At 42.6% G+C, this 62,441-nt stretch overlaps 3 protein-coding genes across 4 annotated transcripts in view; 1 reads left to right on the top strand and 2 right to left on the bottom strand.

Annotated features, from left to right (window-relative positions):
- Nucleotides 1-5,213: 5,213 nt before the first annotated feature.
- On the bottom strand, nucleotides 5,214-36,846 carry vgll4b (vestigial-like family member 4b). 2 transcript variants are annotated; one of them, XM_080494621.1, is made up of 3 exons: nucleotides 36,741-36,846; nucleotides 33,933-34,006; nucleotides 5,214-5,577 (listed from the first exon to the last, which is right to left on the bottom strand). In XM_080494621.1, the coding sequence occupies exons 2-3, from the start codon at nucleotides 33,994-33,996 to the stop codon at nucleotides 5,333-5,335; spliced, it is 309 nt and encodes a 102-aa protein (XP_080350747.1). In that variant the 5' UTR covers nucleotides 33,997-34,006; nucleotides 36,741-36,846; the 3' UTR covers nucleotides 5,214-5,332. The 2 variants fall into 2 exon arrangements, with proteins under 2 accessions (XP_080350747.1, XP_080350746.1); XM_080494620.1 differs by lacking the exons at nucleotides 33,933-34,006; nucleotides 36,741-36,846 and adding an exon at nucleotides 11,712-12,080.
- Nucleotides 36,847-38,576: 1,730 nt separating this feature from the next.
- On the bottom strand, nucleotides 38,577-48,932 carry tamm41 (TAM41 mitochondrial translocator assembly and maintenance homolog). Its single transcript, XM_080495841.1, has 8 exons — nucleotides 48,577-48,932; nucleotides 47,111-47,293; nucleotides 46,926-47,018; nucleotides 46,675-46,825; nucleotides 44,761-44,906; nucleotides 42,372-42,537; nucleotides 41,162-41,224; nucleotides 38,577-40,186 (listed from the first exon to the last, which is right to left on the bottom strand). Exons 1-8 carry the CDS (start codon nucleotides 48,712-48,714, stop codon nucleotides 40,095-40,097), a joined length of 1,032 nt encoding a protein of 343 aa, XP_080351967.1. The 5' UTR covers nucleotides 48,715-48,932; the 3' UTR covers nucleotides 38,577-40,094.
- A 9,790-nt stretch (nucleotides 48,933-58,722) lies between these two features.
- Nucleotides 58,723-62,441, top strand: part of syn2b (synapsin IIb) — a gene marked incomplete at both ends in the record, with an annotated part of 99,554 nt that continues 95,835 nt past the window's right edge. Inside the window, one exon of the mRNA XM_080494635.1 lies at nucleotides 58,723-59,177. Within this exon, the coding sequence (XP_080350761.1) occupies nucleotides 58,723-59,177 (455 nt within the window). The remainder of the gene's footprint in view (nucleotides 59,178-62,441) is intronic.

Below are 62,441 nucleotides of genomic sequence, written 5' to 3'. Positions count from 1 at the left end.
ACCAAGGACTTTAAAAATCTGGGTTAGTTTTGCGCTGGGCTCTATAGGGGGCGCTGGACTGGGCGAGTTAGACATGTTCTACTCTGAGGCGAACGCACAGGAGCCGTAATAGAGCTCAGCGTTTTCTCACAATTGTGCTCCAAAGTCTTCGGAGAGAACCTCCCCACAAATCTTGTGGTTTGGCAGAGATTCATGGAGAGAGAGAGAGAGAGAGAGAGAGAGAGAGAGAGAGAGAGACACAGGAAACATCTGGGAAGAATCAGGGCGTCAGGAGAGGACAACCAGAGCAACAAAAAAAAAAAAAAATGGGGGGGGGGGTGAAGGCTTGACCACAAGTTACAACAAGAACTAAGATGAAAACCACAATGCATAACACACACACACACACACACACACACACACACACACACTACAAACATCTCCTTAAAGGTCACACTGTCCAGTCCAGGCAAGTATTACATTCTTTAGGAAAACATTATCGTTCCACAATAAACATTTTCTCGTACGAAGATCTTCAGGAAACATGACTCCAGCGTATGATTTCGCCTCGTATCTAATGAATCAGGGAAAACTTCACACGACCTTCGCCGTTTCAATCGGCTGTCTGTCGAAGGAAACCGACTGCAAGGAAATCTTTTTGCTATCAAAGCTTGGACCGATCGGATATGGTAACGACCACAGCAAGGCAAACACAACAAACAGTGTGTGTGTGTGTGTGTGTGTGAGTGTGTGTGTCAACACGTCCGCACACACACGCACACACACACACAATGAGAAACACCCACATGTCTCCTTTCTTTCCTCACAGGCTCACTACATAATAGTCTCATGTAAAACAAGAGGGTAACAATGACTTCACCAGCCTCTGCCACACACACACACACACACACACACACACACACACACGTTTGTCCTCTCTTATTTCTCCCATTTGGCCTCTAGAGAAACGTCCATGAGAACGACTTGCTGCTGAAGTTCCCAGTAGAAAGCAGCTGCCGTTTCAGTGCTTCACTACTTTTCACTACATTTCGCCTTGCGCAGCATTACTTTCATGGATAAACGGGGCAGCTTCACATTACCTACGGCCACTGCGCCATTGGAGGTTACGTGTCAAACATTGTAAATAAAGTGCATATTCAGCGACGATCAGGCTTACAGCCCAAGAAAGTTAAATTGTAATGAACTTGTACTCCTAATGAGGACTATAAGGAATAATTTGGCAGTTCTAAATCCCAAACACGCTGAAAAATCTGTCTCTGCCACTGGTTCTTAGTTAGAGAAGACACGAAACAGCTGAGTAAGAGGACTGTTATACTGGCGGGTGTACAACCAGCAGTGTGTCGGCAGGCAGGCAGCGGCAGGCTTCCAGCCCGCAGGCTCCAGTGGACGGGATAAGGCTTCTTTGTTCAAGGCTCCTCCTACTCCTCAGAGAAAACCAGAAAGTAGGGCCTGCTGTCTGACCTCACCCAGCACACACAAACACACACACACACACACACACACACACACACACACACACAGATGGGAGAGCACACATGCATGTACAGACAACACACACTGCGACACATGTGCATACCTGCACACTCAGAACACGCAGAGCGTGAATCTGCTGCTCTTTCGTTTACAAGCCCTTATAACGACGGGCAAAACAAAATCCAGTCACTTTTCACTATGTTAAGAGGAAAGAAAAAAAAAAAAAGCAAATTTAAGCTGGAGGTTCAGAGAGTTTCTCTCCCCCTCCGCCGTCGACTTCAGCTTCGGAGGCGTGTCAGGTGTCCGCCTGTGTCAACACTCCACGAAATTATGACTGAAGCGGCAGACAAAAGAAGGCCGGCGACAGGCAGCTCCACAAAAAAAAAAAAAAAAAAAAAAACACCATTTAGGACTGATGGGAGTCCGTGCAGTGGGGAAAGTGCCTGTCAGGCAAAGTGGAGGGAAAAGTTTTTTTTTTTTTTTTTTTTTTTACAAGAGAGGAGAATGAACACAAAAGCTTCCACACATGCGGGGGACAGTGGACACTGAGCAGAGCAATCAGTGCAGACAAAGAGAAAGCAGCCACACACACACACAGACACGTACACACACACACACACACACACACACACACACACACGTACAGAAGCAGCCAGCAAAGTACAACAGAGGAGACATACAATCGGTGCACATGTGAAACTGTGCATGTGTGTTTCTGGTTTTCTCTCCGGCCGTTTCAGAAGAACCGTGTCCGTCGGATCGCTGCCGTCGACAGATGACGCAAACAAAGCCAAGAGCTTCCTATGGCCCCGTTTACACGACGGAGTGAAAACATATCGGGTTTTTTGGGGCGTTTCGAAAACGATGTCTGTTTACACTGAATCGATGTAGTTTTCATGTTCTGTCACTAGTAGGTGCTGTTGTTCGTTTGCGGAATAAAACTACACACGCATGCAGAGATGCATATGAAAAACAAAAAATGTGGAGTTTTCACTTGGACTTGCACTCCAGTCACTGTCAACGACACATCGTCCTCCACTTTAATCAGTTTTCAGAGGTTGACTTCCACCGCAGGTTTCAACAAGTCGCTCCACTTTCACCTCTGCCAGAGAAAAACAATTAAATCCCCTCAGAGGAAGTCAAAATTACGTTGCTAAATAAAGCGGCTGAGGGCTCCGTAATGAAAAAAGAAACAAAAACAACATCCCCGAGAATCATAAAACCTTAAATTTCGTCTTAAAGTTGCAGCGTGTCAACCGGCAATTGACTTCAGCTGAGTGGAGATTAACCTACAACACCGGGAGTCAAATGACTGCAAGGTCACAATTAAAATCAAGATTAAATAGAGGGATTAAAGCTCACGTCTGGGAAGTGATCAAGGTACAATGAGCAGCATGAAAGGCCCTAACCGGATGCTTGGAGGAGATGCAACTGAAAACTGATATGACAATAATTCCTGTTGTGCTCTGGTAAACACGTTCGCAAAAATAAAGTTCAACTAGTGACACGCACGTGGGAGAATCTGCACACTTATGCACGCAGGAGGCATGTACGATGTCCTACAGGCAGTGGAAAACAACTGAGACAGCAGAAAGGCGAGAGGAGGATGGATTCACTGCAGGAATATAATGTCAATTCTCCCACCACAGGCACATCCACAACAGAGGGCAGGATGACTCGGCACTAAAGTACAAACGCGCCAGCTAATCCTTTGTTATGTGAGCTCCGATGATCACAGGAGCCAAGAACAAAGACCCGTGCTCCCCGTGTCTTAGAAGTCACAGATTTCTACATGGAAAGCACAAGATGTATTTAAAGTCGCACACGTTAACTACGACTGAAATGTCTCACTGTAATTCCCGTTGATCGTTATTTCTTTTGGAGCTTTGCAAAGTAGCCTGACACTTTCGTAAACATCGACTGACCCATGGTAATCCAATATAATCCCATGCTATTTCTTAGATGATTTCTGCAGCGTGTTCCGGATTATTCTAATGTGCGCAGATGCTAAAAGCTCCTTCCGTTCAGCTTCATTGAACCAGGTGGAAATACTCCATTAACGGCATACGTATGTACCTTTACGTTATTTGAGTATTCACTTTGTCCGACAACTTCAGCTTTTTCCACAAATCTTTACTGAATTTGCTTCTGAGAAGACCTTTTTGGGCATCTCCATTGCAGCCAAATGGAAAGTAGACGAACACGACAGCACAAAGGAGAATCTGCTTGTGTATTAATCGGTCCAGGTTTTGCACAAAAAGACAACAACAAAAAAAAAAAAGGTTTCAAAAACCTGAATAGACAGAAAAGGACACAAGAAACTGAAGAAAAACACCTATTGAATGTGATGTCTGCAACATGAGCAGGCCATATTAGCAACGAAGCAAAAGCTCTGGTCTTATTAACATTTTCTATTAATGTCCTTCAAGGATATTTTCTTTTTCAACTGTTATGCTTTGAGCACATTTAGGAGCAGATCTTTCCTTTTTGTGACTTAAATTTTTTTTATTTATTCATATATTTTATTATTTATTTAAATTCAATGATTTTTTTTTATGTATTTTATGAATTGATTATATTTACTAATTTACTATATACATATTTTTTATTTATTTATTTATATATATTATTATCAGATTACATTTTTTATATTTTTTATGAATTTATTATATACATATATTTACATATTTTATTATTTATTATATTTAATTAGTATTTTTTGTTTTTCTGTGTTTTATACATTTTTTATATTCATTAATTTATTATATGCATATTCTTGTTGGGTTTTTTTTTTTTTTAAATAAATTGATATTTGATATTGACATTTTATATAATGTTCCTTATAAGTGTGCATCTGGACATTATTTCACCAGCATGCATGTCGGCCGGCGGCGCTCCACCTAACACCTTCCTGACTCAGTCTGTAATAAATAGCAATGGCTGGAGTCCCATGACTGACTCAGTTATGAGTCTGACTCCACCACCCCGAGCCCCGCCAGTCCTCTCACCACCAACCAGCCCTCCAGAATCTCTGGAATCTCTGGAAGTGGGAATGTGGGAACGTTGGGAGACGTGAGTAATCTTTCTGTTCCATGTTCCCCCGTTTCCAAGCTTCCAGTGATCCGTGGCCGCCGAGGAGCCGGCAAACGCCGTGGAGACGGGCTAAACCTGGCATCACACCCAAAGAGTCCAGAGTGGGACTTCTGAGAAGGCCAGAGTATGCGTGGCTTCACACGTGCTGACAGAAACGCTCCCAGGCAGGAAAAAAAATGGAATAAAAATAGCCGGATCCTTGAAGTTTTTGTTCTAAATAGCGTATGTCGCTTGTGAGAGGAGAGATTCTTTCTTCAACGGAGTGTGTTTGTGTAATAAAGACAAAAAATGGAGTATATTGAAAAATAAATGAACATTTTGGACCCTGGTTTAATTGATATTTCAAGTGAAAATGCATGATTTTTGCATTTTCATTAGAGAAATACTTCCTGATAACACAACGTTTGTTTCAATGAAAACGATGTAGTTGGCATGTCAAGCCACTAGTTGGCACTGTTGTTTGTTTTTGTAATGGAGCCATACATGCAGAGAGCAACACGCTATAAACATTAACAATAGAACACAGGCAAGGACAAAACTGGATTGTTATTACAGTGACTGTCAAAATAAAAGTACCAATTCCCAGGAGAATCTGGAGTCACGACACTCTGGAGTAAAACATTATTGTTATTACCCACCGACCCGCGCTTGATCTAGAAGAACAATTCACCGTGGCCGCGGTTTGCAAGCGCAGCAGCAGTGGCACATTTTCGAAAAGTTCCACCTCGGAAGACGTTTTCGTGTCTCCGTGATTTGCTGCCTCTACTTACAGCTGTGCAGCGAACAGCCGACTCATCTTGGCCACGTGCTCGTTGTCGTCCATGTCGCTGTCGCCCTGGTCGCCGCTCAGCTTCCTCTTGGTGGGGCTGATGGGTGGAGGGCCGGTCCTGTGGCTGGAGACGGAGGAGGAGGAGGATGAGGACGACGACGACGAAGAGGAGGACGAGGAGGAGGAGGACGAGGACAGGGACAGTGACTGGAGTCTGGGGTCTCCTCTTAAAGCTGCTTCACCTGGGATTAAAAAAAACAAAAAAAAAAAGTAAATAAAACAAGGGATCAGGTGGACTTCCTCCTCCGAGAGCCGATAAAGCAACAGAGGCTCTGTTATAATCATTATGTGACCAAAACAGCCGACAAGACGCTTGTTCTTTTTTTAAAAATGGCTGACAGTCGTGCCCCGAAATCACAGCATCGCCCGAGTATGATAGTACGACTGCATTTCCATTTAAACAAGTGAACCACAAAGTCCACTCCATCACAGTGTTTCACTGTACATCAGCTCAAACTCCAGATTTTGTTGACTTTACACAGTTTGCTGAGAGGCATAAACCTCTGGCATGAGCGGCGGAGGATCTGGTCGGGAATGTTTTGGAAGACATAGCTGTGGATGGATTCTGCATGTGTGTGTGTGTGTGTGTGTGTGAATTATTTCTCTCTCTCTGTAGTCTCGTCCCGGGACAGAGGGCCTACAGAGTGGTGAGTGGGAGCCGAGCACAGGGGGGGGGGGGCGCGCGGGGGGGGGGAGTCGGGGAAAAGTACCACTGGCTGGGTCTCAGCTCGGGGACTTTCCACTGCTTCGGCTTCATCCTGACTGAAAACTAAACTAAACGCCTGGTTTGAAAACACCTACGCTCTCTTTAGTAGTAGAACAGTTGAAACAGTCAATAAGACTCGACGCTAATCGGTTGATTCAAGTCTATTTTATCATAAATTACACATCCGTTATCTCTCGGATGCAGCAGAAATCCAATTTGAGCCTCACTTAGCATGCACACAGGGGGGGGGGGCAGACTTGTTTTCTCCACGTATGTTGAGTTCTGAGTTTTGAGCCTCGCTCCGGCATGTTCCTGCTCGCCCTGCCGCGCGCCATGGCAACAAGGCTGACGACATTGTTTTTTTGGCAGGGCAAGAGGGACGGCAATAAAGGACCGTGACGGCGTCGGGCGTCCAATCGGACGACCAGGACGCATAATAGCCCGTCGGTGAGCGGCAGAAGCTGGACAAAAGGGAGAATCTGCGAGTGTCGTGTCCCCCCCCCCCCCGCCCCTGCAAACAAGTAAGACGTTTGACCGTCGGGAGTCAAACACTGCCGGCCCGACTTCTAACTCCCACGACGACCTGCAGCGTTGACAGCCAAGCGCATAGATCAAGAACTATTGAGTGAAGGAGAAAGAAAAGCTTGTAGAGCTTCACATCTGGAACCAACCTTCGCCTTTCTCCAATTAAAAGACGGAAACGGTTAGTGTTGATTTAGTGGATCATCGTAAGATCACAATATTTAAATGTTAATATGAAAGGACACAATTCCGTTGACTTCCTCTTTCAGTCAACAGAATTGTCGATTCTGTAGAAAATGATCCAAAGCAGTGGAGGGAGACTCATGAAGGGCTCATTCAACGGTGACAATAACACAGTGGCCCTTAGATCCCGTCCACACCGTGAAAACAGTTCACCTAAACGTGCCGTTTCTGACCTATAATCCACATGAGGTGGTTTTACAAGTCTGAAAACAGTTTTGTTTGTTTTTTTAACAGGGGTCCCAGAGTGGGGAAATTCTAAAACCCCGGCTCGTGACGTCCAACCCCCCCGGGGTTCAAAAGCGATCATCTGTGGTCCGTGACGTCATCAAATAACCACAACAACCGGGGACGACAAGCTCCAGCTGAGCTGCAGAAGCTACATGATGCTAACAGCAGGAAGAGCGCGGCCATAGATCTATAGAACTAGAATTACATAGAGGTTTATGAGCAGGAATCTACTTCTAAAGTTCTATGTGCTTTGACTTCTGCGTTTTTGGTGTGTTTGGCGAGTCACAGCGCCCCCTAAAGGCCTGGCATGTGTACTGCACGCCCTGAAGCCTCGTGTTGAGCCGAGTTCACAGTGACGAGGGTTTGTTTTTTTTTTTTTTTAGAGAAGAAAAGATTGTTTTTCTTGTCTCAGTTACAGCTGATTATTCACCTGTGACACTAACTACAAACGCCTTCCCGACCGCCGCGTTTCATTTCCGCCCGCCGGCCGTGACGCGGTGCGAAGCGTCGGCGCAGAGCCAGACGGACGTGGAACGGGATCGCCACGATCTGTGCAGCTTTCTGCAATTTCCCTCCCAAAAAAAAAATCACCAAAGGCGGGCGAGAGGACGTGTCGCCGCAATCCGGGGAGGACAATAAACAGCTTTCTGCCTGCATGTGAGGAAATGATCTTTTAAAAAAAAAAAAAAAGGGACAGCAGCAATCCCACAATAACGTGGGTCTGGTCTTGGTGGAGCAGAGAATCAGCGGGAAGAGTTGCAGGAACACAGAAGTGAACTCGACTCTCGTTCCCCCCTCGGTTCATTAGGCCCACATGATCAAAGCCCAGTTCTCTTGATAGAACTTCAAACAGCTTGAAATCAGGATGAGATTGGATTACAAACTGGGGCAATCTCCCTCTCTCTCGCTCTCTCTCTCTCTCTCTCTCGCCCTCCATTTCCATCTCCCCTCTTCCCAGCTTCTGATACTTGAAGAGAGATGAGTCCCAGCATGTCTGCAAAGCAGCAAAGTGGTTATTTTTGGCTGAGTTTCACCAGCAACCAGAGACTCGGCCCTCTGGGTTCGACTCCATGGTTTAAGTCCAAAGAGATTTTATACTTAAAATAGTTAAAAGGATGTGCACACATTTTTTTTGCGCACATCCTTTTGACTGCAAAAAAAAAAAAACCTGTTCCAAAGCAGTTCATGGCTGTTTGAGCTTGAACTTGTAAACCAGATGTGACTTTGGTTTGATGTTTTACAGAAAACGGAAGGGAGAGAACGGCAGAAGAATAAAACTAGCAGCCATGTATTCCACTCGCTTGATTTCGCTTAATTAAATGCAAAAATCAGCATCGCCCCGAACTACGAACTCCGGCAACGGCTCCAACGGCCCTGCAGCTCGAGAGCAATCCAATCACACATAAACCGAATGTGATTGAGCGCATCAACATAACGTCTAATATGTGGGAGGAAAAAGAAAGACGCGGGATTAAATGGGAGCAATCAGTCGTCGCGGTTTTGCCGGAGATTGGTGTCTAAAGTTAGCGAGCGTCTGTGGATGTCGCACGCGCAGGAAGTTCAGAATTACAGGTCGTTATCGTCGACGACGCGTCGAAACTCGCCCGCCCTCCAAGTCGACGGCCGCTTCTTCACTCCGGCCTCCTGGTTTGAATCTGCGCTGCTCTGTAACCCGGCACCGGCGGCAGCGGCTGCCAGCGCCCTCCGGGCCAAACACAACATATGATGTTATTATTGGTGGAGAGTTACTGAAATATACAGCGGAGCACAATTTATCACTTAGCAGAAAATTGCGAAGTCGACCGACATGATTCCGGGCCGTCCCTGCAGAATGTAAACTCTTCGTCTTCGATTAGAGGAGGAAACAAAAACCGCTCCAGGAAAATGTTGCTTCTGGTGTATTGTGCTAACCAGACATAATGAGCTGATTTAAGGTCTTTTCGTGACCCGATTGAAGACGAGCATTTTGATTCGCCACAGCTCAACGACATTAATATCACACATACGGTGTTTACATGAACATTGATTAAACGCTGTTTAATAAGAAGTCTACAACTCAGATTTTTTTTTACTGCCGACGTCTTGGATGTGATCTGAAGATAAAACCTCAATATTACATTACTGAAGGAAATCGCGTGGGTGCAAACTATCCGATTTTGATTCCATCGGGGTAAAATAGTCCCATAGCAACTTTTATATCGAAATTTCTAAGTTTGTCTTTGTCGCGGTGCAGAATAGACGTGATGAAAATGTCAATATTTCCAAACTGAACAATCTATTACGACCAAACATGGCTAACGTTGTGACATAAAGCAAAATATAGTGAAATAGCTGTTTTTACAAACTGTCTGCTACTTTAAAGAAATCTGCTTGAGAAAATAAATAAATAAATAACAATAATCTATGTTTTGTGGCCGGATCGGAGCCTCTTACAGGTTTAATGTGTGACGCCCCCTGATCAGAAAGGTGTTCTACTTTCCAGGTCACATATAAACAAAGCATTGGGGATTGAACAGACACACCGAGTGAGATAACCAGTGCCACATCTGCACTGGTTGTTAAATGTCCACGATGGCAGCAGAGAGAATAGAAGCACAAAAAAAAAAAAAAGAAGAAGAAGAACCTCGGAGGACAACGCACCGGTACGCATGTGTGTTTGTTAGGAAATGAATTCATCTGCTCTTTCATATAATAACAAGTCCGGGCACCCATAACATCACAAAGCCCCTTTCAGACCTCGTCTTGGCTCAACATGTTTGAACATGAGGGGCTTTTCTTAAACTCTCTTTACTGGAGGGCTTTTGTTTCTCCCTCCCAGGTTTTCTTTCATCTCTTGTTATCATGAGGCACATTATGGAGTCAGATTTTTTAGCTCAGTCAGCTAAAAAAAAATCTCACATACGGAAGCAAATATTCAGCCTAATCTGGTGAACCTTTATTTCCAGAAATATTAGAGAAGCAGTTGTAGATCCACGGTGTAAACGAGACAACCTGTGGGTATACAAGTACAACAGTCCCTTTGTTGCTCACTCCTGTGATTTCTTCTTTTCTTTTTTTTCTTTTAATGGAAGCAGAAGAGATGAAATGTGAGAGGGATGAAGCGTTGAGGTAACCCTGCATCACTCCCAGCCCGAGAGGCTAAAGGCCCACAAACGAGGTTGCACAACCAACATGTGCACCCAGACCGACTTAGCACAACCTGACAACTCAGTGATCCCCGGGGGCGAAGCATTTCACCTGCAAGCTGCCAAACAGGAATTACTGCGAGCCAACACTTCTCTCTCCACAAAGCTGCATTAGAATTATTAAAAAGAAGAAAAAAAAAAGAAAAATCACTGCTGACAAGAAGCCTTAATCACATGCCAAACCACACACAACAACAAACATCTTTACCCCCCCCTTCCTTCCTTCCTTCCTGTACCCTGTAGAAATGTTTCATAAGAAGATAACTTCTTATCATGTGCCTCTGAACTCCTCTTCTGCAAAAGATTGCGTTCAGTCACATGGTTTTAAACCGGGCAGATGTCACGAGGAGATTGTAGGTTATAACCTGTGCATAGTTTCTGCATTTTAGAAAATATTAAAGAAGATGATACTGTATAAATATTTCATATGGTTAAAAGAAAGCACGTTGATAGAAGATAATTGGTCTTTCCCATCACATTAAGCAACAATAATTCACATACGTCCTCCTAATAGATGCATTCAGTCATGATTTGGCCCGAGAGTACAGAGGCTGAAGTCTTTTTTTGACAACCAAACGTGTGCAGGAACGATGATGCATATGTAAAATTACACAGAGAGAGAGAGAGAGGGGGGGGGGGGGGGGGGGGGCATGCTTTCCCCACCACTGGATCTCATCCTAAGGGCTGCAGTGTGAAAGAAAAACTTGGAACCAAACTGGATGATGTAGAAACTCCACTCACAGAGAGACATGAGGAGCTGAGATATGGAAAAAAAAAAAAAAAAAAACTCTGTACTTCCATGACATAATATGAAATCCTAAACTGCCAGTGCCAGAAATAACTTGCAATGAGGTTGGGGGGAGGGGGGGGGGGGGGGGGGGGGGGGGTGATCATCTACAATTGTGCAATTTCTAGTGTGATTATATGGAAAAACAATACCACAAAAACGTGAGCCATGTGAAAGCCAGCAGACATTTAACCAGCAAGAGTTTAGCGAAATACCTGCAGGACCAGTAATACAGTGAGTCAGACACGTGAGGGCAATCACAGGTAACACATAGCTCAGATATCAAAAAACAACCTCACAGCTGCAGTCAACAACACAGAAATGGTTTTAAGGAAGGTTTAACGAGACAGCCAGAGCCTGCGCACAGCTTACGCCAACTACGTAGCTACGTCACGAACGTAGAAAGAAGTTTTGTTTTTAAATAAAGAAGCAATAACTACCACTGCAACTGCTTTTATATCTCGCAACGTTTATCTAAAGTCGTACACGTGTACGTGACTGTTAACTAGAGGAACAAACGTTAAGTTTAAAAGAACCAAACGTGAACTGGCAAGCGTAGCTGGTTTTTTTTTTCTTTTTACGAACAAGCTTAAAAAAAAAAAAACCCAAAAACGCCCACAAACTTTTTTTTTTTTTTTTTTTTACCTTCGTAGCAGAGGATGCCGATGTTGTTGTTCATCTTGTCCAAGTACTGGTAGTTCAACAGGTCCATTTTCGTTAGTAGCATTTATCGAGTTTGTATCGTATTAAAATTAAAAAAAATAAAAAGAGAAAAAGAGACCAGCTTTCTCTCTCTCTCTCCCTCCCTCTCTCTCTCTCTCTCTCTCTCTCTCCGACTGAAGGCCCAGCCTCCAACTTTAACTGAATAACACAACTAACGCACACGGAGAGTGGTCTCGCTCTTGTTCTCGAAAGTTTACTGTTTTTTTTTTTTTCAGTGATTAAAAGAGGCGGATGAGGAGCAAAAACAATAATAATAATAATAATAATAATAATAAAAAAAAAATAAGTGAAATGAAAGCGTCAGTTGTCCTCACAGCCAGCTGTAAGTCGACTGCACTGACACGCAGGCTATGCTTGGTATGACTCCTCCGCTCCGCTGCAGTCTCTCTCTCTCTCTCTCTCTCTCTTTCTCTCTCTCCCTCTCTCTCTCTCTCTCGCTCTGCAGCGCGCAGGAAACGCGCACGGGGCGTCGGGCGCGCGCACTGGGCACGCTCCGCAAATCCCTGGAGCGCCTCAAATATCACGCGTGTTTTACGCACAAGATCAGCCTTTCCAAAAGCCGCACAGAAACACACGGAAAACCCTCGTGGTGAAAATCCACACACGATACAAGTACAGTCAAGTTCTGAGTATTGCAGTTTTTGTTGTTGTGTGTGTTTTTTTTTGTTGTTGCTATTGTTGTTTTAAAATGCAAACGTGGCAAACATGCCAGACATTTTTGACCCACTTTAAAGTCCCTGCAGGCGTGAAGGAGGGAATGACAAGTGTCATAAAAGACGCGGAGGTCACCCTAACCTTATCACACCATCCCTGTCGCGGTAGGGTTATTATTATCGTCATTATTATTATCATTATTATTATTATTATTGCAGATTTGTGCAAATAAGTTGTTTTAAGAGCAGGAGGTCTGCAACATTTATGACCAAAAAGAGTCGTTTTTGTAACTTTCCACCGAATCTAATTTAAACTGGAGCCACAAAACACAAAGTTTCTTATACACTTTCAAAGATTCAGTTAACATTTAGTTAAATTCTCAGCTGTTTTTGTTCCTCATCTTTTTGTTAGTTGTTAGTGTTATGCCCCCCACCACCACCACCACCACCATTTTCCTTGTGGTTTTAGCTATTTCCCCCTTTATTTAGCTATTTTGGTTGCTGCACTTTTCAGCCAAGAGTTAAAAAGTCCTTTTGAAACTGATTTTGTGTGCAGAAATAATATGAAAACAAGGTAAACTGTTTATTGAGACATTTCTGTCAGGTCCAGGGAGCCAAAGAGCCATAGGTTGACGGACCCTGCTTTAAAGGATCCAATGACTCAGGGTTTTTATTTGTTTGTTTGTTTGTTTGTTTGTTTGTTTGTACACAATTTAAAGTAAAACTTCATTCACAGGCTGTTGTCTCTAAGGGAGTGCAACCAAAGGAAGACAGAAGGGGAAGGAAAAATGATATAAAAGAAACGAATGACAAAGAAACAATTTAATCCGAGCTCATGAACACATTTGTTGCTGTTTTTAAGGTTATTGTTTATATTCCCCACTTATCAACAGAGAATATCATGGTTGAAGCTTCAATCCTCCACATTCACAACATTGCATGAACATCATCAATACGTTGTATTCAATGATATGCATATTTCAACTGCAATAAACCAGAAAGTACTAGTAAAGTCGGTTGCGATGTTGTATAAACTTGTCGTAAATTGGCTTATAACAAAGTACATGAAGCGTGATCTAACTCTTACACCAATCCTCTACTGCCCCCTGGTGTCTGGGGTGCAGTACAGCTCATTTAGAAAAAGCAAGAGGAGAGAGGAGGTTTTAAAAAAAAAAGGTGAGGATAGATGACGAATGAATAAAGTATTATATCTTCGCATTACATGCTGTTTGTGGAAAAGCAGAGGGAAACTCTGAATATATGAACTAATACTAATACTAATACTCGCACAATTGCCAGGGTGTGTCTGTGCTTCAGAGGAAGAGTGTGTACACACACACACACACACACACACACACACACACACCAAGGATGTTTTCATGTGACACATGTCTGCAAACACAATGACTTGGAAACAGAAGTGGCAAAAGTTCCAATATGTCAAATGAAATCAGCAACACCTTCGAGTAAAAGTTTAGTCCAGTGAAAAAAAACTTACAAATATAAAGAAAAACTTTCAATGTCGAGTTCAATTGTGATTTTTTTTGGCCCGAACAAGAAAGCTAAAAGCAATAGAGTGAAGGCGTGTGGGAAAAATGGCTAAAATAACAATTCCCCCAGATTTATAATCTTAAGAAAATTTCAGACTTTATGTTTGATTTGGTGACTTTATCTAAATTCAATCGTCCTTTCCCGACTTGTAAACAGCTCGGAACACAACGATCACACTGGAAACTTCACTCCCATCTCCCGCAAAGTACAAACAGCACTGTGTGTGTGTGTGTGTGTGTGTGTGTGTATCCATGTACACACAGTCAATACACCCACTGCATCCTGCTTCACAAACCTCCAGTTCTTTTTTGTACACACACACACACACACACACACACACACACACACACACACACACACACACACACACACACACACACACACACACACACACACACACACACACACACACACACACACACACACACACACACACAAAAGCCTTCCTCCACTCCTCCCCCTCCAAACGGCGGCTCAGAGCGAAGGAACACGGTCCTTGTCTCATTGGACGGCCATTGTTTCCAGTTTCATGCTCAAAAAGGCTTCGTTCAGACAGAGAATCCATTCAGCCGCGATACAGCTGCTTCTGCAACTTACAACTCACTCGAAAAGGCTGCGGCCCGAGAAGAGAACGAGGCCCGGAGCTGCTGCGTGACTTCAGAATTCAACTTGTGAAGCACAACCACAGAGAAAAGAAGTTTTTTTTAACGCACCCAATATTTAAGTGCAAACTGCAGTACGGAGTCCGACTCCGCGTTCTTCTGAATGCTGAATATCTTTTCCCTTTGCTGCTGCCTTCGACATGTTTTGAAGCTGCACTTGCAGCTCAGTCACTCATTTTTTGTTTGTTTTTTAACTTAATGTTAATCTTCCAACTGTCCCGATCATTCTTAAAAAGTCTCCAGTTCTGCATCCTATTACTATGAAAGCTGGAGTAGAATTTAAATTTCTTAAAGTAGAATTGGAGACAGATTCTTGTTTTTGTTTTTTTTTATCAGACTTTGATGGCGCTAACACATTTTCTGACTTTACTTACAGGTTAAAAATCTTCATATTTGACAAAAAAAAATAACAAAACTGGTTCAATTCTCCATGGATGTTTACTTCTCTGCAGACGTTTCTTAAAAGGGAGTTTTTTTCCACCATCTGGCATCAGTGGACGCATTTCATTGGATGAGTGGGACTAAAGACCCGCCTTTTTATGAGCAAATCATCCAATAACAATGATAATAATAATAATAACCACGGATAGAAAAACTGTGGCGTTCATCTTTACTTCCGTTCCAAATTGTATGGAAGCGTCTCAAAACAGGTTTTGGGACATTCTAAATCTAAAAAGCAGTGACTTGTCGGACTCGTCGGCAGAAATGTGATCCACGACGGAGGCCTGCAGGAAAATGTCGGTAGAAGAAGAGTGAAGCCACTTTGCATATCGAGCTCCGAGCGCTGAAGCATGAAAACCACGCAAACTGTCACGACCAGCGATGCAAATATCGTCTCCCAAGGTTAACGAAGGTGTCCTGAACATACAGCTGATGGCGTATAGAATATATGTATAGATCAGAAAACAAGTTTGTTCAGAAATCAATTTCCACATATGGGATGAGAAGTGAACAGGAAGAGAAGAACAAATATACAGTAATAAAGCAGCTGTATAGTTTTTCTATTGTTGTTTTGTATGCCTTTATACAATGTACTGCTTGTTCCACCTGCCTCGGGATTACGGATATAAATTAGCAGTCTGGCTATAATCTGGCACATTTGCAATTTGCGTGCAATTTGCATATGATTGTTCATTAATGCAGGTTGTCCTGATCGAATAAATAAAAATGAACGATCATCATTGCAATAAGAACATGCATTTTATACATAATGCAAAAATAACTCGCTAAATTATGTTTCCAAATCATTATTCCTTAATGCTCTGCACATTTTAAAGACTTCAGAAGAAAGAAAACCACCCAGAATTATATGATTAACACATTGACAATTTGTAATCAAAATCAAGAAGAGTGCTAATTTAAAATATATCACTTTACCGAATATAATATAACAAAGTATAAACTGTTAACAACATTTCAGAGGATGTATATTATTTGCTCGTTTCAGAAAATATAAAGAATGGCAGCCACTTCGGGGTTAATTCCCTTGTGGCTGCTTCATTTAATTAATTTATTTATTTCATGTATTTGTTTATTTGTGCATGTTAATGAACAATCAATCTCTTTGTGAGGTTTCTATAAATATGCCAGATTTTTTTTTCTTTTTTTTTCTTTTTTTACTTTTACATGTTTTTTACTATTAAAAAAAAATATGCTGGATTTAACACAAGGCTAATTTCCATTTGTTGTCCCACACAAACAAGCAAGCAAAAAAGAAAAACATGCAAGGTTACAAACACATAAAAACAAAAACAAACAAAAAAACTTATAAAAATAATAATAATAAAACAACATATAAAAACAATATGGTAAAACAAAAAAAAGAAACAAGAGAAAAAAAGGAGAAAAAGAGAAAAAAGGAGAGAAAAATACATGCAAAGTTACAAACACATAAAAACAATAAAAAAATAATAAAAATAATAAAAAAAACATATAAAAACAATATGGTAAAACAAAAAAGAAACAAGAGAAAAAAAGGAAAAAAAGAGAAAAAAGGAGGAAAAAATACATGCAAAGTTACAAACACATAAAAACAATAAAAAAAATTATTTAAAAAATGATTAAAAAAAAACTAAAAACACTATGGTAAAACAAAAAAAAAGAAACAAGAGAAAAAAAGGAGGAAAAAAAAGAAAAAAAGGAGGAAAAAATACATGCAAAGTTACAAACACATAAAAACAATCAAAAAATGATAATTATAATAAAAAAAACATAAAAATAATATGGTAAAACAAAAAAAGAAACAAGAGAAAAAAAGGAGAAAAAAAGAAAAAAGGAGGGAAAAACATGCAAGGTTACAAACATAAATACAATAAAAGCATATAAAAAGAATTAAAAAAAGAGAAAAAAAACTATGGTAAAACAAAAAAGAAGAAAAAAGAGGGGAAAAATGAATAAATAAGGGGAAAAAAGGGGGGGGGGGGGGGGGGGGGAACCCCACCATAATATTCCTATACATTGCCAAACACATCTGTCTCCCAGTGATCACCAGAGCGTGACACAGGACTGCAGCTCACTGCTGGAGGCAAACACTTCCAAACACAGCTTCCTTGTTCCGCGCTGGTAAGACAAATCAGTACGCTAAGCAGATTAATGGTTACACAACACAAGTTGGTAAAATTCCACCTCTTTCTTCCATTCGGACAAGTTCTTACACACATCTCAGCCTCCTGTGGAAAAACACTTGTTGTTCTCACTGTTTCCACAGCCTGCAGCCGGAGCAGGAATCTTCCTGCAGTCACAAGCGTTGTGAGCCCAGTGTCGGGTTACCGACAGGTAAAGAGAAGTGGGAATGACAATAAGGTGCTTTTCTGCCGTTTGCCCAGTGACTTTTACATTGTGTTGGATCTCACTCATCAGGTTCTGAGAACTCCTTAAAAAAAAAAAAGGAGGACGATGATTCACCGGTGTCTTCTCAGCTTCGCCCCGCACACAATCTTTCCTTTAATGTCATATTCCAGCTATTTATTACCGTTTTAGTGTCGTCAATAATCTACCAGGACAGCATGCGACTCGTCTGCTGCAGCGCCGGGTGTTTCTCAACAGGCCTGGGCAAAAAAAAACAAAACAAAACAAAACAAAACAAAACAAAAAAGGTGTGTCTGGAAAAGGCCAAGTGGTGATTCACACTAATGCTCCATTAAAACACTCAGATGTTTTGACACCGACGCTGTCAAAATAAAGAGATTGACCCAATTCTTCACTTCTGATGCTTGATCCTCGCTGAGGTGTGGTAATGTCATATTCAGAGTTCAGAGGTGTCTTAGAGTGAACTCACGCCCGAGAACACACACACACACAAAAAGAAAAACAACAGACCTAAGCCCGCCTGGGAGAAGAGCAACCCTCAAACACAATGGCGGAGATCAAAGATCAGATTCTTGATGACTTTACGACGTGTGCGCTGAAACGCCGCCACGCCACCGCCGGCTGTGTTTCACACGATGATGTCATGAATCGGAGGCTTCCCTCCCCTGACGATCTCGCCGTCTCAGCCTTTGGTGTGACAGAATTTACTGAAGGACATTTTGCCTGAAACCCCCGAGGCTGTAAAAGATTTGATTACCGGTATAACGTCTACACACACACACACACACACACACATACACACACACACACACACCAGATAGACCTGCAGATCAACTTCAGACTTACTTCCTCAGGTGTTAAAACATCTTCTTTAAGTACATCGTGAATTCACTTACAACTTTTTAAATATCTCTGACATCTGCTTTCCTCCCACATGGAAAGAACCTATACGAGGATATATGCGCATATATATGAAACATATAAGCAGTTTATATGCACATATATGCTGCATATATGTGTATATATGCCACATATAGGCAAAATTGAGGTGCATCTATGTGAATATACAGGCCATACAGGTCTCCTGTACTACTTCTTTATTTCCACACACACACACACACACACATATATATATATGTATATATATATATAAATATATATATGTATGTATGTATGTATGTATGTATGTATGTATGTATGTATGTATGTATGTATGTATGTATGTATGTATGTATGTATGTATGTATGTATGTATGTATGTATGTATATATATATATATATATATATATATATATATATGTATATATATGTGTGTGTGTGTGTATATATATATATATATATATATATATATATATATATATATATATATATATATATATATATATATCCCATATCTCACTTTGGCAACTGTCATACATTATCAAGGCAATAACTAAGAACTAACTAAAAAACGATTATGTAAGAAGAACATATAGGTGCATATATGCACACATATATACATGCATATATGTACCTGTATAGGTGCCTGTATGCACGTATATGTGTACACATATGTACATATATGTGCATATATGTATATATAATATAGGAAAACGGCCAATTTTATATATGTCACATATATTAAAAACCTATATCAAAACCTATATTAAAACATATATGTTTATATAGGTTCTTTCCATGTGGGCTCACTCAAGTTTTTTTTTTTTTTGTGCAAGTGTTTAAAAGAGTCTGTAAAGGAAATATCAGGTTGTGGCCCTGAAACGACGATAACAGCAGGTGAGTGTGAGGACGACAGGCTGCTGTCGTTTCCCCATCTTTGTGTTCTCGGTGTGACTTTACTGTAAAAACCATTATCACAGAACACTTGCAGTCGGTGCCTTGAACCTTTGTGCCACTAAAAGTCCGTCTCAAGGGTGAATTAACAGCTCCGCACTCCGAAACACTGAGTTTGGTACAAAAAAAACAAAAAAAAAACTTTGTCAACGTAGTGAAATTGGACAGTATAAGTAGTTTTTAAGCAATATGAACAAACGGAGCCACCCCACACGGAAATAACCTATATAAACATATAGGTTTTTGATATAGGTTTTTAATATATGTGACATATATAAAATTGGCCATTTTCCTATATTATATGTACACAAATGCACATATATGTACACATATACGTGCATACAGGCACCTATACAGGTACATATATGCACGTATATATGTGTGCATATATGCACCTATATGTTCTTCTTGCATAACTGTTTTTTAGTTAGTTCTTAGTTATTGCCTTGATAATGTATGACAGTTGCCAAAGTGAGATATGAGCTATATATATGTGGAAATAAAGAAGCAGTACAGGAGACCTATATGGCCTGTATATTCACATATATGCACCTCAATTTTGCCTATATGTGGCATATATACGCATGTATGCAGCATATATGTGCATATAAACTGCTTATAGGTTTCATATATGCGCATTTGTCCTCGTATAGGTTCTTTCCATGTGGGCGCTTCCACTCACACTTAATTAATTTGCATCTCTACATGAGTGCACCCACATGGAAAGAACCTATATAAACATAAATGTTTTAATATAGGTTTTGATATAGGTTTTTAATATATGTGACATATATAAAATTGGCTGTTTTCATATATTATATGTACATAAATGCACATATATGTACACATATACGTGCATACAGGCACCTATACAGGTACACATATGCACGTATATATGTGTGCATATATGCACCTATATGTTCTTCTTGTATAATTGTTTTTTAGCTAGTTCTTAGTTATTGCCTTGATAATGTATGACAGTTGCCAAAGTGAGACATGAGCTATATATATGTGGAAATAAAGAAGCAGTACAGGAGACCTATATGGCCTGTATATTCACATATATGCACCTCAATTTTGCCTATATGTGGCATATATACGCATATATGTGCATATAAACTGCTTGTAGGTTTCATATATGCGCATATATCCACGTATAGGTTCTTTCCATGTGGGACTTGAACCACAGCCACCGACAAACAAGAGTTAGGATTTAAGGAATAAACCTTACAACGTATGGCTTTGATACGACACACACTGAGCCGACGGCTGAGAGAAGTCACAGGAAAAAGGTCACCGGTTTTATCGAAAGTCGAGAGGTTCTGCGACGGTCCTGCACGTCCTCAAGGGGTTAATAAGAAGGCAGCCGCCTGTGGACAATCATCTACAACCACGGTGGTTTCCTCGACGTTGCGGTCAAAGATAAGGCCCGAGACGTTCCTGTGCAGAGTGTTCCCTCGCGGCCCAGACGCCCGAGTCATCCGTGACCTCCCTCCCTCCCTCCCTCCCCGTCTGCGCCGCTTCGTGCTTTCCACTTCTACTCTCTCACGACAGAAGAAGTGTGTTCTGTCCTCATTTGGAGGTTTTTTTTCTCTTCGGTCGGACCATCTGCACAGCTCGTTCCCTTGATTTACCGCCTAGCAAGCTGGAAAGGTTGAATTCAAAAGGCTTCTGAAAATCTTCCTATTTGTCATATTCACCACCGCTGCCATTTTATTTTCTGTACAGCACAAACAAAGCAGGACCTGACGTGGAGTTAGTGTCCATATCACTCGCTTCCTACAGATCTTTGTCCTGCAGGTGCAGACTGGATTCATCCTGCACTCATGTAGAGTAAAATTAATTAAGTGTGAGTGGAAGCGCCCACATGGAAAGAACCTATACGAGGATATACACGCATATATGAAACCTACAAGCAGTTTATATGCACATATATGCATATATATGCCACATATGGGCAAAATTGAGGTGCATATATGTGAATATACAGGCCATATAGGTCTCCTGTACTGCTTCTTTATTTCCACATATATATAGCTCATGTCTCACTTTGGCAGCTGTCATACATTATCAAGGCAATAACTAAGAACTAACTAAAAAACAATTATACAAGAAGAACATATAGGTGCATATATGCACACATATATACGTGCATATATGTACCTGTATAGGTGCCTGTATGCACGTATATGTGTACATATATGTGCATTTATGTACATATAATATATGAAAACGGCCAATTTTATATATGTCACATATATTAAAAACCTATATCAAAACCTATATTAAAACATATATGTTTATATAGGTTCTTTCCATGTGGGCGCTTCCACTCACACTTAATTAATTTGCATCTCTACATGAGTGCACCCACATGGAAAGAACCTATACGAGGACATATGGGCATATATGAAACCTACAAGCAGTTTATATGCACATAGAGGCACAATTGAGGTGCATATATGTGAATATACAGGCCATATAGGTCTCCTGTACTGCTTCTTTATTTCCACATATATATAGCCCATATCTCACTTTGGCAACTGTCATATATTATCAAGGCAATAACTAAGAACTAACTAAAAAACAGTTATGCAACAAGAACATATAGGTGCATATATGTACCTATATAGGTACCTGTGTGCATGTATATGTGTACATATATGTGCATTTATGTATATATAATATAGGAAAATGGCCAATTTAATATATGTCACATATATTAAAAACCTATATCAAAACCTATATGAAAACATATATGTTTATACAGGTTCTTTCCATGTGGGTGTTTTAATGCCCCTCTAGTTGCTCCTGGTTTGGTCGGTTTGGTTCCCTGATGGACAGGAGAAACTGATAATGAGGCTCATAAATAGGCGATAAATACATTTTTGTACTCCGGTGCTTTCGCAGCCTCCAAAGTGACCTGAATTATTAATCACATTCACCCATTTACACCCCAACGGAGGCGTCTGCCAGGCATGGAGCTCAGTTCATCCACTGGCAGCAATTCAAGGTTGAATGTCTAAACTCTAACAGTATAATTCCTACATTTTTATAATACACTTTATAAGTAAACTTTTATACTTTCAAATGGAATAGATAGGAAGCCAACATTGTTACCCTGGAAATAATTGTATAATTTCCATTATAAAAACTTTCCTTTTTCTTCTTTTTCTTCTTTATTTGTCACATTCTCTTTGATTATTTGCAGACAAAATGTTTAAAAACAGGACGTTGCCTTGTACGAATGCCAAATTGAAAATATAAATCAATTTAATTCAACTACATTTATATAGCGCAGGATACAACAGAGTCATTTCAAGGCATTTTTTACACATAAATTCCACATGAGCAAGCAGAAGCGACAGAAAGGAAAACAAAGAAGCAGCTCGACTCTCACGCATCTCGCAGAGAAACTTTCAGCCGTTTAATCAGGTTTTTTTTTTTTGTTTTTTTTACATGAAAAACAAAACCCTTGAGCCAAGCACGTTGGGCGCTGAGACGTTGAGGTTGTTCAATATCTTCTTTGTTTCTAATTTAAGAAAGGCCGAGTCAAATGCTCATGGAAACTGATCTCCGCTTTCACCGGTCAGTCGGACATCGTGACAGAATTCTTGCCGCGCTAACAATTAGCTGACGGCAAACCGACACCCCACACACACACACACACATAAAACCACACAAACACGGGCTCCTTTTTTAATTATCTTGGACTAACCTAAAAAAAAATTACAAATAAATCCTCCTTAACATCGACAATATCTGTTTAAATACAAGACCTGACGGACGCGTTGCCTTAATTCGCGTGAAATGTCTTGATCTGTAAAGGTCGACTTTTCTCCTCACGTAAAAGCACTTCAGTCCCGTCTCACCTCGGACGGCGTAACCACGGCGAGCGCGGTGAAAAAAGAGAGGAATGTAAAGCATGCGTGGTCGGCGCGGCTCTGAGAAAAGGGTTTCCTCGCTGAGACACGAGCAGGCGTGACATTTACTGAGAGGCAATTGGCGACATGGATTCTTTGAACGACTTCGGCCCGTCGACGGCGGCGGCGCCGCGGAGGTCTGATTTCAATCCGCCGCTCTCGTCAGGTGACGATCTGAAGGCCTGACTGTTGGACTCAGGGAGGAGGAGGAGAGGCTGGATGGATGGATGGACTCTGCTGATTCCACCGTCTTGACATGAGCAGTGACCAGGGGCGTCAAACTGATTTCAGTTGAGGGGCCACATCAACCTGATCTGACCTCTGACCTCTGGAGGCCCGACAAGTCAAACTCAACATATTAAACTGCAGATATGGACAAATGCAGAGTCTTTCCTTCTTTTGAGTCTTTTGTAACTGCAAGAATTTGCCAGTCTATTCTGAAATATACATATTAAAGGGAATCAGATATTATATTTGCAAAAAAAACCCTCAGTCACCTGTATCTGGATATCGTATGATTCGTAATCTGGAAATTGACTTTACGTGTCTAAAGTCTCATTTCACATAAATTGGACTCGTTGTTTTATTGTGAAAGGCGTTGCGTCATGTGACCTCCACAGATTGCATTAATGTCGGGGGTCAGATTCTGACCAAGGGCGGTTTTGAATGTCATTTTCGCCAATCTGGTGTTTTTCGATCAGAATCTGTCAGTTTTCGTTTTCATCACACTGCAAAAATCCCATGGCGGCCGGATTAGACGGTCCGGTGGGCCGGTTCTGGCCCCCGGGCCGCATGTTTGACACCCCTGGCAGTGACAATACCGACACTTTGCACTGCATGAAGCCTGGGTTTGTTAAAGTGGGCTGGGTTTGGGCGAAGCCTTGCGAAGCCAGTGAGGTTTAGAGGAAGTGACGCTGCGATGGCAGAGATCAGTGAACGGGAAGCGGTAGAAGCAGGGACCTCCGACACTGGTACCGGAGGACCCCGGTCCTGCATGTCGGAGGCTTCGCTGCTGCAACGCGATTACAGTGAGTAGCTCCTTACTGGGCTTTAGGAGCTTAGTGATTACGTAACTATTACCTTCGGTGTGTTGACGCAAGAATGCAGTGAAAACATGCAGGACGTCCAGGACCAGGTTCGGAGCCCTATTCTCCAGCTTCTCCACACTTTCCCAGGGTCTGGTGAATCCAGATTGTACTCAAAGTCTCTCGCTCCTCCTTGATTTTCCTCAATTTGAATATTGCACCATAGGAGCTGCATTCAGAATCTGCTGTGTCAGTGTGAGCTGGACTGGCTCCGCCCACACACACGCCCATTTATGGGAAGAGGAGGCAGTACATCCTCTCGTGGCGCCATGTGCCAGAGCAGAGCTGCTCAATTGTGGGAGGAGTTAAAAAGAGGGTGGAGCCGGCCTTGATTGTGATTGGCTAAACCCCCCGATGACACTATATAGGGTTTGATTTCTGATTGGCTGGTTGGAGCAACACACTTTTTAAAACCTGGAACAAGCCAGGAGAGAGAGGAGAGACTTTCTACACTTCTGGGACGTCGTTCCAGGTGTGGGGACGATTATTAGAAAGTCAATTTTGCATAATATGACGCCTTTAACCTTCGATTCTTCAAAACACAAACTTGCTGTGTTTGCTGGCATATTATTCTGCTGACTGGAAGTAAACATTTACACTTGTACAGGAAATGTCACTTGTAGCATCAATTCCGTGAGTGTACAAGGTGCTCCCGATCAATTTGCTCGTTAATGTTAGTCAACCATCGAGCCGAATGATATTGACTCATCTGATAAAACCAATGAAACGACAAATATTCTCTGCACCTATAAAGTGTCCATTGCCAACATTTCAACATCTTAAACATTTAGAGAACATGTCCGTAACTTGGCTACAAGCAACTACTTCCTGAACGACACTGGCGTCGTTTCACATGCGGGAACAAGTGCGACTGACAAACTTTTGAGTTGGCCGCAAGAAAGAAATGGAGCGTATGAAGAAAAAAAAAAAAAAAACAAGGGCCGATTGTATTTGACCTCACGGCTTCGCAACAGCGACCCAGTGACCTTTGACCCCCGTGACCGCGCCGGCCTCTTGGCCCTCCAGTGTCGATGGTCGCCCGCTGAACTGTGGCGCTAACAAAGTGCTGACAGTGACGCAACGCCGTCAACAGATAAGTGAGTGAAAATGTCCACGGGGCCACGGGCGGATGAATGCAGGTCAACGGGACAACAAACAACAAGATAGACTGATGGTTGAGGAGGGGGGGGGGGGGGGGGGGGGGGGATTACCCCCCCCCCACACACACACACCCCCCACCTCCAACACTCAAACAACAGCTGCAAGTTCAGCGATGAGTCGGTGCGTTCCTGCAGTGGCAAATGTCTCAATGACAGAACATGTGACAGTGTCAGCGGTGTGTTTCTAAACTTTTACGAGCCGGTTCGACGTCGCATGTGAACACTCATCGATGAAAATGACGAAGATTGAAGAGATGCTTTCCTGATTAAAATATCCAATGAGGGACCACAAAAGAAATGTCACCTTGAGTTCTGAAACTAAAGCTTGAAAAGCTTCAACCACACGGTATTTTCATTTATATTGCATTAATTCATAATGCATTCACAGACTGTTCAGAAGTGATATTAGCTTGAAAAGTGGTAAAAATCAATTATTAATGGATTTTTTTTTTAAATATGTAAAAAATGTAAACATAAAGATTTTTTTTCGGCCTTCATGAATGAATGAATGCTGGTTTTGTATTTCCATTCTGCCCATGCTTGCCACATTGCAGAAATCCTAAATGCCCTCAGTAATACAAACACTGAGGCAGTTTATACGCACGTATTGCTTTAGTACACAGCAGCTTTAACCATGGAAATTTGAGCTACGCTAAATTGTGAAGTATTTGCTCGTGATTTTACAAAAAATCCTGCATTTTATATCTTTATCATAGGTCTACTAAATCAATTTCCATGGATTTGACATTTCGTAATGCAGTAATTTCAGACTAATTGCTTTAAATATCTGATCTAAATCGAGGTCTAGAATTTCCTTCTTCCTCTCATCAGCTGTCAAAACCCACTGTTGTTTTCTGGAAAAATTCTTGTGGATGACTGATTGTCCATGTCTGCTTTAGATCACATAACAGTAAGGGGGGGTAAAAAAAAACCCTGATTTGAAGCAAATCAAAACTGATATCACGTAAATCTGCCCCCAAACGGTTTGTTCTCCCGTCGCCATTCGGTTTATTCTGCAGTTTGTAGAAAACTGTGTCACATGTGTCACGTAAAACAGCTGTCACGACGACGAGGCTGATGTTAAATTACAACCGCTCCCTGTTGCCTGTGACCTAAAAACTTCCTCCCAAAATGAGAATATTAAGCTTCAGAAGCTTCAGGCATGGAACTTATGCAGAAGTGCGTTTTGGGCACAGCCGTTGACGACGCAAATACCGAGTGAACGAGTTCTGATCAGCGGTTTCAACTCCGCTCGTCGAAAAAAAAAAACCCCCACAAGAGCGAGACGTACGAGATACGTTCCCGTGACTCTCGTACAATTCAGCGCGTCTGCATCAGTCGGGTGAACGATGTGTTTAAAGTGTCTGATTAAAGCTTCCCCGGCGAACAAGGTTATTGATTTACGCACCCTTTGATCACGGGCTGATACGAGGCAATAACTCCGACAATGTTGACAAATCTCATCTATAAAAAAAAAACGACGGCGGACGCCCGGAGCCGAGGGCCGATAAAACACGGCGGTTGTAAAGCCGCCGCGCTCTTTTACGGCGCGCACACATTTTAACACTATGGCTTGAATACACAGGCGCTAAATGTCCCCGGGTGTTTAGATAAAGATTCATAAATTTCCAGTGGTGAATTGAGGTCAGGCAGTTATTCAGACAGGCGCACATCCTCTTCCCGTTATGATCGTTTCCTTTGGAAAATGGATGAGAATAAAAGGCTCTTATCGTAATGCGGTTATGTCAGTGAGGTAACGAAGTGGGAAAAGTGTTCCGACTCTCAGATTTGCCCAGGGTGAAGCGGAATAGAAGATGGATGGATAGATGGATGGATGGAGGGTTATCCAGACTGATACCACTTTGTTTTTCGGCGACAGCAACATGATTTTTAAGTTTAAAAAAAATTTGATTTATCGAATTTGTAGCAACAAACGATAGTAATGTTGCAAATTCAAGTTTGGTTTTGTTGCCTCCATTACAGTTTTTGCGTTCCGTTCTACCGTTCCAAGTGGGTTTCCGCAGTTTGCTGTTAGAGTTTGACTTTGTTGGACGACAGAGCCTCATTTACTTTTAATTTGGGGATTGTTTATATGATTTTAGGTCAATCACAGCGATAAAGTTGCACTTTTGACAACATATCTGATGCCTGCAGTTACTTTTAAGTGCATTGAGGAAAAACAATTTGGAAATCAAATCGAAACTTGACTTATTTCCTTTCCTTTTTTCTTTATTTTATAAGGCGAAATCGCCCAGCCCCAGCAGAGAGTCACCATTTCAACATCATAGCAAGTTTTTACAGCATGAAGCGAGTGTGTGCAGGACTTCTACAACATACTCAGTCACTTTGTTGTGAGTTGCTGGGTTACTATAAATCCAAGAACACGCTGTGTGCTGAAGCTTCAGTCTACTTCATTATATCCCACAAGACCATGTGGGGTGGTGGTGGTGGTGGTGGTGGTGGTGGGGGGGGGTAAGTTACACGGAGGGTGTAGTGCCACTCATTATCTGCATGCTCTGAGCATTATGTTCACTTGTCTAACACCTGGGTCGTGTTTCACCGAGGCCGTGGCTGAAAGAGAGTCAGGTAGTGGAACACGCTGCAGGGTAAACCCACTCCTTGCCGAAGAAGCTCTTCACACACCCAAAAAAAACCCCGAGCCCATCCCAGCTGACAAGTGCAGTCAAATCACCGCCCACCATCTGGTACATTTCGACAAAGCGGCGTGATGCAAGCGGCCCGATTTCACTTGTCAGAGTAGACGCGAGTAAAAGCTTCAGCAGCGCCGTGTCCGACCGGAAACACACTCAAGTGGATAAGAAAAGAACTAACCTCACTTCCATCGTCGTACACGTCAAGAAATCAAGCGCATTACAACCATGAACAGATACATTTAAAGCTAAAACTACATGTTACTATATTACATTATGAACTATCAAACTACAAATCTGTTTTTCATACTTTTTTCTTTTTTTTAATTGCTGATTTTGTGTGTTTCTTGAATGCCAGGAGAGTTTCTGACTCTTTGACTTACTTCTGAAGTGCGTTCCATGAACTTCACATTAAAATCTTCACAGGAGAATGAGACCAGGGGTGATTCTGTTGCGTTAACTACCAGTTATATTGATTATTTGAACGTGTAAAGCAAAGGTCTGGGTGTAACGGCCGTCCTGCATCTGTTCCTTCAGCGCCGGCGGAGACGGACAACTGGCACGTGGCGCCTCGTACACGTACGGTACTTTGTGGATCGTGAACATATGACACACAGAAATAAATCACCGGTTCCACTATTGGACAACCAAAGCACAATTTAACTGGCGATCAGTTGAACTTGCTCCAACTCTATGTGAAAGTTAAAAAGTATCAGAAAATTCAGAATTTTCATGACATTTTTCTGCAGTAACAGATGTTCTCGGTCATATTTCAACCTCCGGTCAAAGTTTCCCGCCCGTAAAACAACGGTAGTGAACCAACGACAAAAAAAAAAGATTGTAATCAGAAGAGACTAAAAGAAGTCCCATGCAGGAGGAGGTGAGACCGACGGTTCATTATCGGGGAAACGTTTGGAGGAAGTCCGACGACGCGGTTCAAAACTCCGGATCAAACTCTGATCTTCTGCGCTTCTTTTGGTAGAAAATATCAAAACAAGCGTTTCAAGTCTATAGTTTTCCACGAACGACTTCACGTCTGCCTTCAGAAGGAGTCGCAAAGAAAACCCCCCCCCCCCAAAAAAAGACCGTCTGTGTTTGAACAAATCGTGGAAACTATAACAATAAAGGGGGTTTCTGTGTGTGTGTGTGTGTGTGTGTGTGTGTGTGTGTGTGTGTGTGTTCTTCAAATCAAACAAACAAGCAGGACCTCAGCGCACCGAGCGAGAGCAGAGGGCGCTGCACAGATCTCGGCCAACCACCTTCTCCTGGCAGAACTTTGTCTTTTGTGGTTCCTGTCAGAAACAAAAGGTCCGTCTCGTCTAAAAAAAAAAAATTTAAAAAAAAAAACAACCCAAAAAACCCCAGCTCATTCTGGAACAATCGGCTCCGATCGGGAAAATGTGAACACACTTACTGACACTGTCGCTGGATTTACGCTAAAACCACACACACACACACACACACACACACACACACACAAGCCACATTACAGAAAACACCGGAGCGGCAAACAAAAACGTTTTGATGGGTACTTGGAGCCGAGCCTTGTAATCCAGCGCAGGCTGATTTCAAATAGGGGTTTTGCTTCCAGGAAGGGTGGAGCGGCGCAGCCAGACCTTCCCGAAGCAGCCATACCAAAATTGCCATGGAGGGGCCGATGACAAGTATTAAGCGTTTCCCCAAATTCGACCATTAGACATCAGGCACCCTTCACTTCGGCGCTTTCTCGGTAAGAGCGTAATTACGGGTGTATCCGAGTATCTGACTCGAGGCGTGTGATTAGTGCTGCGAGCAGACAGACCGGAGGGAGAGAGCGTCTGCATGTATGCAAGTTCGGCCTGAGATCAGGAACGTGGTGCAAGACGACTAACATGCAAAGGAAACTAACATCCAGTTAGAAAAACTGTTGAGAAGGCCTTTTTCCCCTGAGCAGCCCCCGCAGGGCCAATAAAATCACGAATCAAATGAAGATTTTACTTAATAAATGAAGCTTGTTGTGGGAAAGGATTTTCATTTACTCAACTCAACTTTATTTATAAAGCGCTTTAAGCAGCCGCAGCTGAGACAAAGTGCTGTACGTTGAAATAAAAATATAAGAGGCAAAATAAAAACAATAAGATGGTAAAACAATAAACAAAACATAAAAGGTTAGGACGATAAAAAACGAAGGCACTAAAACCAGAGCAGAGTCTCACGCTGGGGTAAAAGCCAAAGAATAAAAATGGGTTTAAAGACGAGTTTTAAAACGAGTTTTATTTAGATGAAAGATATTAAAATATACTTCCTTCTTGCACTTCATATCTCATGTAATCGCGCTTGTCGGCGGCCTATCTTTCACCGTGCGGAAATCCTATCAAGCGTCACTATCATCAGACAGAATATTGAATTTATCTATTGAATTGATATTGAAATCTTGAGATTTCTTAAGAAGTGGCGCACAGACAAAGTGACGCGTTGAAATAGAAACTCAGCTACGGCTGCGTCGCGAATCAAGGATCTCCACAGGAAGATTCAGCAGAACGACAGTTGGAGTGAACGCGACGCAGAGCGGAGGAGCAAACAGAAGGAAATCCATCTTGACTTGTGGACGAGGCGGAGTCTTTGAGTCAACACCGAAGCTGTGGATTCAGGAGAGTCGGCCACTCAGAATTAGAACAATAATAATCCTGCTCAATGTTTGGTTGGCGTCGTTTGAGGTCACGTTTCTTTTACGTGCGCCGTAAAGTTTTTACATTCTGTACAGCTTGTGCAGAAGTTTTACTGATGCTATATAAAGACATCATATGACTGGAGGGCTCTTCTTTTTTTTTTTTTTCAACTCGTGATTTTCGCACCGTGTGAAAACTGCGATGAAACCCTACGCAAATACCGAAGTTATTTCAAATGCACAAGCACTCTTTTTTTTTAAAAGCTTTTAATTTGAAATATCCACTCGTATTGGAGCGTCTTGATAATGTGCACTACGGCCAACGGCTCTTGCATTTGACATTTCTGGAGCTCGAGCAACGTGAACAAACATCAGACGAATGCATGATTCATGTGCAGTCACTCACTCACTTCCCCCAAGACAGCGTTTGTGCAATTGTGTGACAAACCTCAGAAACGGCCGTCTTATCTGCAGGAGTGAGGCTTGAATAAACAAATAGCTTTGTTTGTGTTGAGCTCTTCATAACGTCGTGGAGTGCGGCACAGCTCTTCCACGACAATTATTTCCATTGATTTGAAGGATTGGATTGGATTTCAACGTGTATTTAACACATTTGGAAGGATTATTTAGTGTATCTGACACAAAGACATAAGATATATTAAGACATTTGACACAATAATAAAGTTAATTTCAACTTCATAGATGACGGCAGCGAGTGATGCATTCAGGTGCTCTCCGACCTGCCGTACTATCTATCGCCGCCATCTTGGATGTTTTGCGCTCTCCTATTGGACGAGCAGCCTACATGTGACGCAAAACAACAATAAAAACAATGCCGACTTTTAACACTGGTTTAAAAAAAACACAAAAAAACTGCAGGATTACAAATGGAGAAGTTTTGACTCGAGCTCAGATCTGATAAATCTTTAAAACGTCGGGACGGGATAACGCCGCTTCGAAGCTGACGGCTTTGAGTGATGCGTTCAGGCGCATCACGTAAGAACGTGTCCCGATAGAGACTTTAAACGATAAACACGATTAAAACATGACTGACAGTCTTTAGAGAGCTGGAACTTGCAGTGAACAAACAAGCCCATTCTCCGTGACAACAATAAGCCATATGACATCATACTAAATATATATACATGCACATATAATAGATATATGAAACACGTTTAACATATCAATTATAAACAGGATGTATGACCACATTGTGCAGGATCTATCCAGAGTTTTCCTGGAATCCTCCCCGCTCGGGTGTCAAGTGTCGTTACGGTCGTCACAATGCAAATAACGTCAGCAGAGGCAGTTCGCCGAAGCGCCCGGCGGCCTCGTGCGCCGCGCTCGTCTCAGCTGGAGCGGCGAGCGAGCCGGTTGGTCGAAAACCTCGGCGGCTTGGCCCAAGTCGGGACGCTGGAGTGCTTTTTTTTTTCTTCTTTTTTTTTTCCCCAGCACGATAGCGGAATCAGGTCGAGTGCATTGTCTCTGGACAAAGAGGCCATGCAAACAAAAAGTGACATCAGCACGGAGGTGGGGGGGGGGAACAAAAACACTGCAGGGGAGCGAGGGAATGGGGGGGGGGGGGGGGGGGGGTTCCCGGGAGTTTCACTCAGAAGTGCAAGCAAGCTGAACATGCTGGTGACATGTTATTTCTAATTAATATTTTAGTATACTTTTATGTCCATACATATTCACTATAGTATCATATGTCTTTGTTTACTTTTCTCTTAATGGTAAACAAATTACTTTTTTGAAGGAAAGCTCACATATAAATGTCCCGAAGTCCAAATTAGCAAATAACGTTGGCACGATGTGTAAAGTCAGATCAGTATTAGATCAAAATTCACTCAACTTATTATATAACTCGCTCATTCTTCCATATCTGTTAGTGTGTGGAAACACCAGGAAATAATTATAAACATTAATCCGAGTTCTTTTTTTTACTCATAAATCAAGCTGATTATTATTTTTTTCCCCAACAAATCCTCTGTTTGCCGAATCAAAGATGCGAAAACTACACGATATTGTCGACCTTAATACAGTGGCATGTTTTTGTGTCGAATATTCTCAATAATCCTTCCAAATGTGTCAATTATTCTTTGAAATCGTTCAAATCAGTCATGCTGAAACAACCATTGTGAACAGGATGGACCCATCAGCAGTTCACTAAAACATAGAATATACACTAAATCAAGTTTTCTATTCAGGTATATTTACTAATTGTTCGGTTTGTTGAACCTAAAATCGCTTGAATACTTGAGGCCAAAACTGCTCCTCCTCAATCTGGTGAAGGGAAGAGATTTTGCAGAATGAGAAGTATAACTACTCTAATACTCTCCGTACTCTACGGAGTAAAACCCCGACTGGGCTCCGCCTCTGACTTTAAAGGGAATTCTCCTCATGGCCTGATTCAAGAAAAAGTCGCTTCACAAACCAAGTGTCAAACATTAAAAATACGAAGGTGTTGTTCGGAATGCTGAGAAATAAAGTGAGCAGGTGGAGGGATTGAGGAGGAGGATCCTGGGGGGGGGGGGGAGGACCGGCCGCTTCTCCTTAATCTTGGAAGGAATTCTTATTTATTTTTCAGAGCGACCAAAAGTCCTCAGACACAAGGAAGTGAGGTGAATCCAGAAAAGGTGAAACTCGGGGGGAAATCTTCTCAGGACGGAGCGATTCCAGCGCTTCAGTGCGACGCCTTCGTCTATAATCTAATAAAAATCACTCCTGCAAACAGACTTAATTGAGCTGTAAAGACCCGGGACGTCCCCACAGGTAAAGTTACATGCAGTTCGTAAAAGACGCCGGTGACGGAGGAGACGAGCACACAGGTGGAGACGGCGACAGAATCCTTGCGAAATCGGGATAACATGAGAAAGCGGCTTGTTTAAGGCCCCCCCGGTGAAGGCAGTCGAAGGCGGTTGGTCTTATTTGCCTGCATCTAAAACTGGGAGCTTATTCAGCACAAAGCTGGCTATTGTCCCGCGGGCATAAAGCCGGGCCTCCGGTTATGGCCGCACAGAGTGTTGCACTTCATCTGTATGTAACTGGAACTCTAATCATGCAAATCCTTTGTCCGCGCAGCAGCACCTTCTTTCAGGGCCCGAGCAGAGAGAGAGAGAGAGAGAGAGAGAGAGAGGCCGAAAACGAAACCCGGGCCGGATGAAACTCACTCTCTTCTTCATTGGCGTGAACAAATGATGCTGCTCTCGACAGGACATCCAGTGGTGTCTCCATGCTGCAACGCCTGCCAGACAGAGCAGAGGGCAAAATGTCAACAATCGTCTCAAGGTTCACTAGGAGCAGAAATTATCAGGAAATTTACAAATTTAAAAAAAATGCATTCAAGAGAGAATCAGATATTCAGGAGTACAGTGACTCATTTTAAGATTTTAAAAAAGCAAAAAAAAAAAACACAATACATGCATGTAATCAATATGCAAAATATCCGACACTGAGCTTCACTAAAAATGGCTTAAAACAATTACATTCTTAATTTTAAAGCATTAATTAAAGCATTAGATTATCATTTCCATTAACATTTCTCACGTTCGGCGTTATTACTCCACTAAAAAGAATGCAGATGAAAAAAAAGTTTAATTATAACATCGGGAAGTAATCATCTCAAAAGGCAGCTGCAAAAGTCTGCATGCACAACTTGAATATTCAAATTTAAAATGAATCCAGGTTATCCAACTCGGGGAGCTTGAGGGTAAAAGTAAATCGATTTAATTAATATGAATTTGCGCATCACGCGATTTTTGTGATATGAAAATACAGTCATTTTAAATTTGCAGAGCCTGAAAGGCCGAGTCATGTATATCCTCATCACACAGTTTAATTAAACTCAACACAGAATCAGAGAATATTAAAGTGACTCGCCGACATCGACTGACGTGAAAAGGCGCGAGAGCTGCCGACGGTGTGACCGAAGGCCTCCCAGCATGCACTGGGGCAACACGTTCACACACATAAATCCGACTCCACGTCCGGCCTCTTTTATCTTCATTGCTGTGATTCGGCTCCGAACAATATTTCCAGTGTTTCCACAGTTGCGTGTGCGATCAGTGAATCGGTCAAACGCTCCCAGACCACGAGTCGCTGCGTGACGGCGGCTCTTCTATGGACACGAGGGGGGATTTTACACGGATAGTCCAAATTAAGCTTTTTTCTCCATTTCTCTTGAAAATAATATATTTAGAATTCACACATAGTGGATTATTTCTTGATGTTCACTCCGAGTTTAAGTAGAAAACATCATAGCTAAAAAGGTACCTAACTAACATGTGAGTTTACTTTATTGTTTTCGTCATCTTGTCAGTTAAATTGCAAAAAAGTTGACTATATAATATCTAAAAACTCTAAAAAATATATATAATGAAACCACCAACTAACTCACTGTATAAGTTTTAATCATCGAGAAGAAGTTGTCAGTGTAAAAATTCCAAAAGAATCTTAAGGCAAACATAATACCTGCACTATTGTTCTATGTACTGTAAGGAAACTGATTGGAACTGGTTGTACTACCAGATAATACCTTCACAGGTAATAAAAGTAGTATACGCTGTCATTCATTGTTCTTTCTGTAAATGGATGAGATGTGAAGAGTGATTATATAGGAATAAACAATTAATGCAATACTTAAAAACCCTTTAAAGAAGGTTGAGAAGAAAAAAAAAAGCTGATTTTTAGCCAGTTTTTCTCTTTCCTTCCACCATCAAAACGTTTAAGTTTAATATGGCTGTTCTGTAATAGTGCCACTCACATATCACGTGAATAAACAACCAACTGGTGGAGTTTTTGAGGTATTTTCTGATTTCTGATTGCAAGAAATGCATAGTTAAACTTCTCATGTAAAATCATTAACGTCATTATTATTACATTTTTATTTGTTGTCTCTTACTTGCTACTGATACATGTGAAATACAACACGCAACATGCATTAATGTATGTATTTGAACATGCAATTATCATATCGTAGTATAGTTTCTTAATATTTGTTCACAGAAATAAACATTTAACCTCAAAACCTTCTGATTTTGCTCAGTTTTACACTTCCGAGCAGGTTTATCAGCTGTAATAAGGATGTTTACGAAACTTGAACCATCTTACAGTTTCAGGTATTTCAAGGAATTCCCGTAAAGAGAAACCTCAGTGTTTTCTCACTCCTCCAGTTTAACGCTTGGTGCCCCCCCCCCCCCCTCTTTCACCTGCCCCCTCCTTTACAAACCTCTCAATCCGCCCCTGTTTTTACTACAGCTTGTACTGTGATATTCGGACACCATTCTTCTCAATTTGTTCAAGGATTTTTGGGATATTTCTCCTACAATGTTGAGGCTTTGGGCCGGCTGAGCTATGGAAGGCATTTGTGGATCATAATAAAGAGGAAAAAAAAAAGAAAAAAGAAAAGAAAAAAAAACATTCTTTCTCTCCCTCTCTCTGCATTCCAAAGATACCTCCTCCCCCCATTTCTCACGGATAACAGACACTATCACTGAAAAGTGTAACTCCTACGAATGCAAACATTTCTTCCAGCGTTTCCTGACGGCGGCGCGCGCGCGCGCGCACGGGATCCAAAACTTTTGGAGTTTTGCAGCGACTCGGCCGGGAGGTTCTGGTGACAAGTGCGTCTCCGCGTTTATTCCCACCAGCAGCTTTAATTATAAGCAGTGACTCAGAGCTTCCTTAACTGCGGCGGGTCCCTCCGGACGCAACCAGGAAGGCTTTGCTGCAAAAAAATAAATAAATAACAAAAACACACAAATACACGAGTAGGAGCGCTTGTTTCTTAAAGTCTTTTCCCACGACAAGATGGAAAACAAACATGAGGCTGAAAACTCGCTCAGTGTCGCGCACATTAGTGAATTACATTCCAGCTCTGACAGTCTTTTACGCACGCTTTTGTTTTTTTTGTTTTTCTCCCACAAGTTAAAGGGAAACACGAAACACTGTCAAGACACTTCACGCTGGGCAGAACTCACCTCCTTCAAGCGCCACTTTGGAATCTTCCAGTGTGAGAATGTCCGCTTTAATCCGCACAGATTGCTATAATAATGGTGGTAATAAAAGATAATAGGGAGGAAACAAAAAATTAATCCCGCGGGTAGAAGGAGTCCAAGACGAGGAAGGACAATAGTAGCAGCGCCGGAGCTGTCGGGACAAACTCGGTAGTAAAGGAGGAGGAGGAGGAGGAGGAGGAGGAAGAGGAGGAGGAGGAGGAGGAGGAGGAAGGAGCAGGAATGTCTGGAATGATGGAATTCAGTTCCTAGCAGGTGGTGAAAGTGGGGCGCGCTGATTGGCGGAGGCGATGACATCAGCATATATTATATTAATGAGGACATACGTCACTTCCGTTGAGCGTCACGCACACTGAGTGGATGATTGAAGACAACACCCACCGTCAACAACTTCTTATGTCGATTGTATCGTACTTTTAATAACAATACTGGTAATTATTTTATTATTTCTTGACGTAATCCTACAAATAACTAATATCCACATATTAGTTATTATTTATTTAGTCTTTGTTCTTTATTATTTGACATGTTAACTTTCTATTCCATTTATACGGTTCCATTCTGTGTGGAGCAATGCCATAAAAGAACTTGCCTCTGGGAATATTTGTATTTATTAAAAACTAACTAACTACAGTCAAGATCATTAAAGATAGTTAATTTCCAAAAACATGACGGGGTGATTATTACACCTACAGCTATGTGTTACTCCTGCCTGTACTATCAATAATTATAAATATCTATCAATAATTATCAAAAAAAATTATATCTGAACTAATCTACTCTCTGTACGGCGCCACACGCCACCACATATGCTTTGTCATGTGGTTACGTTGGTTTTTCCTCTTCAAAAGTGTCTTATTTTAATTCGTACCTGATAAATAAACTGATTTGCTTCACAGTTGTACTTCTTACCTGGTCGATTTTCCCCCAGAGAGTTTGATAACATGGCTCACGTGTCTATTACAGCTCTATTATACACATTGTGAAATAATTCTACCTTATTTGAAGCAAAAAGTAAACGCGACATATTCTGGATTTATGATAAACAAATCTTTCACCATTTCAGACTTTTTGTTTTTAATGAAGACGGGACTTATTGAGATTCCACAAAACAAAAAGAGGTGGAAAATTAAGTCTGGAAATGTAATTTCCATGAATATTCCAAAACATTTTCAACAATATTCATGGTAAATAAAATGTAATGGAAAGAAAGGTAAATTAATCGTAGTTCATTTAAATTTGGCCACTTCATCCTGGTGAGAGTGCGAGCAGATGAGGTAAAATGCTGGTAGAAACAAAAGACGTCAGGCGAGTCACTTTTCGATGCGTCATGCCTCCATAAGTCAGATATGAGTCACGACGAGGTGAATAACAAGGCGGACGAATCAAAACACCGTGTGGATCAGGCGAGGCCTCTGAGGATCGGATGTTCCACTTCTTAATTGTAAATCAAAGCAAAACATCCGAGAGTTGTTTCCATCATATGCACATTTATATTTACATTATATTTCCTTCTGGTATTTAAAATATATTAAGAATATATCTCTTCTTTTGCATTGTTTAGTCCATGTTTGTATTTTTTTACTTCAGTCATCTTGAGTTACATGCACATAATGTTCCATTACTGTAGGAATAAATCTTTAACGTAGCACAAAATTGACTCATCTATACGGAAAAGTGTTTTTTTCATACATGATAGAGCTGTGAAGCCGTTGAATTCCAGCTGAATATGACGACATCTTGGATTAATTTGATGCAAGTGTCAACACGAACCCCCAAATTCATCTGGAAAGCATCGGAATGAAAAGCAGAGACAAAAGACAACGAATACTGAATGAGCTGATCATAAAAAAAACCCCTGTTAGGTTATTAAACTTGTTTATTTTAGCAGAATTAGAAAAAAAAAAGGTGTTTGTGAGAAGCTCATGAAATCAGTGCAACTCGGTCTGATCGTCCTTCGATGGAATAACTAATCATGAAATCTTTGGTGAGCTAAGAAGTGTTCCAGTCTCCACATCTGTAAAAATTCACACATCCTCTCTGTCCACCATATGTCCTCTACGCACAGTTTTTTTTTTTGTATTTTCTCTCCAGACTGTCTTAACATACAGACGACGCCTGCAGGGAGACGTCGTCTTTTCCATCTTTGAATTTTTACGACACGAAATTAGGAGAAAAACATGCAATTTGGCAAAATAAATAAAACAGGGGTGTCAAACATAAAAATCGGAGATGTTGCAAAAAACAAAAACAAACAAAAAACTCACTGGGCCTCGGGGTTAAAGAAGCTCAGCGGTTTTAAAGACCTTGAAACCTCCGGAGGCTCAAGTTGCATCAAGAAAGGCATCAGGAATTAAAACACGACGGAGGGAAGCTGCTCACGAATTTCAGTAAAGTGACGTTTTCAAGTATTTCCACTGAGATGTGAGCCGACGGATCAGTGACTTTTCTTCTAATCCACACTGACGGGGATCGTCAAGCTGTGCAGAAAGACCCACATTTACACCTGCAACAATACACTGATTCACTGTTGTTTATTTAAATAAGAGCTACCATCTTCTATAAAGCCTTAAGAGTCTTCAGTTTGCTGAATCAGACGCCAGCTGACGCACCGATAAACCTCAAGCCAGACGCTTCAGGACCGCGAGAGAAACTCCATGCGTTCATAAAAAGAACGCGTGGACTTGAACCTACGACCTTCCTACAATGGCAAAAGACGTAAATCATGTAATGTGTCGTTAGAAAATGTTACTTGAGTCTCTAGCCTGTTTAAAAACGGTCTTTAACCTTCCAGGACCTGACGTCCACATATGTCGACACCATTTCCTCTTGTTGGCTGGACTGGATTGTTTTTACAGCAATTTTCACTGAAGACGACTGCTTTTAAGCAATTTCTACTCATTTTAACCTCCCGGGACCATTCTGAGTCGTCCGGACCACAATTATAAAATTAGTTTGGGTCTCAGGAGGTCAATTAAACTGTTCAGCGCTCCTGCTTTAATGAATTAAAATGCTATATTGGTCGTGATGCGACAAACCATCAGCCTCTTGAACCAGAGCTGCTTCAGACTCGTTGCAAAGCTGAATAAGTGGGAAAAGTCATAAAACTCTTTGGCGAGGCGAAGGAAGAGGACGTCACATTACTCCCCACATATTGCTCACATCGCACGTCCAGCATCTGCTCTGTCCACCATCATCCTCCATCTGGGAAACACGCTTTGATTCTGCGACTTCTTTACACCCGAATTGAGGAAACGGAGGATACAGAGTTTGTCGAACGAAAAAAAAAAAAAAAAAGTAAATGTGAAGACTGTGGGATCATGAGATCTGAGAGACCGTCGGCTTCCTCCTCCAGCCCTTCCACATCTTCAGCAGCTTCTTGGAGCTGTAGGACACCGTCTTCCACAGACCTGCAGGGGAACGGCAGGGCGTCAACAAACACCTGGAAACCACGACGACCCGACGCCATCTTGAATTCTACGAGTTCATGTCGTGTCCGTCTGCCTTCTGAGATTTCCAGGGACAATCGAAGGGGAAAAAAATGTGTGTATTTTCTTGCCGAGATGAAACAAATGCGACCTGAACCACTTGAATTAACAGGAGCGCTGATGGACGCATTACAAGTAATTAAAAGAAAGTTAAAAGTGAGACCGGCCGTGAGAGATTTGTGATGCATCTTCAAAATTGCAGCTCATCTCTGCAAATATTCAATTCAACTTTATTTATAGAGCACCAAATACAACACGGTAATTTCGCGGTGCTTTCAACAGGAGAAAAAAAACAATCCAGCAAATCCACATCACAGCAGATTTATGTAAAAAGAATAAACTAACGACGGACGCTGGTTGATGCAGGTTAATGTCGGTTGTGTCAGAAAAGTGTGAAAACACTCAGTGAACCTGTGTTTGCTGCAGAGCAGGGTCTGAATATTCAATGTTCATACTGAACCCGTCATATATAAATCTGCACTTTCACGTATCAGTAATGTTCACCTGACAAGAGCTCTAAATACGCATTGGAGTGCAGTTTGAGTTTTATTTTTGGTATATCAATCTATTTTGGATCAAACATTGACACAACTGCATTGAGAAACACTCTCTTGACAGGATTTTTTCTTATTTTAACACATAAAGACAAATACGGAGAAGAATCAGTCACCAAAAGAACAAAAATGAAACATTACCAAATATTAATAATAATAATAAACGAGAGACTAAACTGTTTAACGCCAAACCAGCACATGCAGGCAGGCCGCATGTTGGCAGATTTAAAGTGACAGACAACATCTGTGTGCTTTCAGGCACTCATTAATATTTAATTGGCAGAGATCAGCTCGTTGAATCACAAAATGAATATGAATGATGTTTTGTTCAGGAAGCTCTCACCTGCTGTAGCGATGCCTTTGACGCTTTGCGTTATACTGGAGGATTTAGTAATAGAGGAGATGCCTGACGGGGAACAAAAACAAAAAAAAACAAACATGTAAGCACGACATTTATATCTCATCCTTCTGCTCCACTAAATCTAATTTAACTGGAGCTTTTGAAACAATGATGGAGGTTAACCCTCTGGGGCCTGAAGCATTTTGTGCCATTTTTCACTACAATTGATTTTTCCTTCATATCTCAGATATAAAATCCTTAAACCTTGCCTTTTTTGGTGTCATTTTGTTCAGGACAACCTCATAAATGCATTTCTGAAGTATTTTCATCACTTTGGCATACTGTATTAAAACAGTGGATCTAAAAACACCATAAAATTACAAATTCGGGTGTTAAAAACAGATTTATTGACTATAAAAGTCACAGACATGGTTAACGAATCACTTTGTTGACTTGTAAAGTAAATCTAAACTATAATTAACTCAAATGTATCAAAACAGGACTGAACAAACAGTTCTATACAGATATTTACAGTGAAATAGAAGCACTGCCTCAGGCGTTTTTGTAAAACTATTTACAAAAGGTCACACATATTTTTCCTCATATCTCCGCTTTTATTTGGGCGATCAACGTCATTTAAAAACGAGCTTGTAGTTTTATATCTGCACTTTCGACACGGATTGAAACACTGGGCCAGACGACGCTGTGCTGTGACGCTGCTGCCTTTTCAGACGGTCATGTGACGAGGACGCAGCGGCGCGTCCGTCGGCCCCAGAGGGTTAATGAAGCTTCATAGATTTTTGAGCTTTGATGTTTCAGCTACAATTCAAGATGGTAAATAGCTCATTACATTTTTTTGTACCTCATTCTAGCAGTTTCAAACTTTTTTTGGACATTTCAGCCGTTTCAACCTTTTGGACTCTTTTAAAAAAAATTTAAACAGTATAACTTTCTTCTTTTTTTTTTTTGTTTTAGAAATTCTAGTCATTTTACTTATTCCCCCCCCCCTATTTCTTGTGGTTTAGCCATTTCCCCTCCTTTCTTCAAAGCCCTTTTCAGCCAGTAGACGACGAGTCCCTTTTGAAAATGACTCGTGTGTAAAGACATTTTTTTAAAAAAAGGAAGTTTCCTCACTTTTATTGTCTTGTATTTGAAATCTCAGTCTGACTGGTTGCAGACGCCCTCGCCCTCGCCCTCCCCCCCTCGCCCTCACCTTGCTGCACCACCGCTCCACAGTCGGGGTCCTGCGCCACCTGCAGCAGGATCTCCTCCACGTCCCGGTTCTTCCCCGGAGGATCCACCAGCTTGGTGATCCTCTGCTGCAGCGTGCGCGGCAGCGCCATCAGCTGGGTGAACTGGCCCTCGGGGCTTTTATCCACCTTGCGGGAAAGAAGCAAACGCACGGTGTCGAACCCGTTAAAAGGTCCTTTCTCTGGACGTTCGTTGAATGGTACGGAGAACGTGAGCGGTCTGAAGAGTTACGAGGCAAAAATCGGACACAATACAAACATAAGGGCTAAAAACGTTAAATTTAAACAACTAAAACTGATGACGGATCAAATATTTACAGTGCGTCTGCCTTCAACAAACACATTTTAGAACCGTTTTGGGAAATGTTTGGTTTAAATATACTTTAATCGTGCCCTTGAACGATATTTTAGAGAGTTGGTTAAAAATAAAAAAGGTTGTCACAATTTTTATTTAAGTACTTGTGAAAAAGATGTAAGTCAACTTTTTTAGTTCAGTAAGATTTTAAATTACAGGCAATGAAATTTACTAGGGTAAAAATAAAAATCATTTAAACCTGTTTTGGTGGTTATGAGATACACACTATTGTAATTGTATTGTTTTTCCTATGTGGACACACACACACACACACACACACACACACACACACACACATAACCATGAGTAATAACAGATCAAGATTCGACTTGCTTCATAGGTTTGAGTCATCAACTTCATTATTTTCAAAACATAATTAAAAGCAGTAATAACAAAGCGGCACGGGGCCATTAAGTCCATTTGAAACCTTTCATTTAGGATGTCTCAGTATTATTGATATCACATGATCGCTATTAAATGTAATTAATCTGAATGGAGAGTTTTGTATTTCCTGGTTTTTGCTCCTGTAACAAGCAAATTTCCTCGTTGTCGGAGGAAAAAAAAGGCAAATTGAATCCATTCTAATCAAAATGAACTCTGAATCATAGATGATAAAACCAGAAATGAGCCAAATTGGAGAATAAATTAAACTGAAAGTAGACGCTCATGTTCTATGCTATATGAAAAACACATATTAAACTAAATAAAGAAGTGGAGATACCTGCAGAATCTACTTTTTAGCGCAGTGACGAAGCACTAAATACTTCGATACTTGCACCAACCTTGAGCTACCTCCAAGTGTTGCACGTTACGCCAAGTCCCTGAAGCAGTTCTCTCTAAAATGTCATAAGAAAATATTCCAGGGAACACACACACGCGCACACACACACATAAATGCCGTGCCCTTAACTTACTGAACATGTTATTCCAGGCTACGTGACGCCCGAGGCGATGAGAACTGTGCGGCTGCAGCAGGGAGTGGTGCTTTAAAAAGTTCACTAAAGCACACGACATTCTGTTTTCATGTCAATGTAAGTGAATAAAATAATAAAAAAAACACACTTATCTCATTGAACTAGTGCAGGGGTCTGCAACCTGCAGCCACACGTGGCTCTTGAGCCACTCTGCAACGGCTCCCTGAAGCCGTCAGAAAGTTTAATGTTTAAAAAAAAGTAATCTTCATTTTAGTTGCAGATTGTACCTTTTTTTTTTTTTTAAGGACTCTTGTCATCTCGCTAAACACAGCTGAAAGAGGCAGAGCAGCCAAACTGGCTCAAATCAACCAAAAACATTAAATGAAAAGTTGAAAAAGCTAAAATGACTCAAACCAGTACAAATAAAAATGAATAAAATCTCATTAATAATATCATTATATAGCTAAAGCAGATTAAAAACGTAGCCCCAAATGGAAAAAAAAAAAAAAAAGCAACTCGCAAAATGACAGAGTCAAAACAGTGAAAACAACTAAAATGAAACAAAAAGGAAAAGAAAGAAAGAAAAATAAGCACTTTGACCAAAAAAAAAATACAAAAAATGTCCAATGTTCTAAATTGTTGTCATGAATAATCAGACATGTTTTTTTTTAAAGGTTACAAATTGCGGGTCAAGACAAAATGTGTTTGATGGAAAGTGGCTCTTTAGGTCATAAAGCTTGTCGACGCCTGAACTGGTGGAAGCAGAGGTCAGCCAGAGGTCAGCCAGAGGTCAGGCAGAGGTCAGCCAGAGGTCAGGCAGAAGTCAGCCAGAGGGAAACATCTAACTTGGAAGCCTGACGGTTCAACGGGGAAGCAGAATCCCTTAAACTGCACAGATTACGGAAAATCCCGCTGAATGCAAACTGTCTTGAATTTTAATCCCGCTTGTCAAGAAGCAAAGCTGCAGCACTCACTTGTTCTAAAATCTCAAAAGGCTCCAATCTCTGTTGAACTAATCTAACTCCTCTGTCACGTTTCCGTGCAAGTGTGGCGTGACGTGACGAACGTGCAGCGTGTCTCTACCTCCAGCTTCCCGTGCTGCGGCTTGTAGACCACCTGAGGACAGTCCCGCAGGATGTTGCTGTACAGGATCCTGAAGTGCTCCATGTTGTCCCGGACGATGTTGGCCACCTTCGACTTGTCCTCTCCGATCACCATCCTGAAATCCCCTGCAGAGGAAGGACGACAAAATAATCACCGCACGGAAAAAGTGGAGAAACTGAAGAAATTAGAGATGTTAGAGTGGCGAGAAGAGTCTTAAACAGTCTTTCCGATGCCAAGAAGCTCCATTAAAAACACATATTCCTTTACTTTTAGTGATTTTTTTCACATTGAGGTCCAAAGATAACACTAACGATTGTCTTGTTTTATTTCTTTAATCAACATTCAAGGTCCCAGTGGGAGAACAAAAAAGGGTGACTTTTTGGTTTTAATAACTGGCCGACCCTCCTCCGGCGGCAGTAACTTTGATGAAGCGCTTCCTGGAGCAGCGGCTCTCGACCTGAACGACGCCCGGGAGGAATTGTGGGTCGTTTGTCCTCAGAGCCGCTTCACGTCGTCCGTAATCTAGCGGACGGCTGCTGCGAGTGGCTCTGCTGGACTAAATAACCTGGATCTTCTACGTCCATGTTTTCAGCTTCCTGCGCACCGAAATATTTAGTTTTTTTTCTTCCAGCGTCTTTTTTATTTATGTATTTGTAAATATATTTTTGTGTGTTGCTGGGATTCGATGGGAAGCACTTTGGCTATTCTTTTTTTTTTTTTTTTTAAATAAAATCGGAACCCGTTACGCCATGTGCCTGACTGTGGACTGGTGACACCAAACTTTGCTCTGATTTTATTTTCTTGACTTACACTCCAGGTTTTTAAACCGACTCATTTTTTATATTTTTTGCCCTTTTTGCTGCCACTCCAAAAGGATTCCCTCGCTTTACTTCCCTCCTGGCGCTCAGCGTCTCGGTGACGTTGCTTTGCCTCCCACCGCTGGAATTTGGAATTCAACGCTCGGCACATTTTCAGCCTGTAAAGATTTAGTGTCAGCAGCACGCGGACGACGACTCTTTAACCTCTCGCTATTTCACGCCGCTACATCGGCGAAGATGGTTTGTTTTGACGTTTGCGTCACAGAGAGGCTGCGAACCGGCCAGGACCTATTAGGGCCAATCCCAATTCTACCCCTTACCCCTACCCCTTTGAAATGCACGTTCACGACAGTCTGAGGGGTGTCCCATTTCACTAGTGCACAAAGGTGGAGGGGTGAGGGGAAGGGCTATTCACCCCTCGAAACGGAGCGTTTCCAGATGCACACTTTAAACAGAGGGGTAGGAGGACTCGCATTTCACATATATACGCTTCTAAAGTTATATAAACCTGTTGTGTTTTATACTAGTAAGAGCGGCAGTAGCGCTGCCGTATGGAGCTTCCGTGTGTCTTTGTTTGGTAGAGACGGTGTTTATAACATTTTATTATTACACTGTAGAGTTCCAAAGTCTTCTAATATGGGAGTTTTGAAAACAGGGACCCCCGAGCAAACAAGGAAGCTCCTCCGCTTTCACATGGCGAATGAGGAAATATTTCTGAAGTCCAAATACGGCGCAAAAAACTGAAGTAGTCCACGTCTCCGTCTATTTCTTCGCCTTGACGTGGAAACGAAGCAGCCAAGCTTCTGCAACACGTTGAATTTGGGACGGCGGGACGACGCTCCTGCTGGAAAATCAACTAAGATCCGTGGCTCAGTGCTGCTGATGTAACGGCGCCGTGCTATGACGTCATAACTGTGAGACGGAGCGAGAGGGGGAGGGGTGTCCCAAATCTAAGGGCTGAAACTTTTACCCCTTTGCCCTCATTTTGGAGGGGAAGGCGGAGGCGGAGGGCTAAGGGGTAGGGGTAGAGTTACGAGTGACTGAAAAGGTAACGTTGATCGTTGAAGCTACACACCGGCGTATGAAAGCCCGGCGATCTGCAGGAACAGGTCTTCCTCGGAGCAGCTCTCCGGCAGCATGAGGAAGGAGGCGGTCACGGCGCTCTTCAGATTGGCCACCAGGGCGGCGCGCAGCTTCCCGTGTTCGCTCTGCAGCAGCATCCTCACCTGCCGGGGGGGGGGGGGAGAAACGGCGGCGGCGGCGAAGAGCGTGAGCGAAACGGCGCAGCGCCGTTCGACCGCGACGGAGAAGCGCAGGGTTACGAACCGGTTTGTGGAGGCGTCCCGCCACGTACATGGTCTTCCAGTGCATGAGGTCGTCAATCAGCGAATCCGTACTTATGACGCCATATTTGATCATCTGAGGACAGAAAAAAAAAAAAAAAAACCAGACGTGAGCTTTTACAATTTTGCTCAGTTGATGAAAGTGAAGCCGAGGGAGGAGCGCTTCACCCTGCCGTCCACCGGCACCAGCGTGTTGTAGTACACGGAGGCGCCGTGTTCGTCCTGGATGGCGCTGATCTTGGTGGGGCCGAGCAGCTTCAGGATGGAGTAGTGTTTACGATTCTGCAGCAGGTTCATGGTGTGCCACGTCACCGGGTCGTCCACCGCCAACACAAAGTCCAGCATGTTCTTCTGTACAAGCCACAAGAGGGGGAAAAAAACAAAACAAAAACAAACATGTCACATGCTCTTTCACTAACAGACGGGTTAATATCGGTGAATTACACAACTTTGTTTTGACACACACTGAGATCCGCCATTTCTTCAGCTTTAATTATTTTTATTCAGGTTTTTCTTTTGTCTGAAGCACTTTTCAGTGTTTTTTTTCGCTCCGCAAATCCGTTTGTCTCGCCAAAGACTGAGATATTTACGGCTCAACTGTCAATCAGGACCAGATAGAAACGCGTTACATCAGATTCAAAGTCTAAACTGGAGTTTCAGCAGGTCACTGGTTTACTGCAGTGCAGGCAGGGAAGAACATAATTCTATTTCACTATTTATTTGAAACTGGGCAACTCCAGTGTTCCTGCAAGTTCTTGTTCCACTTGACCACTTAATGTATTTCTTTAGGCCTATTCACACGGGATTAGTTGTACCTAGAGACCAATGGTAATTTGTAATAACTGCGGAAAATGTCTGTGACCTTAATGTTATCCCCTGTGAATGCACTGCAAGAGACACATATGTAGGGGTGTAATTCACAAAATACAACTGGTCCTTGGTAATACTAATCTGCATTTGTCTTTTTTCTATTTTGTATTCTAAAGTGAGATATATTTGAGTTATTTAATTATGTAAATCATATATGGATTCACTTTGTATTTGTTGTCCTCTGTTGGTTCTGATGTATCCCTTTCAGTAACCTGTGATGTAATTAATGATGCTGTGAAATTTAGCTTCATTAAGGGACTGAACGGGGGAAAAAAAGACTCAGTTTTGCAAAAAGTTGGTGAAATGCAATGGATACAAATCAATAAATAAATATGTACATATATAAATAACTATATAAATAAGTACACAAATAAACACATATGTAAATAAATAAATAAATGCAGACGAAAACACAACCTTCTCGGCCAACCTTCGTTTACAAAGGTAACCAGCCTCATTAAATTGACTGGCCCCAAGACCTACAGCAGGTGTATTGGATTAACTGGTTACCCGGTTAACTGGTGACCGGCTTCTCTTAGCGTCCGGAGTTTCCGCGAGCAACAAAAGTCAGGGCAGTTTAAAACTTTGTCAATGCGGTTAAATGGCTTTAACTGGAACGGATCCGGCTTCTTGGCAACTTTTATACACGTGAACGAGCAGAAACGAGGGACGTCAAAGGAAGTCGGTGTCCAGTTAACGGGGAACCAGTTAATACGAAACACCGGGCGCTTCGAACCGTCTTTGGTCCGGGTGGCCTGTCTTACCTCCATTTGACCTTGGCTGGTGCCATGCTGTTTGAAAACACCGGATCCGTAGGCAAAAGCTAAACTAATGTCCTGCGGGAACTGTGACAGGATCCTCCTGTAAACCACGCCGGTGTGGTGCAAAGCTGGAAGAGTCATTTTCTTCCAACCAACCAGATATCGCACCTGTCCAGCAAAAACAAGCAGCTCAGCGTCTGAATGGCGTGTAAAATAACATTTCAGCAGCCGGAAGTGGGAGATACAATTCAGAAGGAGCAGTCTGGCGACACTAAAGTACAACTCAGTCACATAACGGGACTAAAACAACATCTTTATGTTTTCAAAATCCGTCCATCGACACTGCTTCTGGGTCAGCTGTGTCGCATCTCTGCGGGCCACTAAAATACACGTCATCAATCTGGCATGGCGCCCGTGGGCTGATGGGAAATGGAGTTGGATTTGAAAACGCGAGCCCCATGGATTTAAAAATATAATAATACGATGATTAAAAACCCCAGATTTGTTTTGTTTTAATTCAATGAAACCAAACGGACTAAAACGAAGAAATAAATAATAGAATAATTATAAGAATCATTGATTAAAAATAAATAAATAAATAAAATAAATTACATTTCAGATGTAACCAGCAGAGGGAGTTATCTTCTAACGTTGCCTGGTGGGGATGAGTTGATGCTGTATTACACAGCCTGGAATTATCTTTTAAAAGAAAACGTTGTTGCTTTTGATGGGGTTGTTTTTTTTAACAACGTAGAACAAATAGTTAAATTACATGAGACTACACATCCATGTGACTGCATGCACTCAGTTGCAAATCGAAAACTACTTTATTAAGCTGTCCACCCATCAATATTCTGTCCCAGGGAAGGTACACCGTGGACAGGTCACCAGTCTTCCACAGGACAACAAACACATTTTATTCAGTTTTTTTGCAAATTCAAGGCCCAAATGCAGAGAAATATCACAGTTTCTTTTAAATACACATGCATGTGTAAACGTCGGCCCAAGTAGCTCTTGGGAATGAGGAGCATTCACAAACAACAATGAGAATTAATAAATTCTTATTAAAATATAAAACAAAATAATAAATAAAACATTTCTCATGTGATGCACTATACGTCTCATCAATTTATAGAAAAGGGAGACAGAACAGAAGTGGAAAAACTGTAAATACATCCATCATGCATCCATCTGGCATGGCTCCTCCCTCTTTGTGTGGTAATTAAGTTTAATATTGCATGACGTGTTTGATGAAATACGAATATCACACTGAGTTAACGATAGCCGCGATGATGGTGACGACTCCTCCTATTGGCTTCCAGACTCTGAGAGTTGCAAACGCAGCGTTTTGGTGATAAAACCTGGAAGAAAAAAAAAAGATGAGCTAAAAAGAAAGTGGAGATCACGTGTGAATCAACCTCAGAGGCCCTCGCGTTGACCCCGAAGAGTGAGATTTGTGTCGTCAGTCATTAACTGCCTGCCTGACAAACGCTCACATCCATCCGGCTGAATTCATTTTACATTGTAGATTCGTAGCAGTTGGCAGATATGTCTCCGGCCCATTATAGATTTTCTCATCATGTGTGGGACAAATATTATCTTCCCAGTAATTGGTGTGGGCCATTTCTTCAACCAGATGCATATTGATGAGGTCACTGAATCCTGACTAACAGGCTCGCTCAATGTGTTGAAGCACCCACTTCATTTCAGAGGCTTTTTTTGTTTGTTTTTTTTAAATCCCAGGGGGAAATTCAGGAACACTGACACACTGATAATAGCATTAGGGTATATTTTTCATTTTCCAATCTGGTGCTTCTCAATATAAATGTTATTTCTAACCCCTGTGAACCCGACCCCGATGTTTTCATCATATGTTGCATGAATCTCATTCACTGGGTCAGTTTAAAGAGCAATATCTTAATATTTCAGGCGTCCAAAGAACAAAACAGGAGCATCAGTCACGTCACAAACTGCTCCACAAATGATGCATGTTGACATTCAGGTGACGAAGAACCTGTTGCTGTTTCTACCTGAGGCGTGGCCGGAATTCATAGCAGCAGTTTGTTGTATATGAAAGATGGAAATGGAGCAAAAAAACCCAGAAAACCTTTCATTGTAATTTCCTACATATTTCTACTTTCAGAATCTCTTCAAGAAAACAAATCCTGAACAAAGTACTTTCACATATTGTCATTTCTAATTGATATATTGTAAATTTTTCATATATCGAGTATATGTCCAAATATATTTAGTATAGCATCATATGGCTCTGTTGCTTTTCGTTGCTCAGATCAGTGTTCGATCAAAATTCACTCAACTTATTATATAATAACTTATAAATACGCATGTTTTTGTGTCAAATCCTGTGTGTGTGTGTGTGTGTGTGTGTGTGTGTGTGTGTGTGTGTGTGTGTGTGTGTGTGTGTGTGTGTGTGTGTGTGTGTGTGTGTGTTGAGAAACAGGAGTGATAAACCATGAGAATATTTTCTGCTTTCACACGTTTGTTGCCATGGAGATTTCCATTCCTGCCCATGCTTAGTGATGGAACATCAAAAAGGAAATGCACCATTAATCACACACACACACACACACACACACACACACACACACACACACACACACACACACACACACACACACACACACACACACACACACACACACACACACACACACACGCACACACACACACACACCGAGCTCGGAGGAAGAGAGAAGCAAACTTAAATGCACACATCAGGTAAAATAAGACGCCTGAGATGTGCAGTAATTTACATTTTAAATAGAGAAAGGCATGATTGATTCGATATAGAGTTTAGTGTTATCGTCCATCCATCCATCTTCCATCATCCAGAGAGAGAGAGAGAGAGAGAGAGAGGTTGAGCGCAGAGGAAGAATCTGAGCGCAGAAATGATTTTTGAGCGCAATCTCAAGTTTTTCTTTGCGCAATTTAAATATTTCCTCAAAATGCTATTAGTGCGCTTGCACAATTAATTTGTTGGCGCTCAAACTTTCCCATCGCTCGCTCAGAATTTTGGCACAAACATAACCCCATAGAAAACGTCTGTAGAATGCAGGCGTGTAATTGTACTGCGTAGCCTGCAAATGTGGCTACGCTCTAAATCGTGGCTCTCACCAACATGTGGCGCGCCGCATGTTGTTTGCATTTTGCACGAGCTCTGGGTGACGACGAGACACTGAACGCCGGGACGTCGGACGTCACCTCATCGGAACATCTGCCGGTTTTCCTTCCGGGACAGAAGGAAGGGAGGAAGCCGAGCCAGAAGCTCGTCGCGTTGCTACGACCGGCGTTTCTCCTCAACCTTGGCGTGTGGAAGTGTTCAGTTTTTCACAACTGCAGACAGAAGAAATATCCACTTTACACTCAAGACTTTAAAAGTAAAATATTGCACCTTCAGTGCAGCAGATAAATCACAGAGGAAGTAGAAGTGACCGATATCAGACGTCGCTTTTTATTTTTAAACTTCAGGCTTTTGACCTTCTGTCAGGTTTTCGCAGATTTATTTGTTTAAAAACTTGAGAAAAAGACATCAGCTATTTTTTTTTTGCAATAGAATGACATTTTCTTGTTTGGGTTTTTTTTTTTGTGCTTACTGAGGAAAACTCCACTGCACTCTTTACGTTGGCAAGTCTGAATGTCCATTTTTTTTGTTGTTGTGCCGAGGATATAAGTCTGTAGAACTCAGCGTTTTATTAAAGTACCGGTACTAATCTCTGCAGAACGCTGCAGAACTACTTTTTGTGCGGCACAAATGCCTTGTTAAATGCTGTTTTGGGGGAAATTCGTGTGTGTGTGTGTGTGTGTGTGTGTGTGTGTGTGTGTGTGTGTGTGTGTGTGTGTGTGTGTGTGTGTGTGTGTGTGCGCGTGTGTGCTTTAATAACCTAACTCCATCCACCCACACAGAGCTGTTAAAGTTATCTCAGCGAGTCGTCTCTTACAAAAGCTGAACTGAATCAATTACTTCCCCTGAAGCAGATCCAGAGACTTGACTTCTCTTTATATCTGATGTTTTTTTAAATTTTTAAATTTTTAAATTGCATCTAACGAAAAAAGAAAGAAAAAAGCACAGAAAAGACACTCCTGCAAAGGTTTGCAATTATAAAGCTGTGAGTCAAAACACGAGTCGACTGTAACGTGACGACAAAGCCCCGGTATTGGGTTTGTGGCCCCCCGTGTTTTAATTAACCCGACATGCGTAGAGACGTTCCTCTCGGTTCCGCGTATTCGTCCTCATTACATCCAGTCATTTTCAAAAGGGCACGAGTCGGTGAAGTTAAACTACAGCTGAGCCCACAGTGAAGCACATATTGGGATGCCCCCCCCCTCCTCTGAGGGTGTTGGGGGGGGGGGGGGTCGACCTCCGTGCTCAGAGGTCAAGCGTTCCGACTTCTCTTGGCCGATCGAGATTGAGCCAGCGGAGCGAAGGATGGCTTCACGCTTTTGCACATTCACCCACACGCTCTCAAACCCTGCGTTCTGTTCTTCATCCTCCCATCTGCAGATAACATGATCTCTCTCTCTCGCTCTCTCTCTCTCTCTCTCTCTCGCTCTTTATTTAAAATCTTCTCTGAATGAATGTGAGTTTAATAAGAGGATTCATTAGTCCGGTGCACAACTTGTTTTACTCACACCAGAAAACACTGATGAGGGTGGCTTCAGGAAACGTGAACTTTTATTATTTATTATTTATTATCAAACCGCCGTTTCTCTTTATCGACCAGCTGCAGCAGCAGCAGCAACTCCCACAATGAGTAACTGGCCACCTTTCATTCCCTCGATTGGGACTGTACCTCTATCTGTTGGCAGGAGGGTTTGTTACAGCAGAAACTGTTTTGATTTCAATAAATGTAAAACCAGAACTAACCCGAGGACGGATATGGCTGTGGAATGACAGGAATGTGTGTTTATGATTGTTTCGCCGACTCACTTAACTTTAAATGTACCAACGATGATTCTGTTCTATAATTTACAACACAGAAAGATGGAGGTTAAAGCCAAACGATGAAAAATGGGCCGTTGGGGCAGCAGCTTTGGGTTTTTATTATTAGATCACCTTTGGAAAATAGAAATGTGACAGAAAATAAAGACAATCAAACTGACAACCGCACCAAACAAAATATTGCTGATTCCCGGACTTTCTTCACTCGCCAAACTCTTTCTTTGCACATAAATGCTTTTTTTTTTTTTTTAAACGTCTCCAGTCAAGGTCCAATTTGTTGGTACGCACAGGAAGATGTACAGGATTATCATGTTCGCCAGTGGAAGTGTTGCACTTATTCTACACTGCAGTTCACACAGTTTAGCAGCTTATAAACTTACAAGGCTGCTAAAATTGTACTTCATGTAATCGGCAACTCCAGATTGCTCGTCGGTGTGAGTGTAAACCAGGGCTGCTCAATACGTCGATCGCGATCTACCAGTCGATCGCAATGGTAGTAATAGTAGATCGCATGACATTAGAAAAAAAAATAGACGCTGGTGTAATGAAACTAATTTACCTTTCCGAATAACGAGTACAATCGAACGCAGCGTCAGATGATTGCGGAATTTTTCTGACCTTTAGGTCACCGCACATGTGCAAACGAAGACGCTAAGTGTGGCGAAGCTAACAAGCTAACAAGCTAGTCAAGCGAGTTACCGCAAATTTGAAGCCCTCGCTTTCTTTCTTTTGGACTTTTATTTCCACGATTTCATTTTCGAAGTGCGTTTGTCTCGTCTGCCAGTCGAGCGTCACAATACCAAAGAAGGTAATCAGAGTAAACTCAGGTAATTACAACAAATGTTCATAGTTAATTATGTCGTGTTGCACAATATTGGCTCATACGGTTTTGCAAGGTACATCGTTATACATTGTACATATAAAGAATCCTCAATATATTTGAAAATAAATATATGTTTTGCATTTTTTGTAGTGGGTGGATCACTTTGACTTGGTCGTTTTATAAGGAGCTCAATGCTGAAAAAGTGTGGCGCCCCTGGTGTAAATGTAAGTGAGAGGCCAGAACATTGCAGGAATAAACAAAGACCAACGGTGGGTTTGTTTGTTTTTTCCCCCTCTCTTTAGTGTTTACTTTGATTGCCTCCGTTATATAACGTCTGTTTGGGGACGTGTTCGCTCACGAAACATGTAGGCCAGGACGAGCTGAGGATGTCGCTGCAGTTCACACTGCAGCTCCGTGACTCACTCCGTCTCTCTCTTCTGCTGGGATGAACCCCCCTACCCCCCTCTACACCCCCCCCCTCCACCCCCCACCCCCTGGAGGGGGCCTGACTCATCGTGACTCGCCACAAACGCCACATCCTTGCACGTTATGCAAACGGGCCGATCCAGCTCTGCACTGGAAGTCGCCGCTGAGCCGCTCCAGTCAAAGAGACTGAGGAGCGACTGATGCCGCCGCGGAGGAGAAACGGATTCACCCATTGTTTCCTCGTCTTCGGCGCATTTCAGTCACGACGCGCGTCGTGCCGGAGGCGCAGCACGCAGCTCTTTAGTCTGATGTCCGGTTGTGACGTAAGGGGTTAATAAGAGCCGACTGCTGCTGCAGGCCCGACGTCAAGCGGCGCTTCGCCACTCGCCTGCAAATTACAACAATTTTGTATGTTTTAAAAAAAAAAACTGAATTATGACTGGAAAAACAACTGAAAGTTGAAACGAGCTGTGATTGGCTCAGACTGCAAGCAAAACAAACCACAAAAAAACCAAACCTTTCAGTGCCCGAAAGGTCAAGGAATACATTTCCATTCATTGAGATCGCAGCGGAGAAAGCAGAGCAGAGTTAAAAATATGAAATATCAAAGCTTGACGTTGAGTAAGAGGTCACGTTTCACTTCAAGGACTGGCTGATGGGTTAATTTCATGTTTCACAGGTTCTAGGATGTATTACAATACGCTGAGATTACGACGACGACGATGTACTGTAAGCGGTGCGTTTTCCTACTGCAGTACTTTAATGCTACGGTTCTCCTTAATGTGTGCGTGCCTGGGGGGATTTTCTTCCCCCGCTGGAATAATCTTCCCTCTCCCTCTTTGTCCCGTCATCCCCAGGCTGCTTTTTTTTGAAGCGAAGCTTTAGAGCTGCAAACAGTGCAGACGCAGACTGCAGCTGCTTGCTGGCGGCGTTCGGGAATCGCGTTCTCCTCCTGCCCCGAAATGGGGAATGCATAATGGATCTCCTGGCACAGGCAGGAGATGTTTGTTTAAGGAACACACAGTCTGAAACACACACTTTGCAGGGGGGGGGGGGATCTTTAAAGGCTCTTAATCCGATGCCTGTGTGTGTTCGTAGTTGACAAACTGACGCTGTCATCATATGGGGTTATATTTGTGCCAAAATTCTGAGCGAGCGGTGGGAAAATTTGAGCGCCAAGAAATTAATTGTGCAAGCACACTCATAGCATTTTGAGGAAATATTTAAATTGCGCAAAGAAAAACTTGAGATTGCGCTCAAAAATCATTTCTACGCTCAGATTGTTCCTCTGCGCTCAACCTCTCTCTCTCTCTCTCTCTCTCTCTCTCTCTCTCGCTCAAATCTCTCCACCTCCGCTCAAGTCCTGCTGTGCGCTCGCTCAAAATGTGCAAAGCTCAAATGTGACAGACACGGTTGTCCACCAATCACAGAAATTCGGGGCGGGCGTTGAATTCTGATTGGTTGCTTCGGATTCTGGAAGTGCCTCATAACCAACGAAGAAGAAGAAGAAGAAGAAGAAGAAGAAGAAGAAGAAGAAGAAGAAGAAGAGGGAAAAACAAACTGCGAGGGAAAACATTGTTGTAATCCAGGATCATTATCTTTAGTTTTCCTTATTTCTGTTTTCCCTCGCAGTTTGTTTAAATATTTCCTCAAAATGCTATTAGTGTGCTTGCACAATAAATTTTTTGGCGCTCAAATTTTCCCATCGCTCGCTCAGAATTTTGGCACAAATATATTAACCCCATATCATCGCCGTTGATCCTCCTGTGACAGGTGATTCTGTCCCTCGCTGCACTTAAAGACCTTCAGAAACGAGGTCACAGTCAGTCAGCAGGTAGACTGTCTCCGGATTCCAAATTTCCAGGAGCCTGAATGTGTTCCACTGCTGGCGGCGTCGAGTCGACGCAGCAGCCGAAGCTCCCGGAGCTTCACATGATATTTTATGTCGAATTAATTAATGATCTCAAACACAAGATGCTTTAAAAAAACAAAAAAAATGGACATAATTTTACAAGTGAGCAAAGGAGGAAATTTGGGAATTTTAATGAACCCATAGATTTAACATAGAACAAGGGAAAAACGTTTTTTTTTTCTTTTTTCTTTAATAGGGTCCTTAAAGTACATAATTAAAACAGGGTCAATGACTACAACAAGAACAGTCACTAATGATCTTATTGTAGACATACAAGCACATCAACCAGTCTAATAGATGCCCTGTAACGTCAGTAATTCAATGTAAGTATGGCCAACAATCTAATGAAATAGCAATGATAACAATAAGATTATATTAGATTAAGATAATAATACAATTTTTTACAACCAGAATTCACAGAATGTGTGTCCTCAGTGAACGAACGTGACGACTTCACCTTCCACCACACCTCCAGATAATCAAACTGCACAAAACCTGCAAAAAAAACCAACAACATTATTTCTAAGAAATGCGGTTTAGGCCTGGGATGGAACGCAGAAGACAATCCTACACGTGCAAACTCACGCCTACGGATGATTCTAGAGTCGCCACTTAACCTCAAGCAGAGGTTAGAAGAGCGTGCAACCCTGCAGAGGAAGGTGCCATGTTGGATTTTGTCACCGCCATTAACAAGCAGGCAGTTCAGTATTGATTGATGGAAGACAGTTAAAAAAAAATCAATGGGTGTCTAATCACCTCGTCCTCCGTGTGTAAAACGCCCATCCTGTCCAGAGGATGTGACTTTTATCAGTTTCATCAGACACAAATCCAAAACGTGTGGGCTTGACATTCGGGATCCACCTTTACGTTTTTGATGTAGATGCAAAGGAAAACCCGCCATGCAAGCAAAACAACGAGAGAGAGAGAGAGAGAGAGAGAGAGAGAGAGAGAGAGAGAGAGAGAGAGAGAGAGAGAGAGAGAGAGAAAACTGTATTACACAAACTGTAAGTAATCTCTGTCCTTGAATTACACCGCATGCATTTTCAGGATAAAACTCCGCCACAGTCACAATCCTGAAAGAGGAGTTCTATTTTCAGCTCTCCTGGAATCCATGTCATGAGAATGCAGCGGCGCCGCCGCGCACGGCGGTGGGAAACGGAGGACGACATGTCGAGCGGGAGGCAGGAAGATGGACGGACGGATGGATGGGTGGGTGGATGGATGGATGGAGGGAGGGGGTGTGGCTTGCAGGGACGGCATTTCCATCTGTGAACTCCACCTTGTGCACGCTGGCAGGAAACCCCTTCCACTGGTTGCACACGGCACGGCGAGTTACGAGGCTGCAGCACGACACGCAAACGTAGCCCATGATGTAGGAGGATGATGACAGGAGAGAGGAGGAGGAGGAGGAGGAGGAGGGGGGAGGAGGAGGAGGAGGGGGCGAGGGGGGAGGGGGAGACAGCCAGTGAGCTTGCCGTGCAAGAGAGAGAGAGAGAGAAAAGGAGAGAGGGAGTGTGAGCGAATGAACGGGTGAGAGAAGCAGAGAGAGCTGCATCTCTTGAGTGCATTCGGCTTGCAGCAGCTCAGGAGGCAGGGAGGAGGGAGAGCGCCAGCACCTCACCGAAGGGGGCGACACCACACCTCACTCTCCTCAGACACACACACACACACACACACGCACAAACATAAACACACACGTCACACACACACACGCAATTTGCCAGGAGGCGTGAGGCTCCGGAGGAGGAACGCCACACGTACACGCCGTCTTTGCTGCACTTTGGCGAGCGGTCTCTTGAAGACTGGACCAGAGCTGCTCATCCGGCGCCTCATCCTTCCTTCTCCCTCCCTCCCTCCCCGGCTCTCCGTCCGTCCTCCCGGCAGCACGCATCCCTCCATCATCCACTCGGACTGATTTCCGCCTCGCGCTTCGAGCTCCGGCGAGAGAGAATTTGAGAAGGAGAAGCCGGCCGGGCGACTGAGAGAAGAACCGACCCGACCGAACCGACCGACCGACCGACCGCCGCCATGAACTTCCTGCGCCGCCGCCTCTCGGACAGCAGCTTCATGTCCAACCTGCCCAACGGCTACATGTCGGACCTCCAGAGGCCCGACCCGGCTGCCCCGCCTCCGCCCGCCACCTCGTCCCCGTCCCAGCAGGGCGCAGTGCCCGCCACGGCCCCGGCCCCGGCCCCGTCCCCGACCGCCGCTCCGGCTCCGGCTCCGGCGCCGGTCCAGGCGCCGGCCGGCTCCCCGGCGACCCAGGAGCGGCGTCCGTCCCAGCCGGCTCAGCCGCCGCCGCCGCAGGCCGCGTCCTCCTCCGGCGGCTCCTCCGGCTTCTTCAGCTCCTTCAGCTCCATCACCAACGTGGTCAAGCAGACGGCCACCGCCGCCGCCGGCTTCGTGGAGCAGTCGGCCCAGTCGCCTTCCCTCTCCAAGAGGTTCAAGGTCCTGCTGGTCATCGACGAGCCCCAGCACGAGTGGTGAGTCCTCGTAAGGCGCGAGCGCCGCCCGGGCGGCTGACGGGACGCCGCCACGGCTGGATGTGGCGTTTGAGCCGAGCCGGAAATTCTCGTTGACCCCCTGGAGAACGGGGTCAACGCGTGTTTTGGAGCGGGCTCGAGATTTGGCGTGTGCGCGCGTGTGTGTGTGCGTGCGTGCGTGTATGTGTGTGTGTGTGTGTGTGTGTAGGTGCTTCATATATCTGCTTCATGCTGACGCGATCACATTGAATAAAAGCCTGCATGTTCCTGTGGTGTAGCCACACACACACACACACACACACACACACACACACACACACACACACACACACACACACACACACACACACACACACACACACACACACACACACACACACACACACACACACACACACACACACTGGATTCCTCTGCAATCATCTTTTTTTTTTTCTGTTGCTCTCATCTCTTTGTATTAAAATGTTTTCCGCTCTCTCGCTGCTCCAAAAATAGAAACGGCTCTATTAATCTGAACAGACAGGAACGTTTCTTCTCTGGGGTTTGGATCCACACACACACCTCCTCCCGCCGCGGTCACCTGCCTCCCATTCTGCTTTTTTTTTTAATCTGTCTTGATGATGCTGTGTGTGTGCATGTGTGTGTGTGTGTGTGTGTGTGTGTGTGTGTGTGTTCTCATCCCTTGACACACACACACACACAGCATCCCTCAGTACAACTTGGCTAAGATATCATGCTCTTAAGGTGTCCGTCACTGGAGCCATCGACGAATCACATTTTTTTTTTCGGTCTGGATGATGATGAAGGATTTGACCGCGTAATCAAGTGGCGGTATTACCGAGGTGTACGTTCGTCTATCGTTTGGCCACGTGAAAATCCGTCCGTCACACAAGACCCTTCTGACCTATTTGAATTTAATGAGCGCTGCACAGTGTCATCATTTCACCACCACGGTTTAGCGCCGCTTGTAAAAGAGTGTGGAGCGACGTGGTCGGTTGTCCACGATGGTTACCACTCCCAAAAGCTAAACATGGGAAGTTAAATGGGCCAATAAATATTGAGAAGGAGTCCTGGAACAACAGGAACTTTGCGGTACGACAAAATTACGGTCAGAATTTCTAATTTATTCACACATTTACACACTTTCCTCGGTGGTACACCTTCCTCGAACGTGATAATGGAAGACCGGTCAGCACTTCGTACTGGAATGTGTATAAAAACCTATTTTTAAATCGCGATACGCCATCTGTCATATCCAATTTACTCCCCCAGTTGGTTCTTTTAACCTCCAGGGATGCTCAGAGTCGAGCAGCAATTCAATGAATGAGCTGAGATTAGTCGTCCGTGGCAATACTCGACAACACACGTGATCAATTTCGCTAAAAACTCTTAAAACGGTGACACACATGATGGTAGCGTTGGACTGCCATCACCTGATGGAGCAAAGTTGGAAAGATCCAAATGAAACCAAAAGGTCTGGGTTTGTTTTTTCCATGACATCTTAGACACTGATGTTAAAAGACGTACATGTTGGAGAGGTGCTGTGATGGATTCTCTATAACAGGCCTGACACGAGCACCATGGGAGCCATAAAGTCTGACTCAGGAGTCTCAATACACCACAATCCAGTGTAATAATTATACATATTAAACAAAAAAAACCCAAACACATTGACGTCCGTGTTTAAATCAGAGCGATGAACGATTGATTTATTCAGTGGGCATCACAGTGTTTTTATAAGAAACAGCTGACAACATGAAATCATTGAAGCTCAAGCTGAGAGTTTAGTGATGCGGCAGAGGAGGGTGAAAGCATCAGCGTCAAATCCATATTGTGAGCGAGAGCTTGTGAAAACAAAAGCTGCAGGAATGGTGCAACCTGAGAAGCGCCGGGGTGTTGGTCAACGTCAGTGGAAACACTGGGGCGGCACGAGCTTTAAGCAGATTTTAACAGACAAAAACTGCATAAAATTTAAAAAGATATCTTACAATTTTTTGGGGAAAACCATATTTCATTGATGGTAGAGTTATTCATACCTGCAATAATAATAATAATAGTAATAATTACAGTCTTAATTCAGACTTCATTGGTTAAAATGCTGTCATTCTGTACGTTTGGCACATTAAAGATTCAATCCAGCCCTAAAAACTGGATTTTGTGACACAAAGACCTTAATAGACTGAATTTATCTTTGAATTCTCAGTTCAAAGGTGATATACCATCATATTCTCTTGATCTCTGCTTTCATTTGTTCTGTAGTTTAATCATTCATTTGGTTGGTGCCGGTACTTTTCTTTGGAGGATGTCTCATAACCGAGTCTCATAGGGAAGTGTCTCCTTTATTTATATTTTACATTATATTAACATGCATTGTTTGATGCTGTTTGTCTGCTCTTCTCATTTTCATAAAGGTTTAATATCTCACTTAAGACCTGCAGTGTGGATGTGACACGTCTCCCCTTCCACGAGCGACCTTTAGATTCTAATTGAATCTCATTTGAAATCTTACCAGGATTGTCGTTGGAAGCAGTAAAACGCTCTGAACGACCCCCTTGTGTTTCACTCCTACGAAGTCAGCATTCGCGCCTCGCATTACTCTTTAATCAAACGAGCCGTAACACAACGTGAGAACCTGCAGAGATCCGTGGTTTCCGAGGTTAAAACCCTGCAGTATTGCGAAGCCAGCGATAAGCGAAGCCCGAGTTAGAGACAGCAAAGGTTCAGAATTCACACCAAACGGTTCTTCGGTTATGTTTCCCACACTATCAGCACAGGATTATCTTTATGCATGTGCGACGTACGCATGAATACCCGAGCTCCACTGCGCCGTTTCTGGCTGCGCGTGAGTGGCAGATTTATGTTACGTTAATCCTGCAGCTCAGACTGCGAATGCTCAGTGGCTTATGACTGGACCACTGCCATTCCAGGGCGCGGGACCCTGCGGCCCGCTAATTCATCGGGGAGAGACGTGAATGCACGGCTCGTCTTCGTACGTTTCCCACATCTGTCACGTCTGCAGGGAACACGGCGGATCAGCATCTGTCTACTTTAACCGTAACCTGTCGAGTCACATCATTGAAGGATTCAGTGTTTGATAAACCTTCCAACGTGTGAGTGTATATCATGAAAAGGCCTTTATTTCTGCAGTGTTTTAGAGCCACTGTCGGAAAATTGATTTTCTCCCATGAGAAAACAGGTCTAAGACATGAATTCAATCCACTGATGTACTGCGCCTCCTAATGGAATCCATCTGGTCATACGTTG

Source organism: Blennius ocellaris (assembly GCF_963422515.1).
Source record: "Blennius ocellaris genome assembly, chromosome: 4".
Classification (NCBI taxonomy): domain Eukaryota; kingdom Metazoa; phylum Chordata; class Actinopteri; order Blenniiformes; family Blenniidae; genus Blennius; species Blennius ocellaris.
This window is presented reverse-complemented; position numbering and strand designations above follow the sequence as displayed.

Excerpts from the sequence above, each read along its gene's own strand:
- tamm41 (XM_080495841.1), bottom strand. The coding sequence starts at position 48,714 with ATGACTCTTCCAGCTTTGCACCACACCGGCGTGGTTTACAGGAGGATC. Across the intron at positions 46,826-46,925 it reads CGGGACGCCTCCACAAACCG|GTGAGGATGCTGCTGCAGAG; the intron begins GTTCGTAACCCT and ends CCCCCCCGGCAG. Across the intron at positions 44,907-46,674 it reads CGCCGGGCTTTCATACGCCG|GGGATTTCAGGATGGTGATC; the intron begins GTGTGTAGCTTC and ends CTTCCTCTGCAG.
- vgll4b (XM_080494620.1), bottom strand. The coding sequence starts at position 11,793 with ATGCTACTAACGAAAATGGACCTGTTGAACTACCAGTACTTGGACAAG. Across the intron at positions 5,578-11,711 it reads CGGCATCCTCTGCTACGAAG|GTGAAGCAGCTTTAAGAGGA; the intron begins GTAAAAAAAAAA and ends TTTTAATCCCAG.